General features: G+C 41.5%; 1 long non-coding RNA gene across 1 annotated transcript; it reads right to left on the minus strand.

The window, feature by feature from the left end:
• Nucleotides 1-13,594: 13,594 nt before the first annotated feature.
• LOC123280481 (uncharacterized) lies at nt 13,595-54,436 on the minus strand. Its single transcript, XR_011497752.1, has 3 exons — nt 52,799-54,436; nt 22,678-22,800; nt 13,595-20,642 (listed from the first exon to the last, which is right to left on the minus strand). It is a non-coding gene; the product is annotated as an uncharacterized lncRNA (long non-coding RNA).
• Nucleotides 54,437-72,089: the final 17,653 nt, after the last annotated feature.

Genomic DNA, 72,089 nt, shown 5'->3' on the forward strand with positions numbered 1-72,089 from the left:
TCCTTTGCTTACTAACCTTCTCTTTTCTGATTCTGAAATATCCAAATCATTTGAGTTTTCTTCTCTCTCCTTGTCTCCCCCACCTACCACTGCTTTTGGATTTTCTCACAGTAACTTTTCTTTTCACCTTTCTTAGTCATTTTTCAAGAACTGGGATCATTATATAGCAAATGGAAATCCATGGATATCCCCTTTTCAGGACAAAACCAGGGAACCTGGCAGATTTGCAGTGCAAGGAGGTGATGGGGGTGGCTAGATCCTGAAATAAGTTACCTGAGGAGACTATGACCTCTTCATTTCCAGATTCTAGAGAAGTCGGCGTTCCTCCCTGTCTTTATGCCGCGATCCCCCAAAGTTAACTTCCCTGCAGTCTTATCAATCTACCTGTCGTCTTTGATAAGCTTCTTGAGAGTTTCTTCCTTCTACTTCAGAGAGAGATCAGGGCATAGAGAATAGATCTTCGATTCCCACTTGTATCATTCAGAAAGTTTAAACAGGAAAAGATACAGTAGGTGTGTTCTCCAGATCGCTAAAACATGGAGCTCTCTTTACAAAAGGGAAAAGTCATTAAGAACAATAAACTTTAGAAGAAATCTAGCACTGCTTCCATTGGAGAATCACCGAAGGTAATACCTAAAACTCAAGTTCTGGCAAGGCTCCATCTCTCCCTGATTTTCATTTCCCAAGAGAAATTCCTTACCCCTTTGTGAAACTGGGAAAAGGTTGACGCCAAAATATTGTCAGTAATCAAGCATATGAGAAGACCACTGTCTCCTAGGAAAGCCTATCTATACTTAGGGTAGCAAGCTTCAATTTTGTGACAAATGCTTTTTGTTGCCTCCTAAACTGCTCTCTCTCCCTGTGCCCCCTTCCTCCAACAGCGAGATGTAAAGTATGCTGGGAGCTCAGGAAAAGTGTTCTTTATTGATAGCAAGAGACATATAAGAGTAAACAAACCCTTTGCTGCTGCTGGATCTTGCTATCTGTATTTGAGGGTTGGAATAATGGCAGCCGTCTTGGAGCCATCAGGGAATCAGCTAAAAGACAAGCCAACTTATTATAGAGGAGAGATGGAGAGAAGCTGAGACCTTGATGATATCATTTAAACACTAAATTAAACAAATTTGGAACCATTTAACTTTCAAATACCCATATATGTGCGATATAAATGTTCCTTATTGCTTAGGTCACTTTTAGTTGAGTTTTCGTTATTTACAACCAAAAAACTTGTGATATTGATGGCTGGATTAAAACTTTGAAAATAGAGAAATATGAAAAATTATTTCCCTGTAAACTCTGTTGACAAACATTCTTATGGTAAGTTTTGAGTGCAAAATATCTTGATATGTGGAGAGTAATCACCAAATGCCACTGATGACACGTCTTAATCCTGACCAACCAGGTGACCTTCTTTAACCCTTCTGTCTTGGACTGATTGAAAACAACTACAGAGTCATTTAGAAACTTCAAAAATTACATACTAAAACCATTATTTTATCAGCTTTCATGACAATAGCAATTTGGGGACCATTAACCCTAACTTGGAGATATTTGTCCTCTCTCATTCACCGTTTATATTACGTCTTCAACAAGTCAACACAGAAACAACAAAAGCCAAATTTCCACTGTGACCGTGAGAGCTTGAAAATGAAATCACTTGTCCCTATGCCCAGAGAAGGCCCCAGTATGGTTCTTCACATAGTGATATGGCGATATGAGAGCTCCAATAAGCTCCCTGTCACTACTTAAGCTTTTAAGGGAATTTCCAGTCAGCCTCAAACACAGTTTTACAACTAAATTTAGACAAGCCCACATTCTGACTGTTTTTGTAGAATTTCCTTTTAATCAGAGCTGAAACCTTTTGTCCTCAGCTTGCTCCTTCAGGGTACAAGTTCCATAATAGGCTCTCAACCCATTTGGGGGTAGGGCACACAGGGAAGGGTCCCCTGGGCTGAGGCTATAAGGACAGTCCTTCCTTTCTAACTAAGGCGTCATTGACCAGAGAGCAGTAGACATCTTCCTCTCTCCTGCTCCTTGTTAATGAGAATGAAAAAGACCTGCTTCACAGGTTCTTCTCATCTAAAGCCTGTCTGGATGTAGATTCCTGGGTGGAGGAATCCCAGGGGCATTAAAAAAAAACCCACTAGGTTTTCAGAATCTATTAAGTTGGGGATTGGGTTAAGAATGAATGAATGAATGAATGAATGAATGAATGAATTTCTGGGTTTCCTGTTCTCACACACACAGATCTGAGGAACACTTGGAGTCTGGTGATTAACTAACCGTGAGAATGCCCCCCAAGAGTGAGATCCTGTGCTCTCATGGGAGAGGTGCTAGGGGACTGGGGTCCTAAATTGGGGTTAACCACAGTATCTCCTTCCTCCAGCTAAACTAGCACCTTTCATTCACCCTTGCCTGGGCTCTGGGTAGCCCAAATTTATTTTCAGTAGAGCCTGAAACGTACCATTTGGGACATTTTCTGATCTCTCATAATTTCTGATAGCCCTTTTTTGCGTGTGTGTGTCTCTAAGAAGAATGCTCTTCTCTCTTGCTTATTATTATTCTTTTTTTCTCCATATGCTTACGTTAAAATATGCTTAGGGGATTTGATTTTATCTAATGATTCCTGGACCATAGGCACTGGGGAAAGTCATTTTAGCCTGAGAAGAAGCTTGGAAAATGAATATATCATTTAAAAGTGAACACTGATAGTACCCAAAGAAAAGCGTGTTTTCCGTTGTGAAAAAAAATTACCATGTGTGGTTTGGTTTGGTTTGAGGAGTTTTAGTCGGGTTTTAAGGTTTAACACAGTGATTCTTCTTGACTATTAATGTTGAATGCAATGGCTGGTAGGCGGTCAGGACATAGAGCATAGCGTTCATTTATGGAAATGGCTATTTGACAGGTCATAAAAGTGTAGCATAGGGTTCATTCATAAAAAAATGGCTATTTGATGGGTCATAAAACTAATTAAAACCATATTTACAAAAAAAAAGAAGAAGAAATACTGACAATAACATTCAGGATGTGCATGGCCAGCTGTGGTTTGTTGTAATATTACCAAAACGCCTCCTTCATGTGGGAAAATATTTTTACTTGAAATAAATACAGGAAAATATAATGGATCTAGACAAACAAAACAGTCAGACAAATTAGCACATGCTCATATCCTAGGGTCTAAAAATAAGTCAGGCTGCAAAGCCTAAAAGAAAAACAATAAGCTGTACCTTTAATTTCTGTTTCTTGATTGGTTTTCATAGAATTTTCGTATGTGGACGAAACGTAGCGTTACTTGACCATGACTCCAGATATTAGAGATGTAGTCAGGAAGTAGGGGCAGAGAAAATGCCAAAAAAAGAAAAGGTAAGGCAGGGCCCCTAAGTAGTTGAAGTAGATCTGTCTAGCTGCTAATAGAGCTAAGAAAAGTCAGAGGCTGCTTTTCAAACACAGATGAAATTAGTAAGCAATCAGCACTTGAATCAGAGCTCTTCTTATTCAACAAGGGTTATTTATAGAATCTGAATAGCTCAAGAAAAAGATGCTGATTATTCGCATTGCTTTGGCCTAACCTTTTATTTATTCTTTCACTCCATCAAATATTTATTAAGAATCTTCTGTGTAGCAAACATTGATGCTGTGAGAACAAGATGAGTTTCCCTGCCTTGTAGAGTATATCATAAACAACTACCCAAATAATCATTTGATTAAAGGCATGATTAATGCTTAAAGGAAACTTGAATGTGTTTTAAGAGCCTACTAAAGGGACCCCTAACTTTGTCTGGGGCTGGGGGTTCAGGGAAGGTGCTGACAGACTTGAGATTATAACTGAGGCTAGAAGAGTAAGAAAGAGGTAACTACCAGGTGAAGAAATACTGGACAGATTCCCCAGGAGAAGACACACAATGAGTGGAGACAGAGGTGTCCTGAAACCAGCACGTTCAAGAAAACTGAAGAAAGTCAGAGCATCACCACGGGGGTGGTGAGCAGGAGATGAGGCTGAGAGGTAAGCAGGGACTAGGTCACCCAAGCAGAGCAGATGTTCTAAATATTTAGCAATTTGAAAGGCACAGACCTGGCCGGTCGGAAGGGAGGCTGGCTGTCAGCAACCTGTGTGGTAGAATCAGTACAACAGGCTGAAGGTCAGCTCAGCACGAAAGGCTTCCCAGGAATGTCGAGTTCTGGAATTGATGCTTAGAGCCAGAAGAAGGGAGCATGAGAATCAGACATGAGCCATAAATGCTTTTTTAGAGAAAGCAATCTGCAGAAGATGAGTTCAGTTTACCCATGAGCACCCACCAGACAGAGGCAAGTGCTGGCGGGGGATACTGAGACAAAGAATGGAGACTCCACTAGCTGCCCTCTGAAAGCTTACAATTGGTAGCCAATGCCACCTAGATGTTAATTACTCAAAGATCTGCTCTGGTTGGGTAGGAAGTTCTAAAAGCTCTTCAGAGCAATAGTTGGGAGCAGAGAAACAGTTTCTGCCTGAAATTCACTGTTACCCCATCCCAGTAGATGAAAGTACCATCCCAGTAGCTCTGTATTGCCAAGGGAAAATAAATTAAATTTTTTTATTGTTGAAGGCCTTTTTTTCCTGAGAGCTCAACATTTCTAGCCAAACCACTGCTTTCCAGCCCTGCATAAATCACTCCCCAAATACAGAAAGCCACAGACTCTCCATGAGGATTTCATTCCCTAGTGAGCTGTCGCTGTCATTGACACCCTTGTCTCCACATATCAGCAAGAAATCGCCTTCATCTAAACACCATCACCTTAGCATCAGTCTGGGGATTGCCAGAAACAGGGAGGACGAGAACTGCCAGAAACACTTCCCTGTGGGTGCCGTAATGTCCGTTCGTCAAGAGAACAGATCAAGGGATGTCTTCCCAAAATATCCCTAGAAAGTCAAGGTGGTCCCATCTCCTATTCCTTTCCCGAATAAATGCTTTAGCAAAACTATGCAAAGTAGTATAGACCCATAATGAAAGGTGGGGGAGAGCAATCAACCTCATATAAAGAAAATTGACTAAGGTCAAATTTTATTTTTAAGTCTTTATTTTATATATTGCAAAATTTAGTAAAAATACCTAAATAAATCAAAAACTCCTTGTAACATATTGAGAAAGTATAGAAACATAGAGAGCATGTTCAAGGAGATAGTTCCCCTTCCCCTCCTAATCTCACTCCCCAGGGCACCAATTCATATGTATACATTGATATTTTTCTATGTTTATCAATACATACACATATACAGTTTTTATTTCTTATAAAAAGGGGGCCATTCCAACACACAATTTGACTCATTGTTCTCATCACTTAGTAACATATCCTGAACACCTTTCCAAGGTAGTCTGTATAGGAGCATCTCATTCTTTTTAATAACTGTAGGGTAGCTCATAGTATGGATTTATCATCATTTGTTATGTGCTCTCTTATTATTAGGCAATTTATATTGTTTCTTTTCTTTTTTTTTTTTTTTGGCCTTTTAGCAATGTTATAATAGCATCTATAATAACCATATCTTCATCTGTTTGTAAAATAAGATTCCTAGGGGCTAGCCCCATGGCCAAATGGTTAAGTTCACACATTCCACTTCAGCAGACTGGGGTTTGCTGGTTCACATCCTGGCCGCAGACCTACACACTGTTTGTCAGGCCACACTGTGGCTACGTCCCACACAGAAGAACTAGAAGGACTTACAGCTAAGATATACAACTATGTACTGGGGCTTTGGGGAAAAAAACAAAGAGTGGAAGATTGGCAACAGATGTTAGCTCAGGGCCAATCCCCACCCCCCCACACACGCAAAAGCTGCAAATCTTAAAAAAAAAAAAAAATTCCTGGAAGTGAAACTGTAAGATCATAGGGGATTCACATTTTTATATTAAAAGAAAATTTCAAACTGTCCTCTAAAAAGGGTTATGCTGATTGACATTCCCAAAGAAATCATTTTAAATGGAGGCAATGGGGAAGAAATGACTCTATATTTTTAGTGCTACTGACATATGCTCACATGATGCTAAGAGCTTTGGGATACATTACCCTCTGGGGTCACTACTTTCCTAGGAAGTAGGCAGAGCAGAAGTTGAGTGGTCACTTTACTGCTGAGACATCTGGGAGCAGAGAGGTTGGGCCATTCACACACAGACACACTGGGAACTGACAGAGGCAAGAGGGGGAGAGGTGAAGGCCATGAGTTCAAATCTTGGCTCTATTTTGTGCTGAGTGACATGGGCTTTATTTCCTTGTGATGGCTAACTTTATGTGTCAACTTAGCTGGGTCAAACATCAGCCTGGATGTTGCTGTGAGGGTGTATTTTCAGATGCGATTAACATTTAAATCAGTAGACTTTGAGTAAAGCAGATTACCCTCCATAACGTGGGTGGGCCTCATCTGACCAGCTGAAAACCTTAAGAGAAAGACTGAAGTCCCCTGAGAAAGAAGAAATTCTGCCTCCAGACTCCTTCAGACTCAAGCTGCAACATCATTTGCCAGTGTCAGGAAAATGATCTGGAGTCCATAAATTTTGACTATGATTTTTAGAAAAATGAGTTTGAACTCACTACTCTGTTCATTACCACCCTCATCTTCCTCCTCCCCCCAACACACACGCACACTTTCACACATACTTGCACTCACACTCACTCACACTCTCTCTCATACACACTCACATAGACACAAGAACCTCTGGAAAATTCTCAGCACAGACCCTTCAGTTTACAGACAAGAAGCAGAAGCCAAAGCTGTGAAGAGATATATTCTAGACCTTCTTGGGCAATGTTGAAACCAGGAGTGAAATCATCTCCATCTTCTGCAGGCTTGTTCCCCTCTGCCATGCTGCCTCCCTACCATGAGCTGGGTATTTCTTGGTTCATTAATTTAAGCTGTTTGCTTCACAACCCGCATAGGGTATGCACATTAACCTCTGCATCACGCATCAGTGGTGCCCTGAGACTTTCATCTGCTTCTGCTATGTGTCACCTCTAGCAAAGGCCCTCTCTGTCTCTCCTCCCTTTCCCCTGGGTTTCATTTCAGTAAGTCACACAGCAAGAGGCAGGAGGAGAGGAGGAAGGAAACAGAGAAGGAAATGTCTATCAATGACAAACTCAGCTAAGCCATTACCTAATACTAGATGGGTGACTGCTCCACTGTGGGCTAGAGGAAGCAATTAGACTCTCACCCTTATTTTGTGATGACAACAGGCATGATGAAGTTAGAGCTAGTGCTGTCCCCAGGTTGCTTATTCTCCTAAATATAGATGGTCCTCTGTAACCAGCAACACATTCTGGGTCACATTCACTCCAGCTTCAACTTTGTGCCTTCAAAAATACTGCTTTTGGGTCTTGCTATTTTTTTTTTTTTTTTTGAGGAAGATTGGCCCTGAGCTAACATCTGTGCCCGTCTTCCTCTGTTTTACATGTGGGACACCTACCACAGCATGGTTTGATAAGCTGTACTAGGTCCATGCCCGGGATCTGAACCGGCGAACCCCGGGAGGCCAAAGCGGAACATGCAAACTTAACTGCTTCGCCACTGGGCCAGCCCCAGGTCTTGCTACTTTTGATGCTTCAAACAGGAGGGCTTCCCACACTATGTCCAAATATGCAGAAGAAATTTGAAAACCTATTCATGGCTGAGTTGTCCACCCAGAGTGACATTCAAGAGTGGTTCAAATCCAGCATTATTCGTAAATATTGGGTGAACATATCGTGGCTAATTGAAATGGCATTTTGGTATTTTAAAACTCATTCCAAATATGGAGGTGGGCGTTGTCCTTGCCTGTAAGTGACTTCCTGATCAGACAAGGTGGAGGAATTGAGGGAGATGCACACACTCATGTTTTAGCAGACCCACCCACCAAAAAGGATCTCTCCATGTAGGGATGAGAAGCTCAAGTCTGAGGATAAAATGTTGAGAAATCTTAATCAGCCAAATTTATTGCTTGTCAACACCAACCATGCTCAGGAGAAATTTAACAAGTTCTGGTAAAATGAACTAAATTGGTTAATAAATGTGTATCAATTGTGAACAGGCTTTGAAATGCTTAAACCTTTCCCTAGTGAATATGTTTCTGTAAGTAATATTGCTGTCCTTAGCAAAATTCATTAAAATTAAATTCTTGATGAAGATCATCTTTGTGACTCTGTATAACTCAGCTAAAAGCCTGTAACTAATCCATGGTGGGTAGGATGAATCTGGACTGGGTCAGAGGCCAGACACCTATGTTTTCATTTGTTTGTTGCTACTCCTCAATGGCCATGTTGCTTGCAGAATCTCAGAAACTGCGTGTGGCTAATTCCTCACATAGAAATTTAACTGGAAGAGCTGCTTCCCAAACTGGAAACACAAAGGAAGTCACATCTCTTTTTTATTATTTGTTTTAAAATTTAACCTGCTCCATTAACCAACCATCTGGTCACTCTCTCTTGAGCAATACCCAGCAAATTATCAAGAAGTCCAGGGGCACAGGCAGGCCCCAAACTGTGCAGAGACCTAGAGTCTGGCCAGGTCACGAGTAACGTGGCCGCTCAGTGTCACTCAGGGCTCTGTGCACTCTGCTCTCTGCTCCTGTATGCTTGTCCTGGTCATTCTTGCCCACTGAGTCCAGACTGCCCAGTCCAGGGGCGGGACTTACTCAGGTCTTCACTGCTAAGCTCTTCAGTTACAAACTGTCCCCAAAGCGTATCCACAGTGCTAGGGAGACTGCAGGTGTGCGAGTCTCCTGGGATTGCTGTAACAAAGCTTCACCAACTGAGTGGCTTAACCAACAGAAGTTTATTGTTTCACAGTTCTGGAGGCTAGATGTCCAAGATTAAGATGTTGGCAATGCCAGTTCCTTCTACAGACTGTGAGGGAGGATCTATTCCTTGCTTCTCTCCTAGCTTCTGGTGGCCTCAGGCATTCCTTGGCTTTCAGATGGCATTTTCCTTGTGTCTTCACATTGTCCTCCCTCTACATGTCTGTCTCTGTGTCCTCATTTCCCTTTTTTAAAAGGATACAAATCCTGTTGGAATAGGGCCCACTCTAATGACCTAATTTTAACTTGCTTAATTCTATAAAGACATTATTTCCAATAAAGTCACATTCACACTTACTTGGGGCTAGAACTTAAACATCTTTGGGGGGAATACAATTTAACTCATAACACTGGGTCAAAATGAACAACCATATTCAGTCAAACTGAATGCTGGAGCTTCAACACCACTATGGACCCACCATATCAGGTCTCCCAGGCCTTGAATCTCTGCAAGCAAGAGCTGTGGTTCTGATCCTTCCACTCACAGAAGACTCTTTGCTTCCCAGGTATAGCCATCCTTTTCCTCCCCTGAGACAGAGTTATTACACCGGGCATCTTGATCATCTTCAAAGCGTCAAGTTATTTCACTCCCAAGAAATGGCTGTGAGTATTCAATGTACGTTTCTAAAACTAAGCAGGCTACTCAAGTGACAGGACATAGCTGTCAACTTCTTTCAACTTTAAAAGTCTCTACATAGGGGCCGGCTCCATGGCCAAGTGGTTAAGTTCGCGCGCTCTGCTGTGGCGGCCCAGGGTTCGGATTCTGGGCGCGGACATGGCACCACTCGTCAGGCCACGTTGAGGCGGCATCCCACATCCCACAACTAGAAGGGCATGCAACTAGGATATACAACTATGTGCAGGGGGGGTTTGGGGAGATAAAGTAGAAAAAAAAAAAAGACTGGCAACAGTTGTTAGCCCAGGTGCCAATCCTTAAAAAAAAAAAAAAAGTCTCTACATAAAATGAAGATAATGATATCTGTTTTGACTACCTCATAAAGCTGTAAAGACCAGTTTAGATGGGAGGGAAAATAAACCACAGTCAGTCCTAAAGCATATCTCAGGTCTAAACTCTTATTGTAGAGCAAGAATCAACAAACTTTCTCTGAGGACCAGATAGTAAATATTTTAGGCTTTGTGGGCCAAGAAGCAAAGTCAAAGGTACCATGTAGATACTTAAATATCAAGAGAGAAAACTAATTCACACAGTTTTGTGGACAAAACTCAAAATATAATAACAGTTGACTACAACTTTTTTGTAATACTGGTCTGCTAATAAGAATGAAATTCTTTAGGGGGAGGGGCTAATATTTCCTTAATTGGGGTTTAAAATTAGTGTTCCCTATCATCAAAATTGGTTGCAAATATTTATCTGTTAATGCTGATCTGCAATAAGCTTATATGTATTTCATCATTGAAAATGTTTTTTTCTCACAGATCAGTGATCCTCGTGGGACTCAAAACATAGTTAGTTTATAACCACTGCAATTTTCAGTACCTGGAGTGGCAACACAAAGCAATGAGAACATCACATATGGTGTCTTTCAGAGCTGCTTAGCTTTGCTGTTGGAGCGCAAAAGCAGTTTAGAAAATACTTAAACAAATGAGTATAGCTGTGCTCCAAGAAAACTTAGCCATGGACACTGACATTTGAATTTCATGTAATTTTTACTTTTTCATGAAACATTATTCTTTTGATTTTTTCAAACCATGTAAAAATAAAAAAGCCATTCTCAGGCTGTACAAACACAAGCAACGGACCTGATCTTGTCCTAGGACTACAGTCTGCACATTCCTGTTGTAGAGGATTCTTTAACTGGAAAAGAAATTAATCCTCATCTGATTACTTCTACTTGATTGAGATAATTTCTTCATCTTTGTTTCTACCAGCCCCTCCCCCACTAATACTTTATAAATGTTTTCTTATTAATACAACATGTTTACTTTACTCCTAAATTGAGTTGTGTGTTCTGTAAATTACTTCTCACAAGCAGCTCAGGAAAGAGCCGAGTGTGTGAAGATGGGGAACTTTGCTTTGCTTCCTCTATATCTTCCAACATCCAAAGCAATGTTTAGTGTAGAGTGATACATTGAACGTTATAAAAATCCTTATACGGGACCTTCTCAAACTGTACCCATTGTTCTGGACCTAGTCCCAGCCCTTGCTCCTCCAGGAAGCCTTCTCCGGCTATTCCAATCCATCCTGACGTCTGCCTTCTCTGCTTTCCCATGAAACACATAATCCATACCATATAATTGACCATGAACCCTTGATGAATTCTCACGTTAGTTTTGACTCTTCAGTAAGACCAAAAACATTCCAAGAAAGAAACTGATGTTATCCTTATTCTTCTTTCCCTTGGAAACGAATTAACTCCATGCTAGGCACAATCAGAGGCTGTGGGTTTCCCAATGGGCAAGACTGGCTGCTCCCCTGGCACTCGTTTAGGGATGAGGCTGGGTCACTGTCCACCCACCTCTCTGGCCCAGAGCCTTTGGCTAAGGCCTGACTACACTGAATCAGGAGTGATGCCATCCATGTGGGCACCGAAACTCCAGAGCTCAAAGAAGAGGACTGGTCCCCAGCACTCCAGTCATGGCTGAAGCCAGTAAGTCAGTACCTACCACAAAACTGATAAATTAGAAAAGCATTTTAACAAGTGAAAGATGTTCTTAAGCACAGTTTTAGGGAACATTAACCAAGTTCATTTCTTAATTTGTACCCTCTATAAATGCATGAATTTCTAAAGTAAAGGGGAAAGTCCAGCATCTCCTAGTCCACTTCAGTCTCATCACTTGCTATTTTCTGTCTTAGAAGATATTGCAGTAATTAGCACAAAAATTTGAAAATTCACAGCCTGACGCTTGATATATGATATGAGCCATGCAGCAGTAACCAATATTGTGAAGCTTGTCAAAGGAGGATTTAAAGCACCAGACCAGTATGTTTTGGTTTTGGCTGACTTACAGTGCGAGATTAATAAAATACTCCAAGATGTGGCAAGAATAGGTGATATCACCACACCTTGGGTGGGGGAAGCCACTTGGCACAGGTACCCAGTCTTGCCACACCCCTGAGGTGCGGCTGAACACCTAGAGTATCACCACACCTATTGATCGTGACGGCTCAGTGAAAACCAAACCCTTCCAAAGGAGAAGGAGAGAAGTCAACGGAGGCGCCTCAGGAAGTGATACTAGAAAATGATGTGATGAGGGGAGGACTGTCACTGCAAGTGGAGACACACAACTAAAGAGACCACTTCTTTGAAGGTGGGGGGCACCCCTGTCAGGGTTACTTGTGAATTCTGCAGCCCTGTTTTGGGGGAGGACAGGGATTGGTGTCTTCTCCGTCAATCTCTATATAGGATATTTTCCAAGTTACTGGATCTTCTAAACACTATAGGGATTTGGAGACTGAGCTGAAAACTTAATTAGCATCATGCAAACTGTGGGCTTCTGGTATTTCTAGTAAGCTTAGGGAGCTGCCAAACAATGCTGCCAAGTTTCCTTGAGCCTGGAAAGGCCTGGAAACGCTAATCCAAGAAAGCGGCTGGCTGGGACAACGACAAGTACTAATTCTTCCACAGATTGAAAGGGAAATGCTTCCAGACTGGGGAGGTGGACTTCTTTTTGTAAGAGAACAATTGAACCCTAAGGATGTCAGCTTTTGGAAAAGCTCTAGGTGGAAGCGGACAGGGTCGAGCATGGTCTGCAAGACCACACTGTATGCCCAATGGAGCAAAGGCAAGTCTCCATCTGACACAGAGCCCTCCTCCTCTGAATGCGGTACATGTCTGAAGAACTCGGAGAAATCAGTCCCAGTATCCTATCTTCCTCAGTAGTTGGAGGATGTCAAGGTTTCCATATATGACTACAGGGACAAAAAGGCATTGTCTCCCTTGGTGAAACCTTTGGCTCTCACACAGGTTTGATTTTATTTATAGTCTATATGTAGTTCTATAAAAATGGCCCCAGACTTCCTCCTCCTTTAGTGCTGTCATGGAGAATCTAGTTTTGCAACAAATATTTTCAAGGATCGTATATAATTGGTATTAATAACATTTTTTTTTCAGTAAAGAGAGGAATGGAAAAGCAAAGCAAACATAGTGAGCATTCTATATGTGCCAAGTTCTGTGTTAAAGTGTTTTGCATCCATTATCTCATTTTCTTGAAGAAAGGTATTTTCTGTTAATTTTAGGATTGATACAAATAAGAGAAGTTATTAAATTTCCAAGGGCTGAAGAGAAATGAGTAATTGAGTGGAAGGTTTATCAGAAGGAAAGGCCCTTCAGCTCTAGTCTGGCTGGACAGAGCAATCGCCACTGTCTTGATTAGCATGTAGGTAGATGACGGCACTAGGAAGGGTCTCAATCCATTCTTCAAACAACAATTATCCATTCGTCTGCATCCACCCTTGCCCGCTATGTGCCTTCACTAACGAGTCTCTCATTAGAAGCAAAATGGAGGATCAGTCATTTTTGGCCTTTCTGAGGAGCCTATTCCTTGGCTTCAATTTCTACCTAATATATAGATGATTATTGTTGCTTCTTCCGATTATTCAATCATTATTTGTCTCTGCCTGCAAGAAGTCTGCTGTTGATTTCCTTCTCCTCAGGAAGCAGGAGATGGCGACACTGGCCAAAGCTGCTGGGTGGAGCCCAGGGAGTCACGTCAGGCAGGATGTACCCAGTATTTCAATATGTGCAGCCGTGGTGAATCTTCTCTTCCCAAACAGGAACTGGAAGACCATTACTTCTAGAGAATCAGTGTCAGAAGTCAAGTAGGAGAGCCTTTGATGTAGAAGAAAAAAATCCAGTTAGTGATCAGAAATGGAAGAAAACACATGAGAGTGACTGTTCCCACTTAGCAGTGGAGAAGGATATGCAGGACTTTCTGCATCAAGGGTGCATAGCGCACAGGGACTATTACTGGGCACAGATTCCTCCACGAGCAGTGAGAGAACTGTCAAGAAGGCCTTGAGGCAGCTCAGAGGTTCAGAGGACAGAAGACAAGGAAACTAGTAACCACACTGAAAAGGAGGATGGCGTGTAGTCAGATGACTATGGATACCAGAATCTGACCAGAATGTCTATCCTGATACCCCTGCTTCCTTCAACAAGTAACTTCAGCTCTGTGAACCTCAGTTTTCTTATCTGTATAATAGGAATTACATTTTTGCTGTGATGATTAAGTGAAATGACGTGTATAAAGTCCCTGGCACATTCTAGATACCCAATGAGCAGTAGCTATTTCCATTTTTTTTTAAGTGTGGTAGGATAAGTGCTACAAGAAAAGAAAGCACAAAAAAGACATCTTTAAGTCTTCCCTGGGGAAGTCTAGAGGAGGTTTCACTGGTGAACAGCCTTGAAGAATGAGAAGAATTCCCCAAGCGGTCATGGAGGGAAGGTAGAAGAAACTATGTGGGTGAAATATATCTAGTGTCCGCATGTGGATGGAGCACAGAGGGCAGAGCACATGAGGGAGGGGGGTGAGAGAAAAGGTGGAGTTATAGGAAGGGACCAAGCCGTGAGTGGATGCATGCCAGGTACAGGAGCTACATCTTCCCTGATTAGAAGATGATGAAGGATTTTAAGCTGGAGCCCACGAAGGTCAGGCAATAATAGCCAACACTTATGCAGCCAGCACTTAATTAGAACTTCCCATGTGCCAGACACTATTTTTCAGCACTTTACGTATATTAGTTCACTTAATCCTCACATAACCCTTTGAACTAACTGCTAAGAAAACTAAGTCTCAGAGAGTTAATGAACTGGCCCAAGGACATATCATACTAAAAGTCCTCAGATGTGCACTTAGATGAGGCTAAGAGGAAGGAAGTTTGGAGAGAAAGATTAGAAAAGAGAATGCATTAGAAATGAGTTAGGTGGGACTATCCAGGTAGATGAAAGAGCCAGAACCAAGGCAGCAGGAAAGAAAAAGGAGAGGATACACCTAAGTGAAAAACCCAGAGAATAGGGAGACGAGTGAACAGTTGGATATGGAGACAAGCTATTCCTTTGGGAAAAACTCTTGTGGAGTCAATTGGTCTGTTTTTCTCTTTGAGGTATCTCTATGACATTGTCCTTCTCCAAGGGGACAGCTTTACAAGAATGACAGCTTACACTTTCCCCAATGTCCATTCAGTTGTCCCTGTCTCTAAACCCAAACATTCAAGGTATTAGGACTTCAAAAATAAATTCAACCTGGTGTTTTAGTTTTCACCTTGAAATGGGGTATTTACTCTTCATCTAACAATAGACATGTTGTTTCTAACTTCTAGGAGTTTCACTTTGATGTGTCAAAGGAAATGCCATGAACTCTAGGGGAGAGTCATCGCTGCCCGAGTGCAGGATAAATAGCAGGTGTGGCTGAGGCTTTAGGAGAAGTGCCAATCTTCCTATTCCATTTGTAGGGATAAAAAAGATGAATATTTCAAATGCTTTGGTTCTCGGAAGTCAAAGACAGTTTCCAAAAGAGTCAGCAAATAGAAACCCAACACTTCAGACTGAGGCTGCGTCACAGAGCGGTGCCTCTCAATGTCCTGGTGATCATGAGTAGGAAGCCGAAACCAACACACTCTTCTTTGCATCACTTGGGTGAAGCAGGTGGGAGGCAGATGCGCTGCCTGAACACCTGGGTAGGTTGAAAGCAGCTCTTCAGTTTGAACATTAAGCAATGACCTTCCCTTTTAGAACCTTACAAATTAAATTGTGTCCTAGACACAAGTAAACAGGTGACCTGCGATAGCCAGCTCCAGGGTCCAGAAAGAGAAAATAGCAATATCCCTTATATTCTTGTTATTTCTGGGTCCTTCACACAGTGGTCTCACTGAAATGATCGTGTGCATGTTCTTGTACTGAACAGCTGAAAGGTCTGAGGTTTAGAGAACTGTCTTCCCAAGGTGACCCAGCATTACGGAGGCAGAGGGGGACAGGACCAGCTGTAAGCCTAGTGCCTTTGCTACCACACCATAATGAAGTAGACTATGATGGCATTGGTTCTTCAAGCAACAGAATCCTGTCTTTCTGACAATAGAAACTTCTCATTCCTGGGGGGACTCTGCTCCCCTACTTAGGAATGTATGTGTAATCTAGAATGTAAATCTCTGCCATTTGGTTAAAGGACAGACAGCCAATCCAAGCTGGCTCGCCTTCCGTCCTCCTCAGTCCTCCCTATCTTTCTTTCTTAGTGAAAGATGCTCTCTTCCTGCTGAGGTGGTGAAACTGGCAGGCTGGGGCTCTTAAATAGCTTCTGGCATATCGTGCTCACCCAGGGAGAATGACTTTCAAAGAGACGGAGCCCAAAGTGAATCGTGTTTAAGCCTCTGATTCCAGCCATATCAGAAATTAGCCCTACTCTTGGACTGTTGAGTTACATTAGCTAATAAATTACTTTTATTGCTTGAGTTAATTTTGTCTTGGTTTTAGTTTTTGATTTGGTCACCTTCAACCAAGAGTCCAGACCAACAGATGCCCAATAGAAATAACGCAACATGAGCAGCTCAGAGAAGACCTCCTGAACACGCTCTCTGGTGTCCCAGCTTCGCTTTTCACTCCCAGGCCCACTCTCAGTGATGGTTCATCCGTGTTGTGAGCAGTCTACAACCCGGGGTTATTTCAGAGAACTCTGATCCGTTCCTCTCCATAACCAGAATGTTTTATTCCTTCCTCTGTCTTGGATTCTCAAAAAGCATACCTTGGATCAATTCAGTGGCTGGGATATGAGTTCCTGGGAGCTGCTTAGCTCTAGGAGGTAGAATGGAAGGGTAGGATGGGGCTACGGTGGGTTGTGCACAGCGATATTCACGGAGTCAGAGGACGGTTCTTTTTCTCTTATTTGCACTCTTTCCTACAGCCTTCAGGGCACCAAATCAACAGAATAGACTCCTTCACAAGACGTCCATGTGGCCTGGAAGGCCCTCGAGGATTCGCCTATTGGAGCCTCCAGTCCGGAGCTCTCACCCAGACTCCTCACATGGAGGCTAGCCCAGCAAAGACAATGACAAACTCTGTGGCCCTTCCTGTCTCTGCCAAAGCCAAACAGAGACAGTGATGGGGCCTAAATATGTTTGCTTTTCTATTTCTACTAAATATAGTGTTTCAAAAGAAATGCCTTATGTAAACACAATAACAAAACCTAATATGCACATAATGAAGTTGAAAGGAAACTGTGCCCTATTTCACTACTACAGCTTACAAATTGCTTCTTTGGCGATGCTAAATTCTAAGAAAACTGTATCTATTTTGAGGCATGAATTCCAGCCCTGCAAACCAAAACAAATATCTTTGATTTCTTTCAATAACAGCCTATATGAGGTTTGAGCAAAAGCTGTCTCCTTGCCCCTCAAGAACATGCATACCACAACGACGGTCTTGCTACTGGTGGGTGTGCGTTTTGACTTGCACGATCTGGCCTCAAGAGCATTTCTGACATATTGTTATTTGTTTTACTCAGGATTAGCAGAAAATTTCTGTGGGTGTTTTACGTCACTGGAGTAGGAAGCACTGAAAAACTGTACCCGCCTGGTTGATATTTCTGGAAAGAGAACTCTAAATTATTAGAAGGGGGGGTGGGGTGGCCAGGAAAGAAAAGAATGAGTAAGAATCAAGAAAGCCCCATCAGGAAAGTCCCACATGGAAAACTGAATTGATGGCAAATAGGATTTCTTTCATGCAGCAGCGCTTGGCTCTGTTGAATGGGGAAATAAAAGTGCTCATTGTCTCAGAGGGGGCGAAAAAAAGTGTGGATCTCATCTCAGTGTCTACCAATTTGTGGAACTGAACTTTGGCAAACAACAGTGAGAGTTATTACAAAGCAGTAGAATTTCCCTTTCAATAAACTGCAGATCTGTATATAATTGGATGGAAGGGGCCAGTAGAGTTTAGTCTGGAAACATTTGGTCTGAAGTTTGAGATTTTTCAGATAGTCCACAGAAGTCTTACAGTCACGGAAATAATTTCTAGCCCACATGTCTTTTTTTTTTAAGGCATAAGAAAAAAACTAACACTGCAATACAAGAATGAGCAAAGGATATGAATGTGCAGTGTGCCCAAGAAGAAAGACAAATGCCAAGACTCAAAAAGCAAAAACACCCCTGACCTCATTTCTAATCAAAAAGATGCAATAGAAAATAATAAGGCTCTATTTTTTGTCTATTAAATGAACAAAAGATTTTTTAGGTGATAATTTCACCTTTGACAGAGTGTCAGGAGGCAGGGACACTTACATACTGATTCAATTAATACTACCATTATGGAAAGTAATTTGCCGGTATTTTTTTAAAAGGTGTGCCCTTTGATCCTCATAAGTCTCCTTCTAGGAATTTACCCTAAGGAATATTATGAGAAGCATGCAAATATTTACATTCATAGTAGTGCTGTTTCAGTGTTGAAAAATGGGAAATAACTCAAATATCTAACAACAGAAGCATTAAATTAATTAAAGTTTGCTCACATAACCGAATATTATAAAAATGTTTGAAAGCATTTTCTCAAAAATGTTTAGGGTCATGGGAAAATGCTTAATGTAGTACTAAAAAGAAAAATCCTATTCCAAAGTTGTATTTAAAGTCTGATCTCATAAATCATTCATATAATATACACATATAATAAATATTATGTAGTGAATATTATACAGTAAATATAGTATATATATCTATAGTAAATATACATAGAAAAAATATGGAAGAAAATAAAATTTGTTCATGGTAGTAGTCACTGGGTGATGAAACTATAAATTATTTTGACATACATATATTAATTATCTTTAATTTTTTAATATTTGAGATATGGGAAAACTAAAAAAGAAAAGGCATGCCTTAGATGTCCGAAGGAATATTTCTAAGATAGTCAAATAGCCAGACAGCCAGATATAATTGGGCAAAGTATTTACTCTTTAACATTTTATTGCACTTATTTTTTAAGAAACAAAGTAGAAAAGTGGTATGAAGCAGTAAAAAGAGTATTGAGTCACGAATATGTCATATGTCATATAAAACATGGTCTGTTGTGTAATATAGATATACGTGACATACACATGTTGCATATATCCCAAAAAAGATTTTGATCTCTTAATAGTAAGAAGCCATGTGAGAAGCAGGTAAGTTACAGACTTATAAAGTAAAACTTAGAAACTCTTTGGAATTAGACTAAAGTGAAAGTTCCTGATACCAGAAACACGGAGTCTGTATGAGCACCCTATTTAACTATGAGCTTAGACGTCAAGCCAAGTGAGGAAACATAATGAGGCACACAGTTCTAATTATCTGATGAAAGGAAGCACACAAGTTTGTTTGGAAAGACAGACTTCTTTTTCCTACTGATCTCTAGTAGAAATTTGCTGTGTGTATCTTTATATAAGAAATGTTGCATAGAAAATAGACATTGATAGAAGGCAAGGACAGCCTATTCAAACAAAGCTCAATGCGTATTTCTATAAGATGTCAAGCTAATACAGCTTTGGTATGTTGCTTTCTGGTGAGCTAGCTTGATGCAGGAATAAAACTCTAAAAATCCAGAAAGGATTCAAACTGGCTGGCACAGGCTGAATTTGGCGCACTGGCTGTTTAATAAAAATTTTAATTCATTGCCAACATTCGAAAATCAGATTTTTCATAAAAATCCAGCTTTAGAGTTTCTTTCAAAAGGTTGCAATATTTGGCAAACTAAATCGCTTTCTTCATAGCCTTTGAACAGCCTTGAGCAGTCACTGATGCTTGGGATGGGTCATTTGTGCATCACCATCTCGGTCAGAAGGCTTCCTTCATTTGCCACGCTAGCCTAGCCTCTTGAGACTTGTGCACGTACGAGCCCAGATCTAGAAGAATGAACAGATAGCATACCCTTTGGATTATATCTCTTGAATATAAATTGTTTCATGTCGACTAAATCTAGATAGCAGTCAATTTAACATTGAGCTTTTAGCTGGTACATAAAAGGCAACATAATTGATTCCATGAATCAGAAAACGTTCGTGAAATAGCATGCTTGGAGCTGCGATCTGATGGAGTCGGGCACCAATGAAGCGATTATCTTAAAGAAGTCACATGTTTAAGTCTGAGGGGCTTTGGAATTCCCACTGCCTCTGAAGACCAAGGTGGTTGGCACACAATCAAGTGGTGCCTCTTCCTCTATATTATTCCTCTTCCTCCTTTCTCCTGCCCCACTGTTCTGACTCTTCCCAGCACTGTCATGAGACATTTGTCTGAGTTTTCCCAGGAGCAGTTTCCCAACTTTGCCCTGGCCCAGATGCACTCTCACCCGTTCTCCCACCCTGCCCCCCACACATGGTGATTCATGCTATAAACTTGTGAAAAGACAAGTGGGAATTCAGAGTTCAACTTGTGGCACAGAAAGGAGAGGTGTTTGCTAGTCCATACAGTGACTGAACTATAAAAAAATACCCTTGACCTTCTTAGCCAATATTATACTCAACCAAGTTGAGTATAACTTTTTTGCCTACTGGACCATCTTTGGTGGTAGCAAGAAAGAGAAGTTTTCTTTAGTCAAGCAGTCGTGGCAGAGGGTGTTGGTTGTATGGGTCCGTAGACATCCCCTATCTTCTTTCTTGCTCATGGTTTTGTGGGTCAGAAATTTGAGAAGGACTCAGCTGAGAAGTTCTTGCCTGGAGTTTCTCATGCAGATGTAGACAGATGTTGGCTGGGGCTGCCGTCATCTGAAGACTGGGCATCCAAGACAGCTCATTCTTGTGGCCGGAGTTGATGTTGGCTGTGGGCTAAGAGTTCAGCTGGAGTTGTTGACTAGAGAACCCACATGTGGCCTCTCCAGCGTGGTGGTCTCAGAATCGCCAGACTTCGTTCATGGCAGCTGCCCCAGAGTGAGAACCCTGAAAGAACAAGATGCATGGCCTTTTATATCCAAGCTTCGGAAGTAGCACAGCATCACTTCCACCGTGTTCTATGGGTTGAAGTCGTCCTAAACATGTTCTGATTTAAGCAGGTAGAACACAAGCCTCACTTCTCAATGGAAGGAGTCAAAGAAGCTGCAGGTAAGTTTTAAATCTTCTGCAAATTGTGATGCATCCACACATTTTACTCTTCAAAGATAAGTCTGCATTCACAAAGCCACATGCTGTCCAAGTCAGCTATTCATTTTAAGCAAGAAAGATCCATTTTGAATCTAGCAATGTTATGAGGGACTGTAGGTGAAAGACTCACTATCTATCACCTCATTTTCCCTTCATTTTTTATTAGCTGTAGAGGAATCTGGTTCCTTTGCAGGCTGCCCCAGCTTTCTCTACTCATTTCTATTTCCTTTTTCTCTCTCCTCCTCCCTCCCTCCCTCTCATTCTCTCTCTCTTCCCACCACAACAGGATCTTTTTGTTCCACATCTCCACATACACACAACTTAGTTCAGACGTGGTCACCCCACCATTGCCTTGACATTACCCAACCGAGACTAAGGACACTCTCTGGGTAGCAGTTCCCAAGTCCTGAATCCAAGAATCCTATTGGTCCAGAAGGAAAAGACATATGTGCTGCTCAGCCAGGCCTGTGATCTCTGAGAAAGGGCATGGAAATTGAGGAAAGCTAACTTATTATATTTGAGTAGCAGAAAAACAAGTAATCAATTATATATAAGTTGGGTTCTAGTAACACAAAGCAGCTCTCCCAAAATCAGCATCCCCTTCACTGGCTTTCCAATATCTTCAGCAAAATTGTGTGATTTGCAGTCCACCCTGCATCCTGCTTTCTGCATCCATGACATCTGTGACCTCCACAGGCAGTGATGCTTAAATATCCTTGTTTCCTTTACTTGTGCAGCTCATTGATTTTTGTCCAAGTTCCCAATTCTTTTTTTTTTTTTTTTTTTGAGGAAGATTAGCCCTGAACTAACATCTGCTGCCAATCCTCCTCTTTTTGCTAGGAAGACTGGCCCTGAGCTAAGATCTGTGCACATCTTCCTCTACTTTATACACGGGACACCTACCACAGCATGGCTTGCCAAGAGGTACCATGTCTGCACCTGGGATCTGAACTGGTGAACCCCGGGCTGCCAAAGCAGAATGTGCACACTTAACCACTACGCCACCAGACCGGCCCCACAAGCTCCCAATTCTAACTTACCGGAACGTAACATTTCTGGTCATGTAAGTCTAATCTCAAACATTACTTACCCCAGAAAAACAATTGCAAACAAATGGTCAGGCTGCACCCAGATAGTCTTAGCTTAAGGCAGAATCACATTCTCTAGGGCCCACCCTCTTTGTGCCCACACTTCCACTATTGGCCATGTAAACTTACAGGTGCCCCTCTTGTAGCAAAATCTCCATTTATCATTTCCTTAAATTGCTGTTTTTTAATTTTTTGGTGAGGAAGATTGGCCCCGAGTTAACATCTGCTGCCAATTTTCCTCTTTTTGCTTGAGGAAGATTGTTACTGAGCTAACATCTGTGCCAATCTTCTTCTATTTTGTATATGGGAAGCTGCCACAGCCTGGCTTGATGAGCGGTGTGTAGATCCACACCTGGGTATTCTACTGGGCTGGCCCCTTAAATTTTTATTTTTATATTTATTTTTAAAGAACAATCGAAGATAACAATGAATCTAGCTTGTATAACTTCAACATGTCCAGCATAACACTGCCCCAGGCCTGTGTAGCTGGGTCACTTAATCCTGGAAGCTCACAGGATTCAGGAGCTTGATTTTACATATATCATTATATAGCTGCTTAAGAAATACTCAAATGAATCCTTTACTGCCTCCTCCAAACAAAAAATGATGCAGGCCATCCTCAGTTATAAAGGAAAAGGGCGTCGCAGTGACTATAGTTATGCCCCATGTGAGGGTGCATGTGTGTTTTGGTGGGACTGGGGAAGGGTGCTAGCTATTAGGGACAAGAACTTGCAAATATCTCGTACCTGCTTCCTTGGTAATGAGGAGAGGAAGAGACCACACCAGAGTGCTAAGGATTTCAAAGAAGTGAGATGCATAAGCTTCAGAATCTTGAAGCAGTTAGTTCACAGCTCAGCCTAATCCAGATCCTACAAAAGCTCATAAACAATAGTATTAAATATTGTAAGAAATTAGAGAACTACAATCTCGTCAGTAATTTTAACAACATGAGGCTTTTTATATTCTAAAAATCTGCAGATTTTCAGCCGCCAAGACTCTAATTCACAAAGAACAAAAGCATCATGTTCAAAACAAGACCCAAAGAGTCTCTGGAACAAGGACAGGGTATGTAATCCAATGATTAATTTATAAATATTTGAGAAACCACTCAGCAATCCGTTCCCATAGCATCTGAATAGAGAGTAGTAACACATTTTCTCATTGATTAGATAAGTCATTGTGCCCTGCTCTGATACCTTCCCATCAAGAGATTCAAACTGTTTATTCACTATAATTTGGAGATGCCTTTAGACTAAAACTTTTACTTAACCTTATGTAATCTCATAAGTGACAGTGAGCAGAAAGAAATCAAGACAAATACAATATCCTCCATTTTCAGCTCTTTTATTCCTTCCCCACTTACAGATGAAATGTACATAGACATGTTTTTAGATCAACCACAACTTCAAGAAAGATTCATCTAACTAGCAGAAGACAGAAAGTTCTAAGGATCAGCTACTTTGCAGAGCTGAAAGCAGTGGTTATAGAAGTGGATTTTCTCTCTTTCTATTGTGACCCTCTTGTCTGGATTTGGTGAATCCAAAGGAACACCTATAGCCAACTTCATTGCTTTATGGTGCCTTCAGTTTCTTTCTGAAGATAGACAAGTTGTACCTACTGAATAGAATGAAGAGAAGTCTCATTTTTCCTATAAGCAGGACATTTGTAACACTGTATTGCATCATGTTTTGATTTAGTATTACTTATTTCCTTATATGCTTATACTGTGTTCCTGCAACCTCTTGTTTCATTGGTGCATAGATAAGACCAGTTAGTATATTTTGTCTCTTTCATTTATTATAGAAAACACAAAGACTTTCCTCACTATATCCTTTTATTTCTCTAATCAAGCTTTTAAATAACTCAGGTTCATTGGGGATTAATGAGAGTTTTGAAGCTTATGTCACTGTACTCAACCTGTTACACCTTTCTCTTGAGATAACTCAAGAAACACATGATCTATCTCATGAGCAAGCCAACAAGAATAAGAGGTGGCTTTAGGAACAGGAAGCTACTAGAGCACATAGCAACGTGAACAAATAATGTATAAATAATACACAAAAGTTCAAGTCCCATCTCAAGGCAGTTACAAGCAGAGGAGGAAGTAAACACGTAGTGGTCAAGAATTCAGATTCTGTGGTCAAAACCATCTGAGCACAAACCCCATTTGTATGATCTTGGGCACAACCAATAACCTCTTCAAGCCTCAGTTTCCTCTTCTGTAAAAGAGGAAAATAAGAATAGATACTCCATATAATTATTGTAAGAATTAAGTAAAATAAACCAGTACATTTCCTGTACATAGTCAACATTTTTAAAAATGTGTGCTGTGGTTACGTTATACAAGGCAAAATGAAATAATGGTTTATCACAGTCGTTCAATGAAAAGTAGTAGAAGCAAAGAGAAATTAGTGATTACATCATTCTTGAAGACACTTTTTTCTCCAGTCACCTTCCTCTTTCACAGAGCACAATTAATGATGGTCTCAATCTCAACTGCAATCTCTCTTTAAATGATCACTGCCCATAACTGTAAGCATCAAAATGTGCTAGGATGAAAACTTCCTTTGATTGCTATATATCTTGATTACCACATACAAATACCCACACACTGGCACATACAGGACCAGCCTACTGCCCTATTTCTTTATTCTACTCTACAAGACAGCTCTTCAAAACCACCTTCTGTGTTCACTCTTCATAAAAACTTCTCAACACAATGAGTAGTTTCCTCCATACTGGCAAACCTAATGATTAATCTTCAGCCTCCTTCTGACTTGTGCTCTCAGCAGCATTTGCCATGGTTGATCCCTCCCTTCTTCTTTACCTTCTTCAATTGGCTTCCAGGGCACCCTCTCATTTGGTCTCTACTCACCTCATTGACCAGCTCTTCTCAAACTCCTGTGTTGTCCTTTCTAGAGTTCAGTTCTCAGCCCATTTGTCTTCCATCCATGTTCACTCCTTCAGTGATATCTTCTAGTCCCATGGCTTTATATACTGTCTATAACTTATGGCTCCCAATTTTTATATTTCCAACAGTGACCATCCACCTACTGTCCAGACTCGTACGTCTGTCTTCCAACTAGACATCTCCATCTGGTCATCTAATAGGAACCCCAAACTTAAAATATTTACAACTCCTCCCCAAAATAAAACCTTTACCTGCTTTGATCTAATTCATCTCAGCAAAAGGCAGCTCTATCTTTCCAGTTGCTCAGGCCAAAACCTTCAAGTGGTCCTTGACTTCACTCTTTCTAGTATATCTCAGATCTGATCCTTCAGCAAATCTTGAAGGCCTCGTCTTCAAAATATACCCAGAACCCAACTATTTCTCACCTCTCGCCACTATAACCCTAGCATAGTCTCTGGGTTATTGTAACAGCCTCCCAACTGCTTTCTTTGATTTCATCCTTGTCCCAGCATCCTCTTCTCTCACAGAACCCAGAGGAACTACTACTCAAAACATGTCAGAGGGATCTTCTATTCAAAAACTTTGGGGGCTTTCCATTTCCTCAGAGGGAATGATCTGGCCCTGGCTACCTCTGCAAACATCTATCTCCTACCAGTGGCCTTGCTCACTTGGCCATCTCAGCTGGGCCACTGCAAGTTTCTTGTTTCTCTGCTTGCAGTCTTGTCCCATGTCCCCTTAGTCTTCTCCAATCTCATTGGTCTCCTTTCTACTCCTAACATACTCCAGTCCACTCTTTGCTATGCATCTTTTGCATTTGCTGTTCCTTCTGCCTAGAAAAATCTTTCTTCAGATAATCCATTTGACTTAGACCCTTTCCTCCTCAGGTCTCTGCTCAAACATCACCTAATCAGAGAGACCTTTCTTGGCCATCCCGAATAGAAAACTAATCCCTGCCCCAATCGCTTTCTATCCTATTAACCACTTTATTTTCAGAAGAACACTACACATGCTCTAAGTGTCTATTTGTTCATTTGTTTATTGTCTCTCTGCCCCTGCAAGAGTGTAAACTCCATAAAGGGAAAGACTTAATTTTAATCACTGGTTTAGTCCCAATGCATAAAATAATGCCTGGCTGACAGCAAATGCTCAGTAAATATTTGCTGACTGAATGAATACATGAATGAATAAATTAATCTTCCACTCAATGCATAATTCATGGTAGGCAACAAAAATTTTTAAAAGTTAAAGGAATAGATTAGACTTGAGTGAATTAGCAAATAATGATAGTAAACAATCAATGAAATCAGTTAATTGTCCAGCTGATGCCATTGGAAGCTGATTTTTTCGTTGGTGACATTTCCAATCAAAGAATCACTCCCCTGACTAAAACCTACCACCAGATTGAGTCACTTGGGACATGCTGCTAGGCCAGTTTTTCTCCTGTGTGACCTGGATGACTCAAAGAGCCAATGACAATGTCACCTGTATGTCCCAGTACCTCCACTTGAAGTCTAGAATCAACTGTCAACTTCATTCCAGTACATCTTGCTCAACTTGGTTAACTCGAAACTGTTCATTCCTTGAACAAGATTGCTGTTGCATCTTTTGTCATCCACTTGCTATGTGACTAATTTGAATGTTAACATTTTTAAGTGAAAATGCTTTGATGCTAAACGAAACCATTCAAAGACTTTCAAATGTCTGGATATGCTATTTTTCATGGGGGAAAAAAGGGCAACTTACGATTTTTTTAACTTAAGACTACTCATAAACTAAATATACATGACTTTAATGGAGTGTCAGGAGTCCAAACCAATGATTTAAGCATAAGAACATCTCACCAAATGCTAAGTGTTGTGGCATACTGTTTGAATTTGTGTCCCATATATTAACAAACCATATGCTAAGCTTCTAAGGCATAAAAATTTCCTCCTCGCCACCCCAAGTACATAAAGTGAGATGAACAGTGGTAAGATGCCCAATCTGATAAAGAAGGTGTTAAGAATTTTATAAATATTACTTATTATCATTATTTGTTTTGGAAAAATATTTTTCTTTTAATATTTTGAATGGGCTTTGCTACTATCTTGACAGTCCATTTAGAAATTCATATTGGTATTAAATGGCCAACATGAAGTCTTTTGGATAAAAGGGTCAAAGAGTTCATATTTCTAAAGATTCTCAGGGAAACAAAAAGAGAAGAAAAAAAGAAAATGGGTTACATTGTTATAACCAAGTAAAAAAAAATAGGCCTGGATAGTCATGGGAGATGGTACAAAACCACACACAACTACTCCTTTATGTAAGTTTCTGGACTTGCCTTGGGGAGGATGGTCAGCTTATTCAATTCTCATCTCCAGAGATACAGAGAGGAAGCCAGGAGCTTGGGACACCCAGGTAAACTACCTAAGGGACTTCTTCAATTTCTCCCAACCTGAGATATTGGTTTGCCACCTCCTGGAACATTTGCTTTTAGCTCTATAAAAATTAGACCACAGTGGCAACAAGGAGCCAAGAGCTGGGCAAAGTAATGCACAGTGCTATGTTAAGTTCTTCAAGGATATGAAGAGAAATTGTAGCCTCCAATATGATCATTTTAAAGAGTGACATCTAATGACACTTATTCTCTAGGTGGGTCTGAAGTTACCCCTAGTAAAATCAGTTAACTCCTTTATTCATTGATGGTATCAGTGGAACATTCCACAGTCTCTCTCCTACTTGGTCATAGAATCTTACAACTAAAGGCTCACAGACTCCAATCCTATTCAATCCACAAGAATAGATTGATCAGCTATAATGCAGCGTGCCGGATACTTGGAGATTCAAGAACAGTCCAAAAACCCCATAGTGCTCCCTGTCTGGTGGAGCAGTGGTGCTTAGAGGGAGAAGCTGCAGCCAGGTCAGGGAAGACTTCCCAGAAGACTGACTCTTAAATCTTGAGAAATGAGTAGGAGGTGACCTGAAAATAGCGATTTAGAAGTGGAGGGGGAAGACGAGAAGGGGGATATCATCTGAACTGTGCTGTCTAGTACTGTAGCCACTACCCACTTGTAGATATTTAAGTTAATTAAAAATCAATAAAATACAAATTTTAGTTTCTCAGCCACGCTAGCCACATTTCAAGTGCTCAATATCTACTTGTGGCTAGTGTTTACCATACTGAACATCATTACAGAAAGTTTTATTGGACAGCACTGGCCCTGAACAAAAAGAAGAGTGAAAGCACCAGAGACCTAACAGCAGATGTTGGTGGGAAGAACTGTAGGTGGGTAAGTACAGCTGGAGGGTATCCAGAGAGGGTACCCAGGTGACGAGGCAGGAGGCATAGGTCAGCACAGGCAGACCATGGAGTTCCTTGGCTGATAGCACAAAATGGAGGAGGATTCGAGTCCTGGCAAGTTCTGCCTGTCATTATCGACCAGTCACTACAGCATTGGAAAGCTGCATGGCCAAAAACGTTTGAACAAGCATTCTTAGTTCACCAATTGTGTTTATGAAACCATATGTCCTCTGGTAATGATGGCAACTCACCACATCATGAAATCATTATTTTTCTTTGTAAAAAGGAGATTGAATTTTTTATTTGGGCATCTTGTCCCTCTTTTTGTTTTTTATATATTAAAAAAAATTTGTGCAACATTTCACACTTACAAACATTGGGTTTTTATAGTTTCTTGGGTCTATAACACACAGATTTTGGTAGAGCCAAGTTTTGGCTGTAGGAACACATGATCATGTGTTCAAAACTAAGAATTCAAAATGATTGTAGGCAAGCTCCATCTAACCTCAACAAGCATTTTTCCTCAAACAAAGATCAAAGTGAGACTTTAAAAATAGCATAGATAGATTTAGAAATATACTGGATTGCCTCCATCATTTAGGATTCCCTCTCCTGCAATCCTTGGCTTTCTAAGCAGGTGATATGAAGGCACAAAGGGAGTGGGGTCAAACATCCATTGCTTAGCTATGTGACTTTGGCTTAGTCCCTTAACCTCTTCGACCTATTTCTTCGACTGTAAAAGGGTGTTAAAAATGTCACTCTCGAGATGTAGCAGAGACTAAGTTAATATACGTAGGGCACTCAGCACATAAGATCACTCTGTGAGGAGAGGGTAAGGAGGCTGGGAGTGGCTGTTCGCAAGGTCATTTATATACCTGACGATGCTACAAGTTTGTTCTAATACTTCTGATAATGTTTCCTGAGATGGGTTTTAAGACTCTTTACACCAAAAATGCACATCAAAGATTATGAAGGGACAACATCACAAAAAATAATAAATAACTCACATTTATGTCGGACCCAAGCGCCCAGCACCTACAAGCCTTCATGAAATGGATGTTTATCACAGAGCTTCCCAACTTTCTCATTCACAGTATGCTTAATGACTCAATAGTTTTTTTCACAGGGCCCTACACCAAAATGCATACCTAGCATTTTTATTTATTAAGTAGTTAGGGCCAAACAACATTACAATGATTCATGCAGTGTTCAACAGATGTAACTGTGTTTTCTAAGAAAATTTAAAATAAGCCCCAGAGCCCTTATGACTTCTTTGCAGCACCCCAGGGCACATTGGTGCATGGTTTGGGAACCATGGGTTTAGTGTTTTACACTTTACAAAGTACTTTCACAGCTATCAGCTCACTTATCTTCACCACAAATACTGTGAGACTCTATGTAGATGAGAAAACAGACTATAAGACAGTGCATTCAAGATTTCATAGCTAGGAAGTTGTAAGTCAAGACACAAGTTTATTGAGTTCCGACTTCAAACAGAGTCTTCCGCCTGATCTGTATGCTTTTTCTTCCTCCACTTAGCATGTCAATCGTATCTTCTATCAATCTTTGTTGTTTTCCGGTATCATTTCTCACAAAAACTTGATACACAAGAAATCTTTCCTTGTCAAGATAATCCTTTTCAAATTTTTATTTTAATTCCTCAACTAGACAAAGTGTTATTCCAAAATATTTTTTACAATGAGTGAACCTCTACAAAAAATTGTAGCAGGTCTAGGCATATTTCAGAATAAAGCAAGGTACAAGGTTTCAGAGGAAATGGTAGAAAAGTTGCCATGCAAATTACAGAATGAAAATGATATCTAAAGTTATTGAAAGATTGATATGTGCCAGACACCTTACTAAATGATTTACAAAAATTAATCCTTTCTAGGGGCTGGCACAGTTGCATAGTGGTTAAGTTTGCCTGCTCCACTTTGGCAGCTTGGGGTTTGCAGGTTCGGATCCTGGGCATGGACCTATGCACCAATCATCAAGCCATGCTGTGGTGGTGTCCCACGTACAAAACAGAGGAAGATTGGAACAGATGTTAGCACAGCAACAATCTTCCTCAAGCAAAAAGAGAAAGATTGGTAACAGATGTTAGCTCAGGGCCAATTTTCCTCACCAAAAATAATAATAATAATAATAACAACCAAAACTAAAGCTTTCCAATAACTCTATGGTGTAGGTATGATTATCATCCATATTTTTAAGGTGAGAAACTTGAGGATCAGAAGAAGTAACTTAAACAGCATACAAGTGAAAAAGATTTGTAATAGCCAAAACAATCTGGAAAAAGAAGACAAGTTGGAGGATCATATACAACCTGATTTTAAGATTTACTATAAAGTTACCATAATCAACACAGTGTGACATTGGCAAAAGGATAGACACATAGGTTAATGAAGTAGGATAGAATCCATAAATAGATCCACTCAGTGGGTCAATTCATTTTCAACAAAGATGACAAAGCAACTAAATGCAGAAAGTTTAGTCTTTTCAACAAATGGTGATGGAACATCTATATGTGGAAAAAAATGACCCCCAACCCATACCTGACACCACATACAAAAATTATATTCTAAATAGATCATAGACCGAAATGTAAAATCTAAAACTATAAAATGTCTAGAAAAAAAATAGGAGAAAACTTTTGTGACTTTGGGACAAGCACATATTTCACAGGACACAAAAAGCAAGATCCACAAAAGAAAAAAATTAATAAATTGGACTTCTTCAAAATTTAAAAGACACTTTAAAAAATCAAAATATAAGCCACAGACTTGGAGAAAATATTTGTAGCACATATCTGCTAAAGAACTTGCATCCAGAATTTATAAAGAATTCTCAAAACTTAATAATAAAAAATACAAACAACCCAATTTTAAAAATAGGTAAAAGATTTGAACAGACAGTTCACCAAAGAAAATATATGGATGGGAAATAAGCACAAAAAATACTCAAAATCCTTTATCATTAAGGAAATGCCTATTAAAACAATGAGATACCATCACACAACGATTAGAATGGCTAAACTTTGTTAAACTGACAAAATCAAGTGCTGGTTTCTTGTAAAGGTAAACATATACTCACCATACAACTTCATAATCCCATTCCTAGGTGTTTACCCCTCAATAAATGAAAACATATGTCCACACAAAGACAAATGTTTATAGCAGCTTTATTCATAATCACCAAAAAAACCTGGAAACAACCCAAAGTCCTTCGACTTGTAAGTGGATAAACAAATTGTGTTCCATCAATACACTTGAGTACTACTCAGCAATAAAAAGGAAGAAGTAACTGATACTTACAGTATTTCATTGTGGGAACAATTTTTTATCCTTCATTTCCCTTAGAATCAGTCTTACAAAGCATATTGCTGTGGTCATATTTGTCATCACACTGTTAAGCAATTGTAACTTGCATTTTTATCATCACATATATTCCAGTCTTATTTTACAGAATAGGCTAGTCACCTGAATTGGATTTGGCAAATGTTCTAGTCTCCATCATGGGATTCAGTAGATACACCCTAATCAGCAACACCTTCACAAATACCCAACCACTTGGCTGATCACATCCCTTAGGTATTGATTTTTGCTAGTTTCTATTTCAGAAGGTCAACTTATCTTAAACTTATCTTCAAATTCTCCTGGAGTCTTACTGTAACCCCCTAATCCCTGAGTGTTGGAAAAAAGTATGAGACAAAGTTCCTGCTACTGTCTAATCAGGGAAACAGAATTCATGACTTTTCCTGGAAGAACCCAATTTCTGGTCACTTTACTCTTTGTAAGAAAATTGAGCGATTAAATAATTTAATTGCTATTATTTTAGAAGTTTTTCATAAGAATTAATTGGTATATCAGGGAAAAATTTATTTGTTCAATCTTATGTCCAATTTTTCACGAGGAAAATATGGAATATATATTACACAACATATGATTTATAATCCCTATGGCTCAGAACACTCCAGCCTCTTATTATAAAAATAAAATTATAGTTCTTGTTCTAAATCCACTTGAAGCAGACTATTACTTTGGTGGCACCCAGTGAACCACACCTTGCAGTATTCGTGCCTTTGTGTATTTCCCTTCCGCACTGATTCTGGGCGTGGTCCTGTGAGTACAGAGGCTTGATAAATGGTTGCACACTGGGCCTTGTCTTCTTGGCATACTCACTTTTGGGATCTTTCTTTCTGGAACCCAGCCACCATGATGTTGGAAAGCACAAGGAGCTTCATAGAGAGACACAAGTACAAGAGAACCCTTGTCTCCCTCTTCTTGCCTTCTTCAATCCACTCATGGCAGCTAACCAGATTTGGCTATGCTCTAACACAGAGGTTTTAAAACCTCTTGGTCTCAGGACCACTTGGCACTTTTAAAAATGATTAATGATGGAGTAAGTTTTTGTTCATATGAGTTATATCTAGTGATATTTATTCTATTAGAAATTAAAACTGAGAATTTAAAATATATGTATTAATTCATTAAAAATAATAAAACCATTACATGTTAGTATTAATAACATATTTTATTAATATCTTAAACATTTTACATTAATATTAGTAGTAACTATATTTCCAGAGAAATAAACTTAGTGAGGAGATGGGACTGTTTCACATTTTTTGCAAATCTCTTTAAAGTTGGGCTTAATAGCAGACGGCAAGATTCTCATATCCACTTCTGCATTCAATTTGTTGTAATATCACCTATCAGGCAGACTCTGGAAAATGCTATTGTACACTTATGGGAGAACAAGAGCAAAAAAAGCAAACAACGTCCTAGTATTGTTATTTGAATAACTTTGACTCTGTGGAACCATGCACTTTGAGAACCAAGAGGTGTCCTAAGGGATGGCAATGGACTCACATCCAGGAAGCAACCCAGGTCTGTGAATGGCCAGGTAGAGGGCAGCCCTCTGCCAACATGGAACACAAGGACCATACTAAAGAATATGCTGGGGACTCCATCACAGGAATATACTCCCTTATACCAGTTTGCCTACTAAGCTAACCTACAACCCAGTTTCACCTCCTGGTCTCTCACTGTCTGATTTCCTGTTTCACTTCCAATGACCACCACAAAGCCAGGGAGAGCTCCTCTCCACCACAGGACCTACTCCAAGCTTCTTCATACCTCAGAGTCTAAACCAAATACATCCCTAGCTCAGAAAGAGGAAGCATCCACACCTCCATCCAAAACCAAGACCTTCGTCTCTGAGGTTTCATCCTCGGCCTCGATATTAGGTCCTCCACAGAACGACCGACAGTGAACATATCCATTCCTTTTAAGATAATCATCACCCTCATCCATAAGGGTGTGTTCTGGCTCTGAAGCCTGGAAAGAACAATCGTTTAACAACAGACATTATATTACCAAAAGTCTGAGTTGCACAGTCTTTAGCAAAGTCTCCTTGTTAAATATACAAAAAGATAAATAATAATAGCATTGACAAGGGACAAATTAGTGATATAGACAACTTATTCTGTGCTGTCAGACTATAGTGTATGAGGAATAGAAGATGTTAGTGACATAAATGGAACTAAATGTCATTAAACGACATAGTAAGTGACATAAAATGACATCAAAGGAACTTAGCGGATCCTGACCAACATTTGTGTAAAGAAATAGAATAGACCAGAGGACAATCTGTGCCTAGGTTCATGTTGGGTTCTGCCATTTACTAGCATTGACTTTGGGGAACTTACTAAACTTTTGGCTACTCAGTTTCCTCAACTGTGAAGTGGGGATAATCGTTCCTACCATATAGGATTATGAGGATTTAATGGGTTAATATTTTGAAGGTACTTACAACAGTGCCTGGGACATACTGGGTATTCTTTAAGTATTTGTTTAACATAACGTACAAAGTGTTTGTGCATGTGTGTATTGGGCTGTGATAAAGTTTGGAAAAACTGAAAGCTAGAGGAAGTGAGACATAAACTTAACTCAGAGGACAAATAGGATGTAGAAAGCAAAAGGAGTGTGTGTGCTGGGGATGGGGGTTCCACGGTAGGGAGCATGGGGTGTACGGGTCTGGGTTTGTCTCTCCTTCCACAGTCTGGGGAGCATTCAAGAGAAGGAAGGAGAACATTAAGAGGGGAGAAAGTTGTTGTTTCACCTTCTGTAGAATTCTTTTGCATTCAAATCTCCTTTATCAGGATCCAGATGTTTTAAAAATGATGTCAAGCTGTGATAAAAACAGATGTACATGCAGGAAATACAGCACATCTAGCACGGAAGACTGTGGGTAATTCAGTTTGTTAATGACAAGTACTATGTAGTAACCATTTGCAGATGATCATTAAAATATATCCCCAACAGTCATTTCTTATGGTTGTTATTGTTTTCAAGTCTCCATCTCTAAAAAACTTTTAAAGCCACTTACCCAGCTGGGCTGAAAGCAAGTTACAATTAGATAGTTACTTAACCCTAAACAGACACAAGGAGAGTGGACAGTATGGTTTGAAGATCTCCGATCCCATATATGTTGGAACCCAGTCCAAAGAGAATGTTTGCAACTTCCACTAACCTGCACAACAATTTGGATCAGGATAAGATCACTCTGAATTGGTTAAGACCATCTAACTTAGATCACTGGACAAAATTTTAAACCCGACAATCTTGACATGAGAGCTTATTTGATCATTCCTTATTTGTGATATATAACCATCCAACGCTTCCTGATCTGTTACCAAACAGAAGCAAGACTGGAAGATAACGAAGTGGAGGCTCCTTGTGTTCAACTACACTTAATCTCAGTGTCAATGAAAGATCCATTTATGTGAATCAGTTCAAAAACAAACCTGCAGGGAATCTCTGTACTGGTGATATAACAATATGACTCAGAATGAGATCTTGAGGAACCTTAAAAGATCATCATCAAGCAGGCTGTCTCGAGGCAAGTAATGTATTATTATAATCCCTATTTTACAGATGAACCAAATAAACCAAAAAAGATTAAGCAACTTGGATCATGAAACTTATAAAGGGCGAGGGAAATATAACGCCCATAGCCAAGCATCCCAGAGTGCTCTTGGTATTGTATTGCTTAGGGCTTTCCCCATCTTCATTTCTATTATTCAAGAGTATAGTGTGTGTTACAAGTCAGGTATCAGCTGTGTAAATAGGTACTCGTTCTGAAAAAGACATGTGTCAGTTACCTGTAGGGCAAGATTGCCCCAATGATAGTCCCTGTGACCGAATCCAGTTGGTGTGATGTGACTATACACTCACAGCACATTTCATGCATAAGCTGAACAATAACAGAAAATACTTTCCTTCAGACTCTCTGGTGATTCAGGTAGTGGAAATCCACCAAATTCACAGTTAGGGAAGATGAACAGGTTTGTCAACATTATACCTTGTGGAGTGTCGGTCACGAGCTTTTCATGGAGAAGCAAGTTGTTTTGGTTTTTTCTAATGACATATTTGCATGTAGTTAGGGAGGTGTGTGCCTATCAAGATCTGTGACTATGACACCGGGAAGTATAGCATTAGAGTGAAACCCATGAGGCAATGACTTTAAATACAGGTGGTGGCCACAATGTCTATTATTAGGATCCAGGAGATACAGTCAGAAGTAAGGTTGCAAAATGGCAGGATGGAAGGCCAATTCGCCCTGACAAAGTGCAAAGGCATGTTATAAACACTTGCGTGAACAAACAGCCTGAGCAGCAACCACAACCAAGAGAAAAATTAGAGGAGGCTTTCCACAACAAAGGAAGCATTGTTCTCCTGTGGCCGCCCTTAAATTCATCCTTTGTTGAAGAAGACGCTTAGGCTCCACCATGGAACTGTGGCGTCCCACCCAGCATTCTCCCTGTGGGCCAAGTGATGGAATATATTGATTCACAGGGAATTGTTCCTTCTGACCGGGGATCCCACATCTTTAGTTCAATAGCAAAGAGTTCTCCAAAACACAATGAGGTACAGGAGGCCATGCTAACAGCTGGTAAGGCAGATGTGGGCAGTGCCAGTTCTCTCCCAGAGGCCCGCACCCTGTCTAATCTGTGGCAGGACAACTACCTCAGGGCTTCCATTTCTTCATCTTGATGGTGGGGCTCCCCATGCTGGCACTTGGTGACGATTACCACTATATACAAGCATATCGCCCTCCATGAGGCTTCCTTTTTTCCCCCCAAGTTATGGAAGCCAAAACCCATTTGCTAAAGGAAATCAAAAACTTTCAAGAAAACACATTTTGGTTGTGTAACAGACGTGGATGGTGCCAGACAACTGTCTGGGTCCATGTAGAGTCAGAGGGGGAATTACAGAAACAGGGATAAGAGGGAATCGCAGTAAACCCTCCTGCTGGGGAGGCCTCCATCACCCTATGACTCCACAAGTGCTCTCTCCCCACCCACCCCCGCCCCCAGCTGGGAGATTAATCATCTCCGCCATGTCATCAAGGTGTGTCTGGTCTGATTTCTGCCTTCTCGGTATCCAAGTCCATGTGATTCAAAACTATTTATTAATTCAACAAGAATGTCTATTGAGCACCTCAAGTTCTTTGGTAGAATGAGATGGGACATAAAAGAGTCATAACATAATCATTTAGTAAGTTCAAACAACATTCTAGGCACTGAGGATATAAAAGGTAAGTAAGACATGGCCCCAGGTTTCCGGGGGGCTCATGACAAAGAGAGGAGCCTGACAGATAAATAGATAGCACAGGGTCAGCGTTATACTAGAGGTAGCCAAGAGTGTGTAGAAGCCACAAGAAACTTCCTGCCACCAAGATATGTTTATGCCATTTCTCCTGTCTGTTTTTAGACTGGCAGAAATCATGGAGAATAGCATGCTGTCTTTAGAGGGTCCCCACCCCACACGCCCTCATCTGGTCAGGTAAGAATGAAAGAAAATGATTATAGGTGGGGTTCTGAGTGATATGATTTGGTGTTAGTTAAGCTAGTAAAGCCCACTTGTGAAAGAACTTCCTGTCAACAAGGTACCATGACTGTCTCCAGCTCATGATGCATAAATGAAATGATTTATCGCAACAGACATAGGGCTTGAAAGAAAGTGCCTCACACAACAACACATCTCTTTATTTTTCCTGTTCTGGGGTGTGGTTAGGTGACTTTCCCTTGGTTGAGGGACTTTTGGGTCTGGTTGCATAAAGTTAAGGGCAAATTGCAAAGTTGAAAGGATCCAGCCAGGAAGTATTTACGACTTGATAGGGAAAAAAAATCCCTTGATGTTACAAAGTGAAAAAAATAAAACAAAACACACACACACACAAAACCTTGGTGAACACATTTTTAGCTCATTGGCTTGAATTTTAAATCCTGTGTTTATCTTTTGGGATATCTTATTGGGAAAGTATTTGCCAATATTTTCTCATTAACAGATACTGTATAAGACACAATTACAATGAAAGATAATGTGTTGCTTTCCTTCCCTCCTCCTTTCCGGTCTAGAACACTCCATTGCCAAACAAAGCCCTATGAATACAGAAATGTTCGTTCCATTCTCCTTTAAAGCTTTTGTCCTCCAGATCCTCCAATTCATACAAATAAAGGTTTTTAAACCCTGCAAAGTGGTTTTCTTTGCTATGGTCTCTCCTCCTGCTTAGAACAATAAAAAAAGCTCACTACTTTCCTTCTCCATCAGATTTGAATAGATTAATTAAAAACCTAAATCTGAAAATTAGCTTTAAATTTAAACCTGAACTTGAAAATCCAAAGGGGAGTATTTGTGGTTTTAAATTCTCTCCAGAAGTGGGGGTAGGGCTGGAGGAAGACAGAGACGTGGGAGAAGACGAGAGCTCCTCGCTCCCCACCGCGGTCTTCTCCCATGTCCGGCTTCCATTAAGTTCACCAGCACTCCTTTTCGGAATGAAAAAAAAATCAGTTAATTACAGGTGATGGCATTATCCATAGGAGTGATTGGAAAATAATGACCAATAGTCCTTTCCAAATTGGGGCAGGAGTAAGAGGAAAGAAAGAGAGTGGAAATTTCTCAAGTTTGTTACTACTGACTCTCTGCAGTTGCTTTATTGCGTGCCCTCAGATTTTTCCCTTTTGCCTAAAAAAGAAAGAAAGAATACTGAGACAGGAAGTAATTTAGGGGAAATGTGAGAAATTGGAAAATAATAACGGCTAATACATTGTGTAGTGCTTACTCTGTGCCAAGCACTCTTCTAAGCACTTTATACTCACTAACTCATTTATTTCTCACAATCCTACGAGGTTGAGAGGATTACTAACCACATTTTACAAGTGAGGAAATGAGGCACAGAGAGGTTAAAAGCTTGCCAAGGACACACAGCTAGAAAGCTTGTATTTGAACTGAGGCAGCAGTGCGTCTCCAGAATCTGTTTTGTTTTTGACCATTAGGCAATATTCTTTCTTTACACTTTAACCCCCATTTTACTAGAATTTATTGAGCTGCATGTGCATAGTAGGCTGAAGGGAGAAATGGACAGGGGCAGTCATAGGAACTTAGAAGAGGACACAGCTGAGGCCAGAAGCATCACCAATTAAAGAGTCGAGAGGCTGGTCACAGATTGTCCAGGTTTCCCATTTAAATAGTCTAGAAACAATAGTGATTTGGATTATCCAGGGACACCTGGAGACAGAGTTTTCAAGGTCTTACTTCCTTGGAGCTGGAGAGCAGCAGGGAGCTTCCCTGGAGAGTCTCTTTGTGGAATTAACCACGTGCAAGGGGGCACTTCCTGCTCCAGGCTCCCTAAGCTGCACTCCTTCAGCCCGCTAGCTGTGAGATGGGAGCTTGACTGTTCCCACCCTGACTTGAGCTTTTGCCATTAGACAATTTCTTCCGGAGCAGCATCCACATCAGAACTCATGTTGAGTCCCTCTGCTTCTCTTCTCACCCTGTCTTTTCTCATCATTGTCCTCCTCCGTTTATTGAACAACCCGACATCAGCCTTGGAAGGGGCCTGGGGCATGATCTAGTTGGGGCTTCTCAACCATGGCTGGGAGTTATTCAGAGGACCATTTGTTCAGCCTGGGGAAGGGAGAGCAGCAGAAATTCTTACATTGTTCAAAAGGAGGTGTGGGTTTTGTAAAAGGTTTAGAATCGACATTCTGGTTCAACTCCTTCCTTGCATAGCCAGGAGACTGAGGCCCAGAGGCATGGAACGACTTATAGGAGGGCCATCGAGCTAGTTAACGGCTGCTGGGAACCCAGACCTGGTGTTCTTGTGTCTCACTGCGGCTGTTACCACTGCATGTTGAAGGGCCCTCATCCCCATGGACTCCTAACTCAGACTGCCTCCTGGACTCTTCCAGAGACAGTCATAGCTGAGCGTTTTCGCAAAACTCTGTCTTCAACCCTCACTCCCTTAGACCATAAATCACCCTTTAACAGCTGAAAGATCAGAAGTTGCTGATTTCACATTCCTCACATGCTTATTTCTATAATCCTTTTCTGTCCCATCCCTAGAAAGATCTAGACACTGTTCTTTCTCCTGGATTTTTGCTTTCACTGTCCTCTCCATTTCTCTTTAATTTTTGCAACCAGCTCTCGTGAGCTCTCAGACTGCCAATGGGGGTTTGGGCCAGACCCATATGCACTGCCTCTGCTTCTTTTCATGGCCTGCCGTTGGGGGTTTGGTTTCACATCTCTCTTTCCACTTGTCCGCAAGGTAGCAGGAGGGCTGCATGCTATTGCAGTGTCCCTGCTGGTGGCCTGCGAAGACCACCCAGGCTGCATTCTGTACCTAGCCAGTCAGTTCCCCCAACACCCATGCAGAATAACTGAGTGCTTTATCTTAACATCCACTCTCCAGACTCCCAGCCCACAAACTCAGATAGCTCCACATGAAACTATCCTGAGTCCTTCCCTACAGGGATGTTCAGCCCTAAAGTCACCTCCATAGTCACCGTTTCACTCAAACCAAGACAACAATAACTGCTCCTTATTGAACCCTCACTCTGTGGCAGGAATCTTGATAGGTCCTTTGCATGTATTATCACAAACTTCATATGAAATCTATGAGAATTTATTCTTCTCACCATTTTGCAGATGAGGAGGCTGAGCTGCTTTACGCAATTTGTCCTCTGTCTCATAGGTATTAAATGCTGAAGTTGGGGCTGAAACCCAGGTCTGTCAGGAACACAGTCCAAGCTCTTTCCACCAGAGCATCCTTATCTTTGGGCAGCTGTCAAAGTCATTCTAATTTCAGGCATTTTACTGGAGCACCTTCTAGTGAACAGTGTCACAGCATTTCGATATGGGGCTCTGCTCTCTTCTTCCCTCAATGGCGTCTGTTTACACATCTTGTTCTCCTGACCTTCAAGGTTCTCCTCTCCCCTGCCAGCTTGGACCTTCTTTCTTTCCTCTTTGAGTCTCTGTAGAGGAAGTAATTAAAACTGACAGAGGACGAGGAACTTCCTCCTGTGCTCTTGTCCTTCCCTCTCTCACCACTCCAGTGTTGTTTTCTCCACATATGGGATCCTCCCAAGCCTGCCTCTTCCCCTTCAAGCCTGAAATTCAGGCTCTTTCCTCAGGCACTTCAGGGGACAAGCTCCCGGAGGCAGTCGCTCTGGCTCCAGATCAGCAGCACAGTTTCCCTTTCCGACAGCTGGTTTCCTTTCTACGACCAAACACGTTTGCTGGGCAATTTTCTTTATAACTAAATCTCTCCCCTCCCTCCCAGGCCACTGACAATTTCGCTTGAATCTTACAACACCAGCGTGTTGGAGGGACCAGCGGTGTGGACATCATTCTTCATATAGGAACCAGGGCTGAGACCTGGTTGAAAGCCACAAGGCTTGTCAGGAACAGAGGACTGACCAGAATCTCAACTTGAGACAGTGTAGGGTTTTTCTTAGAGTCTAACTGTTTATCCCTTACACCAGAAGTTCTTAAAATTTGCTTCAAAAGTGGCACTGAAATGGTTTGCCACTAAAACAGGATCACAGTGGTCTTCTCATTTACGGAGGAAAAAAGATAATGAGTATTCTTTTATCATTTTTATTTGTTTCTTCCACAAAATGTTTTAAACTTTTAAAGATCCCTCCTACTACTTATCTGAACAAAATAAATAATTCATAACAAAATATTATCAAAAATATATAAACATACCAAGTATTTGATATAGTCAGGTTTTTTACTATTTTGCAAATATATATATATAATAGAATTACAGTTTCTGCTAACATTATTACTTCCTAAAATGGAATTTATTACATCAATATTCAATTTCATGGTTTTCCCTCTGGAGCCCTTGGACTGAATTTGCTTAAGGGGTGGGGGTGGGGATGCCTGAGTTTTCTTTTCCCTCACTAGAAAAATTCGAATGCAAGATCAGCCTTGGGCAGTTTGGATCCTAGCACCTGTCCTGGCTGCCAAGGATATTGGAGCTTCCTCTGGGTTGCTAGGGAGAGATGGGGCCAAGGGTGGGATGAAGCTCGCAGGAGGAGCCAAGGATGGGGAGAAGAGGCCAGAGCTGGCTGCCTCAAGACCGCACAGCTTCTCCTTTCTGCCTCAAGCTTTTTATTTATCTTTTGCTTCATGTCTGTTCCTTCTCTTTTCTCCCACTAGGTTTCTCCAGATGTTGAATATATTCAGCTCCCACTCCCTGAAATGCTGGGGAAGAGGCAGCGCCTTGCTGTGACAGGCCTCGAGTCCCAATCCCTCCATGGAGGGGCTAGCACTTTGGCCATTACAGCTCAGAATCTCCTACTCCCCGTCTATGCTGCCAACACCTTTGTAATAAAAGTGGGGAGAAAATAACAGCTGCCTGACCACACATTGTGTTTGGCTATTTTGTGTGTACTCCTCTTAGTGAGTTACAAAGATATTGAAAACATTCACAAAATAACCACGTCGTCCTACAGTGGACAGTGAAAAGGCAAAGGCTCCTCACTGGGGCTTCCATTGCTAGATTATCTTGTCTTGCAGAAACGTTAAGCTCGATAGCAAACCTACTCGATAGCAAACCGTCTTTTCCTCTGAGTGTATGAAAAACGAGAAAGGTCACCCACTGATTTCAGTAGTGAAACTTTTGCTGATGGAAGGCCAGACGTGCGATGTGGCGGGCAGTGTGCAGACAAGCAGGAAACTGCGTGTCATAGAGTTACTTGTCCTCACGAAGCTGGAGGTAGTGGCCACTTGCCTTGATGGGCACTCCCCAACAAAATCAACAAGTTCTTGAAATTTTGAAGCAAGGCCTATAAGGGATTCTGTCTCTGCTATAGGATGTAGTGGGCAGCTTAATTCTGTCTTCAGAGTAAGAGGAGAACAAGGTTCCAAGAGCAGCCACAGGCAGACATAGAGTAGAGCTTTCTACTCTGGTGAGAATTACCTGGTATGACGCTGAATTTCTCTCTCCATCCCCACTCCGATTTAATTGATCCAGGTTTGAGGGCCAGAGCCTTGGGATTTTGTAACCAATTGAACCGACTGGAAAGGGCAGCCAGGGTTGAGAACCACCTGCCTGGAGTCCCTGGGCTATTGGATGCCTAGCTCAAAGCCTCACTCAGAAGTATAGTGGCCCCTTTAAGAGCAAAACAAAAGAGCTTCTTTTCACTCATTTGGTGCCAGAGATCATGTCCCCAATATCTCGTTTTATGCACAAGCTCTCAATATAGGAAACGGTGCAGCTCCTAAGGAAGATGAGCACTCAGTTCTCAAGAAGCCCAAACTCAACCACTCACTATGCTGGTGTACCCTATGGGACACAAATGACCTTCAGCTCAGAGACTCAAAGAGAGAAAGCCCACAGTCTCCAGGCAATTTGCTTAACCCTTTGGTCTCAGCACCTTCTTCTGTAAAATAGAGTGTTGGACTCAGTAGGCAATCCCTGAACTCCTTCTAGCTTTAAAAATGTGAGAGTTTATGGTGTTTCATTCAATGCATCTGATCATTTCAATCCATACCAACCTGTTCTTTCCATCTACAAAACAGAAATGAAACACATCATCCCCAGGAGGTCTAACATATAAATTCTTAGTTTTAAATGCCAAAGGATTTTTGAACTCTCTTTGCAGCTAAATTTCATCTTGAATGTATGGGTTGAAGTCAATCAAGTCTGGTCAAGACTTGCCCTGGAGGAGGTCACGTGGATTTGGCCCTGTTCTGACGTGCCTCCCAAGGACACGTTCTGAGGGAGGGATGCGAGGCTGGAGCACAATTCATTTTTTTCTCAGAGCCCCGAGGATGCTATGTTAATACTGATTCCTGAAAGAACCTGCTAAGCTCTTCCTGATGCAATTCTTTTGTGAGATTGCTAAGGAACTTGGACTCCTAATGGCAGACCTCAAGGCTTGGGCTTCCAGGTATGCTTGATTCACAGGCAAATCTGACCACAGGTGCCATCTGTCACCAGGCAGGAGAGGCACACGATAAAGTGGTACCAAAAGCCCCAGGAATTTAAAATTTGCAAGTGAAACTGGCAATTTGCCATCCTGTCTATGCACATGGATTTCCTTTTCTAATTTCTTTTGTAGAAAGAGTAATTAGCTTTATTGCCAACATCATCTGTATTACTACCTCTAGGCAAATCATTAATAGCCTGCTTTATCACTTAACAGTATTCATAGTGCTTGAACTTTTACTCCCTAAAAAAACCACAATAGATAGATATGCATATATATATATCTATATCTATTTATACTTGTATGTATATGTGTGTGTATACATATAGTTTTAAATGTGAACATACACATACTCACCATCAAAATCAACATCAGCCATTCATTTTACTGAGCACCTATCAGTCTGTGCTCTCAAGAAGCTTTTAATTTAACATGCGAGAGAGGGAAAGAGAAAGAAAGAGAGAGAATGCAGAATATCCATAAAAGGAGATAGCTGTGTTTCACATAAGCTGTCAGTTCTCAAGGTGGTCCAGGCACCCTGAGACTCTCTCAGTGTATCCTAGCCACCAGGGAAAAACTATTTCCACAATAATACTTAGATGCATTTGCTTTTTTCATTCAAATTTCTCCTGTGTGTACCATGGAGTTTTCTAGAAGCTACATGATCTGAGATATTGCAAATTGAATGCACAAACAGATAAGAAATCCAGCTTTCTTTATTCAAGCCGGAAAGTAGAGAGATTGGCAAAAATGATAAAAGAATGTCACTCTTCTCATTAAATATTTTGGTTTTTGAAAATTTTGCTTATTTTTTCAGCAAAAATGTTAGTAACATTAATATGTAATGAGTTCATCACTGTTATTTTTAAACGAATTAAATTTTTTTAACTTTTCAGTTTTAATTTCTATTAAGGTAAATATTGATGAATACAATCTACATAAATAAAAGCTTTCTGGGGGTCCTCAATATATGTTAAGAGTGTAAAGGGTCCTGAGACCAAAGCGTTTGAGACTTGTTGGCCTAGACTAAGTTCCTTTGCCTGGAAAGTTCTTTTTCCCCTCCTCTCTACTCAGCCAGGTTTTACCTCTTTGATCAAGACTCAAGGCCACTTCTTCCATGAGGCCTTTCCTAATTCCCTTTCCCCTCCTCAGCCACACAGAAAGGGCCTAAAAATTATTCTGACAGCTGGTAAGCACCAAGTACTGTCCTCAGAGCGTTCCCATATATCAGATGTGACCTCTCCCTCATGGGATCTCCTACTCCACTATTTCTCATTAGGATCCTCTTACTACATAAAATATAGGCTATCCTCTCTGTTAAGTTACAAGCTCCTTGAAAGATCTGTGCCTACTCTATCCTTGTGTCCTAAAAATCGATAGTTGAATAATGAATGCTAAATGACAAAATGGTGATTTAGACATGAGCTGTATAGAAGTTCAGAGGAAAGCCCTCCCCTCAGAAAATGTAATGAGGACAGTGAGGTTTGAGGTGGATCTTAAGGACGGGTAGGGCTTCCATTTGAATGGCAGAGGGGGAACATTTCAAAAGTGGGAATAACATGATCAAAGGCATAGAATTCGGAATTCTCAAAGTGCACTCAAAAACAGTGGAAGGATGAATGCTAAAACTGGCATTATTAAAATTCATACGAGGATGAGGCCGGCCCCGTGGCACAGCGGTTAAGTGCGCACGTTCTGCTTCGGCGGCCTGGGGTTCGCCAGTTGGGATCCCGGGTGCCGACGTGGCACCGCTTGGCAAGCCATGCTGTGGTAGGCGTCCCATGTATAAAGTGGAGGAAGGTGGGCACGGATGTTAGCTTAGGGCCAGTCTTCGTCAGCAAAAAGAGGAGGATTAGCAGCAGATGTTAGCTCAGAGCTAATCTTCCTCAAAAAAAAAAAAAAGAAAACTCATGAGGAGACATAAAGAAGCAGATAAAGAAAGGAGTTTGGACAGTCTGATAAAGTTTTCTTTGTAGACTTAATTTGAAGGAATGATCACATAAAGGCTTCTGGTTTCCTGAAGATGAGGAAGAGAGAAGCATTAACATTCTGTAGCTTATTTCCTAACGTGAAAACAGCGTTAAAGGTAAAACTAAGCCAGAATTCAGTCAGGAGGCACAGTGAATGAAGAACACCTCCTACACAGGTCAAACCAACCCTGATCTTGTGTTAAGAGATTCAGTGTTCAGCTGTCTAATACACACAGTACTTTCCTGAAAATAACATAAGTTCAAGTTTTGAGATGTTTATGGGTTTTTTTTTTTTGAGGAAGATTAGCCCTGAGATAACTGCCACCAATCCTCCTCTTTTTTTTTTTTTTTTTTTTGCTGAGGAAGGCTGGCCCTGAGCTAACATCCATGCCCATCTTCCTCTACTTTATATGTGGGATGCCTACCACACCATGGCTTGTCAAGCAGTGCCATGTCCGCACCTGGGATCCGAACCAGCGAACACCAGGCTGCTGAAGCAGAACATGCACACTTAACCACTGTGCCACCAGGCCGGCCCCAATGGTTTTTTTAAAAAAAATTTTATTTTGTAATCTTGGTTAAAATACGGTCACTAGGTCTCATAAAAATGGCTCGAATTGTTTTTTAAAAACCTGTTTTCACAAAATATTGAAAACAAACACTTCAGGCATCTCAAAGTAATTTTTTATACTAAGTGAGTACCTCTTCTTTATAAACAAGAATAATATTTTGCTGACATATACACCATAGTTTCCATCTTCACACAAAGTTCCACGCCTTCAAATACTTTGAAGATTCAAAATATTTAAAACCAGTCAAATACTTAAAACTGTATAACCAATTCTATAGGTGCAGTAAAGATTAATTAAAATGTAATTTGCTTTTTAGAATATTTCTAATACATTTCCAATCGACAAAAAAAAAACCCCAAAAACCAAAAGAAGAAAAATACAGAAAGTAAAGAAAGCTGACACCCAACCTCTCTGGAGTGGACTGGGAAGTTAAAGAGATAGAACCTTGATCTCAATGAGGGAAAGGCGGAGGTACCAGGCACGTGTCCCTCTTCGTGGGAGCCATGGCCCAAGCCACTAACCTGTTTAGTGTCTTCTATTTGCTTTGAGTTTGTTTTGATAATGTAACAGCAACAAAAAAGATGGAGAGGGGATGGTTTAGGTGAAATATGAAACCTGATGGAACTATTTGAATATCTGCTACCCGTAGCTAAATAATAGAGCTGTGAAATTGTGAGTTTTCTTTAGCATATTTTATAGAGACTAGCCAATACATATTTAACAATTAGGAAAAACACTACCTGTATAGTATCATTCATTATGGACATTTTCTTATTATAACCAGTTCATCAAAACACTTTATTATTAGAGGCCATGAATCCAATAAGAAAAATTAAAATTATGTGTACTGTTATCCCCTCACTGAAATGGAATTTTCCTATATATTTTCATAAAGTGTCTCTCTAATTTTTACTTAAGTACCATACGTATTCTATAGGCAAACATGTGCCATTTTCCAAACCAAGCATTTTGAAAGTTCTTCTTAAATAAAATAAACTTTGCCTCTCTGCACTGACTTGCATCTGTCTTACTATATACACACACACACACACACACGTGCACATACAGAGGCGACAGAGCAAGAGAGAGTAGAAAAATCATGGATTTAGAAGCAGAAACCTCTGGAGCCGGTTGTTTCTGTTTACCTAATTACACGATGTGAACGAAGTCATTTAATTTTCCTGAACTCCAGTTTCCTTTGTTATAAATTGGTTATAATAATAACCTCTTTGCCTACCTCAGAGAATCATGGTAATACCCCAAAAAGATGACATATAGGAAAACATCTTATACAAAGACATGATTTTCACAAAATATTTAAATGTATTTCTTATGCTTTAAGGGCTCGGTTTCAATAAGAGCTATCTTTGTTAGGCAAAAGTTGAGTTATGAAACTAAAAGTACAACTTTCCATATGATGTGGAGTTTCCTGTTCTGTGTTTTACAGGGCCATGTCCCAGATGGGCGACTATTTATTACCATATGACCAACTCAAGCTTTGATTACAGTTATTAGGGCACGAAAATATTGACAGAGCTGAAATCCCTGTTGTGAAATACAAGGACCATGAATATCTAAAATATCATGGGGCATGTCCTTCACTCATGGGTTCTAATAGCTAAGGAGGTTGAGGATAATTTCATCAAAATGATCAGAGTTGTAAATAGAAGGTTAAATATTACCTTACTAACGAATTATCGATTCGACTTCCCTGTGGTAATAGGAGGTCATGCTGAGACCTGGACTTCGATACACCCATGGGGCTGACCCAAGGCCAACGAGAAGGAAGCCAGTTCTCCTTCCTGGGTACCGCTCCTGGATGCTGCTGGGCTCCATTCCAGGTGACTTCCTGCCCTACTGCCCTGGCCTGGTACCTTTGTGATCACCCAGGGCCTGGGGTGGGACCTTCCTCCTGAACCTCCCTCACTCTCAGTCCATGCTTCAGACTTCCCTTTCCTCCCAAAGGGCTTCTCATTGTCTGTGAAATTACTGCTCTGGGTCCAGGTTTCCTGTGCCCCATGCAAGTGACAGTCAACTAATCAACCAAGTCCAAGGGTCTCCCACCGAAATGACTACAGGGGCCACACACACAAAGTAAATGCTGAAATAGACCAGGTGGGGCCTGTCACCCTGAAGAGTGTGTGAACCGTGGAACCAGTGATCTCTGTAGCCATAGCTGAGATGAGCCTTATAGAAACCTAGGTCCCACTGCAACCAGAAATTATCAGGAAAAAACAGAAATCTGGGTTTGTATTTAAAATCTTGACTTTATAAATGTTGGCAAGCAAATCAAAGTATTTTCTGAGTTTTAAAAATCTGCTTGTTTATTTTAAACTCTGAGTTGACAAAATAAAACCAATCAACAGGCCATATTCAGCCAACAGGCAGCTCTCTTTCCACCTCTGAGTTAATAGGTGCAAATAGAGAACATTAAAGGAGGACTCCCTCCCCAAATACACGTTGAATGCTCCTCGCCCTGTCAATTAAGATATGTGCATCACAGGAACAGCCTGTTGATGCCCCATTTCACTATGTTGGAAATCAAAAGGAACCAGGTGTGGTGAGTATTTCAGACTGGATTGGAGGAAAAGGTGACCCATGGCACAGAGAAGGAAATATTTTTGGAAGCTGGATCCTTGTGCTTCCCCTTCACCTGTTCTACTGACAGATCCAGCTGACTTTGCACTAAAACATCCTTATGAACTTCAGCTACGGCACAGACACCATATTCCTGCCCCACTGGGTGCTTTATAGCCCCTCCCCCGGGCATTCTGATGGTCTAGAGCCTTGGGGGAAGGGGGAAGAATGTACGCCAGAGGGCAGGACACACGCAAGTCAACACACAAGTCCAGATGAGGAAGTCATAGGTCATTTAGCAAGTTATTAGCAAAGACAGAAATAAGAGCAGATTTTATTATTTCCAGTTAATCCAAAGGTTGTCACTAGTTCAGAGAATCACAGAGTAGCTACCCTAGGAGGGTCTGCCTCCACCTCTTCATTTTTCGGATGAAAAGATTAATGCCCAGAGACTTCTAAACCCAACTACATCAATGTCACGTGCCTTGCTTACTGTCCGAGACAAGTGCATTGAAGAAAATATGTTTTCCTGTGCCTGGTCTCCTCCACGTAGGTATAAATATTGCTTTATGCCACATAAATGTCAGGCCAGCACTTCTCAGAAATGGAGAAGGTCAATAGATGTTATCAGTGGTCAACATATTACTCTATCACTGATTATAATACCAACACCCAATAATTGTCTCCATTTCAACCTGAAACTGGTCAAGTGTGAAAAATGTGCCCCTGTTACTCAAGAAGTCTCTGAAAAGCATCCCTCTGCTGTTTGTGACTTCTGAAAACCAAAGAACGACTCAACCAAAAAACAGTTTGATTGAATTACCTTGCAGAAACCACCTTTAAAACCAGTGAGCCTGTGAATTGCAAACAGGATCTCAACCAGTCTGGAAGTGGGCCGTAATAGGGTTTCTCTAATCAGAGCCAGTGTATCCACAGCTGTGGAGAAAGCAAGGCCTAAAAATCATGGACCAGTATGAGAGATCTGCCTGGCAGTTCTGCCGTGGTAGGAGAAGAAGCCACTCTTCTTAATGAAATGAGAAACAGGCTTACAACACAGGGCACTACGAGTGGCTCCCAGTGAAAGCGACGTGTGCTGTATGGTGGTGTCACCCACAGGAACTGGTTTAACAGTCATGTCCTGCTTTGTTAGCATTATGTTTTACTGGGACGGTTTTATGGATCTTTCATTATTATTCCAGAAAAAAAGATTATTAATCAGGTCAGTACCAAACCTCTCTTTTAACAGATGGAGAAATGAGGGTGAGCATTAAGGCTTTTCAGCTCCTTCCCTGTGTCACTTTGAAGCATCACACCTGGGATGCTGTGGCCGAGCCCCCTGGCCACAGCAGTGGTCCCTTAAACTGTGGGGAAATAACAAGCGGGGGAGATGATCCAGACCTAGGAGCGAGTCAGCTGTACTTTGGGCTTAATGCGGGGGAGAGGGAGGGATAGTCTACCATTTCAGAAATGTAGGTTTTGACCTTAAATTGTGTCACCCCAGAATATTTTGCTTTTTTTTTTTTGTTTGTTTAACCATCATGAGTCTGTATTCTGAATTATGAACAATTTCCAACACGACTTCAACTGGAAACTATTAGCTCATTTAGGCACGATCTGTGTCACTTAACAAAACGCTCCTTCAGTCTAGTAAATAAACATGCTTTCCTGGGTGCAGTATGTTTAACACACACACGCGTTCTTAGTTCTTCCCACAAAGAACTGGTCTATTACCTATTGTCACGTCCTCAAAAGGGAAGTAGCAACTATTCAGGTCAAGTTATGTAGAAGGGAAAAAAAAGTGTGACGGGTCCTATAAAATAAAATCCTTCACATTAGTTGAGTAGGAGTTTAAGAAGCATTTTCATATAACTAATGTAAACCTCACAACCACCCTTGTTTTATAGATGAAGCACCAGAGGATTGGGAATGTTAAGGGACTTGCCCAAAGGCCCCTAGCTTCTAAAATGCTCAAGTCAGAGCCTGAGAATGCCTCCAGCTCCCCTGCTCCTTCAAACACATGCTCCTTCCTCCCCAAACTTCCTTCCCCAAGTGAAGAAGGAACCCAGGCTTTCTCCTCGTAGCATTCATCTCTAACAACCAGATAAATGCCTTCACGCCCTTTTCCACAAGATCTTCCCCTGCTCTGAATTTTTGGTAAAATAAGTATCATAACCATGAAGATAAGGGCCACACATGCCTTCGTCCCTACTCTCTTCCCAAACCAAGCATGATGCCTTTCTCTCTTTGCAATAGGTATTTCTGAAAGGAAGGAAGGGAGAGAGGGAAGAGGGGTGGAAAGGAAGAAAGAAATAAGAAGAGAGAGAGGAGAAGGAAGAGAGAAAGGAAAGGAAGGAGGAATCTTAGAAAATGCATCTCCTCTCTTACGTCAGTGGCTAACCACACAGAAGTGCTTTTAAGACCTCACTATTTGCTTGTACTCTGCTAGGAAATAAGAGAGATGCCCATTAGGGATCCCGCTGTCAGCAAAATTATAGTAAAAAGATGACAAAAATGGATCAATTAGAGAAAATGCCAGTGTCAGACAGACTGTCAGTGGGGGCCGTTTAGAGAGTGGGCGGTGGTGAGACAGGTGAAGCCCTGAGGACGAGGGACCGTGGGGGTGCCCAAAGCTGCTCTGAGATCTCACCTAGGGGACAGAAGAAAGTAGCTGCTCAAGGAGTGCAGGCTGACACAGGAGGAACTTGATTCCCGGTTTTACGTGCTTTACGTGCATTACATGCGACAGGCCCAGAACACCACAAGGTGACACTGGCTACTCTGTGGGCATGAAGTGACTCCGTGAGTCATTGCTAGAATGTCAAAGGGATTTCTTAGTCAGGAAACAGTCTCTGCCTAGGTGTTTATGATCAACGACTTAGACAAACAGATGTCTAAAGAGCAAATAAGCCAGCACAGAGCCCTGGGTCCCTGGGGCGCAGGCTGAGCCTCATTTACTATGACAGCAGCCTGGGCCTCGCACATCAGGCCTCTCACCACTGCAGCAAAGTGTGTGACTTCTCCATTTACAACTCTGCTCTTTGCCCAGCATTTCACTCAAGGGGGACCGACCAGCATCGATCCAAACACAATGCCCCCACGATAAGATAGCTTAAGAAAAAATAATAGTAACTTGTGAAATGGATTTGTCTTTTCAACATAAAGATATTGCAAAAATCCTGATCCAAGTCACTCTACGTGATTCCCATTGGGCAGGCCGTGACTTACAAAGCTTGAAATTTAAAATGGCATTCTGCGTTGGAAGAAAGGTGGTTTTCATGATTTACATTGAAAGAGTTATGTCTTATTGGACACACATGTATAATCTTGTAATCACTTCGCATCTGGGGCCTCAATTTGCTCTTGAGTATAATGCTTAAATGGAGAGAGGAATGACCTCTATCCTTTCCCTTTCAGGACTGAGATTCAGTGAATCTGATCTCTTTCTATCCCTGAGGTAGAAAACAACACTAGAAGCCCAGAGTCTCCTGTTGAGGAACATTCAGGGCCCTGCAGGTTTTGAATGACTAGTTAAGCAACATCAGCCTGCTCCCTAGACTCTCTCAACTGGAGAACCAGTCTCTGTCTTCCTGTGTCTGAGATCAAGCAAAAGAGCTCAAGATTTAGAGATGCCGCCAACAGATTATTTCATCAGCATTTGTCTTCCTGAAGTATTATCAAGGTATTTTTGTTCTAAAAAAAATCGTCAAATAATTCTGCAACTGAATGTTCAAAATATTGGCAAAAAAAGAGCCCCACTCTTTGAACCGGAAGACCTAGATTTTAGCACTTACTACTTAGGTGACTTCCATTCTTGACATACAGGGCCTCCCAAGCCTCAGTATCTTAGAAATAGGGTAAGGGAAGGAGGAATGCCTTCCATGTCTAGCTCGCGGCTTTGACTGAGGGATACAGGAGATATCTGGGGGAAAAGTGCTTCGTAAACTTCACACCAAGGAAAGGGACTGTATTTTTTTTACTGTGAACCACTGTTCTTGTGACTAGAGTACGCTGGATCTATGAACACAGCAAGAGTCTAAACATGTGTTATAAAATTAAGACGAAAAGTTAATGCCTTAGCAAAGGAAGCATTGGTTTTATTATTATCATTGCTGAAAGGACAGAGGGAATTCAATGCTAACAATCAGAAGAAAACTCATCAGAAGGAGCTCCACCCTTTCAAGATTGTTAAACCTTGTGACGACACAGGCAACCAGCAACTGGAGCACCTCCCACACTGAAGCAACGCGAGTGACAGTGGCATCACTCACCCTTTCGTTGGTATCGAGTGCATCTGCCACTAAGAACAACACCCAGGTCCACATAATGACAGAGCCAACACGGGTCAGCATCGCCTCCTCACGAAGAGCAATCCCTGACAGAGACCTGGAATGCCATGATGAATCTCCACGGATCTCAGTCAGCCAACGAGACCTCCAGAAATGCTGAACTTCAACAGCGATTTGCTCTTCCAGGCCACATAGGAACTTTTCCAGGCAGAAAGGAGTACCTCTCTTACCTGGGTAGGCATAATCATGACAAGTAGCATGAAGAGTCACCAGTCAAAAACAACCGTTGGGCTGGGCTCCTCTTGACTTTCCACACATCTTGCAGGGCGGAACCTTTCCTGAAAATCCTGAAGTTCAGATGTTTACAATTACAGGCAATGAGGCTCAAAGAGCCAGCCTCATGGATCACTTGTGTTTTATTTTTGGTTTTGTTTTCATTAGATGAACGCTGAGCTGAGCCATGAGCCTTCCAGGGAGTTGCACAATCTCAGCTTTTAGAGATTGTGTTTCATGGTCACAGAAAAAAAATAATAATAATTGGATTTAATAGGTTTTCACAATCATATTATCTACTTAACCTTCCAAGATCATTACTCACTTAATTGCAAGCCCCAAGGAAAGATCGTAGGGTAGGACTACACTAAGCAGTCATAACAATAAAAAAGCAGATTCTTTACCTGATGTAATCTAAATAAAATATCAAAAATCAGTTCAACTGTTCTGATTTAAGCCCCTTCGATTTGGAATAATTGCACTCCTTTGATAATTATTCCCATGATAAAATGGATACTTACATATTATTTAAGTTTATATGTTTATTCGTAAATATATATTTACGTGTGCCTAAAACAGATTATATTAGTCTAAAGTGACAAAATATAAGCCTCAAGCTGCGGGTGACAGGCTTTCACTCTGTTACACTGTAGCTTTGTGCAAATACTCTCATCCCCTAACGGAAGAGTAATGACAACTAGGAATTTCAAGGTCCTTTAGAACATTGTGCCCCCACATCAGGGTGGAGAGCACTCAGAACACATCATAGGTACCGGAGAAGGGTGCTTCTACCCTGTATGAAGTGAATTCCTCGCTTGGCTGTAGACTACCACAACAGATGATTCAGGTTATGAGAAGCTTTAATTAGCTGTTCTACAAATGAGAGCATTCTTCAGTCTCCAAAAAGATGTTTTCCATCTCGACACCGTCTAAAGGAAAATCTTGAACGAAAGACTTACTCTCAATCTGTTTCTTATGCTCTCATTTACTTCTGCAGGATTAAAGCAAAACAAAAGCACTTTTTTGACTCTCTACAGAGTGCACTATAATTGGATTCCTCATTCCCGTCCCGAGCCAAGGCATCAGATCCATGTTGCTTCTGCCAAATTTTTTCTTCAAGCTGCAATGTCCTTGTTTGTGTTCTCTCCCGGTGTTCCAGGTTACACTGTTAAGCCAGGCTCCAACTGTCCCACATCCTTCCACAGAAGTCTTGTTTTGTTGTTGAGAAAGGCTCAGACTGTGGATGAAGTCACACGTGTTTATAATGCAACTGAAACACTGCCCCAGGAGGACTGTGGCTGAGGAGCGGGTAACAGCAGATCTGACAGCTGCAGGTGAGGCTGGCTGACGGAGGATGATCACACCAAAGTATAGCAAACACTGGCCTTCTCTCTGGGCTCCAGAAAGTCCTAAGAACCAGGGCTGGGAAGACTCTATTGATCTAGCCCTGGAAGCTTTTTCTAAGTCTGCCCAGAGCCTGACATGCTAAGAGAGTCCCAGACGTTGGGTTCCTCCACAGTGACCTTGCGGTAGGTCAAGGAAGAAAAGAAAAAACCTATCTTCTTTGAAAAACCAGTTTACAAGTCTTTCTATAGGAAAATTCTACACTCCTGATTAACCATTCCTTTCAGAAGTATGTGGAAGGGAAGGAGACAGTATTGTAATAAAATTAAAACCCTACTTCTTCTGTAAGATGTTAAAAATCCATTTTACATTAGGTAATGCCCTGATGAGATGGCCAAGACAAAAAAAGATTTGGTTAAATGACTATACTATTCTAATTCTCAAAAGGATGGTTTCAGGGAAAGTTGGTGTTTGGTTACTTGGTTCCTACAACTGAGAGAATACACCAGAAGATTCTGTACACCCCACACCAGTGGTCATTTCAGGGGCACAGGACAGCCATGGTTTGCTCCAATCTTTGTCTCCTCCCCACTCCACTCCACCTCTCCCCACCCCTGGCCTATGGCCAATACTGGCATAGCTCATTTTCTTTGTCTCTTTTCCAAAAGCAACTCACTCCTCTCAGTGTGCTTCCCAGCGCATCATTTCAAGTATCAATCCTGACTCTAAGCTTGCCGGGTGGTATCTGGCATCAGTGTCCCAATAATAGAGCCACAACCAAGAGATCTCTTCAGGACTTCCTGCTCCAGGGATAACACAGCTAAACTTGGCAGGTACACGCTATGGAGGACCTGAACCTCAGGAACTATTCCATCCTTCCGAAGCCCCTCCAGGAGGGGAACATTTTCCATCTCTGTATGCATTTCATACACATTCACATGAAATGTTCTGGAACTATTTGCCTTCTATTCCTCCGGCAAGCACCTTAGCAGGATGGCAAACTTCTTTTAATAACATTGGCCTTTGTTCAAAAAACATCTACTCAGAAGCTACTCTGTAAAGCACTGTGTTAGGTGCTAAGGACAGAGAGATGAAAAGACAGGGAGACCAAAGTTGTGGTGGGTGTTAAGAACAGTCATTAAGGTCATCCTAGTTCCTTTGTTCTGACTCCATGATCACTAGTAAACCCTCAGTTTTATAGGGGCTTTAAAACACTTTGACATACCTGATCTCATTTGATCTTCAAAATAATCATGTTGGATAGGGATTGTTCATCTTGTAGATGGAGAAACCAAGGCTTATAGGTATTGAGTGATTTAACCTCAAGTCACATAGCTAGTACGTGGCAGAATCAGGAATCGAATTTAAAACTTCTGACTATAAGTCTACTGCTTGCTCCTTACATCACCCAGTCTCTTGAGAGTCAAGGAGGGAAGCACTTTTCCAAGAAACCTTCTGGCAGTAACACACCAAGAAACAAGTCTTGAACACCCGCCATATGCAAAACTTGCTCTGGTCTCCAGGAAGAAGACGTAGCAATACAAAGACGAATGCAATATTGTCCCTACTCAGAGGAGTTTAGTGACGGGAAGAAAATCAATGGATGTGAACTACATCAAGGAAGTTAATGAATTGGGGGAAAGGGAAAGAAAAAGTGCTATGTGGGAGTTGAAACCTAAAAATTCAGATTAAACTCGTTTTATGTTTGGGAGGGGCTGTTTTTATACTCCATCCCAATTACTCTCAGGCCAAGAAGCAAGGAGTAGTAATATAGTTTACCATGCAAACTTTTCTACAGTAGAGAAAGTGTGTTGCCCAGCTGACGCAAGTATTCTGATTCCTAAGAATTCTCTCTTAAATTAATAATTTGAAATGGTATTTTATTTTTAAAAAATCCAGAAAAGTTCCTTGGAATTTGATAACTACACGTGAGTCCTCAAGAACCTGAAAACTTTCTGAGAATCGAAGAAGTGTTTTAATCTACAAAGCTAAAAAGTAGACCTTGGACCATTATGATTATCTGTGAAATTTCGCCTGAACTGGTCAACTGGTCTCTGTTTTTGACAGCCATTTAGCTTTGAAACTTCACAATGGTACAGCAGGACAAACTGAGGTTACTACCATTTCTTCTGCAGGATAAGGAAAAATTCAATGAGAGTTGGCATTGGCCATACTGGATGGCTGAGACAGTGTCACTTGCAGCCAATAGGAGCAACTCTGGTAATAAAAGAGGCTCTGGACCACGTCAAGGACTCCAGGACACAGTAATACCAGGATGGCTGTTGTGCAAGAAGGAGGGTCAAAGTGTGTTTTCCTGGTATGGGACTAAATTGTGCTGCCTCTGCAGACAGTCAGTGCTTTCTTTACGTAGGAATATTATTCTTGTGAAAACTCAGTCACACTGTTCACTCCTTGAAAGACCAAAGAGGGATTGGAGCAGCCCACAAACCTCACCCGCTTATCCAATCCACCCTGACCTCTCCAGGCTGCAAACCCAGATGAGGAGTCACCATTACCATCTGGCACATGCTGGAAGCAATGGAGTGAAAGGGTACCTGGAAACATGCTCTACATCCTGAGGAGGAGGTCAGATCCTAGATCTTGGGAAACTAGAGAGAGGGAACAGAGGAAGGAGAAAGAAGACTAAGGAGAGGGAGCGCAAGGAAGGAGGAGAAATGTGACAGTCTCTTGTCAAAGAGCTTTTACCCTTGTGCAGTGAAAGGAAAAGAACTCCCAATCTTGTTATGCCACCGTGTTGTGTGAAGTATACTAGATCTTTGAGTAGAGAACTGTGTCTGCCTGCTTCTCTGTCCAGAGGTCTAAAAGGAAGTCAACTCCCTTTGTGGATTAGCAGGGGTATCACCACTGGTTATGAACAGTCTTCCTTCTTGTTGTTTTAAGCTACCCCAAATTCTTATAATACATTTCTTTTTTGCTTGAGTTAGTCATAGTTACCTTCAATTGCTTACAGCCAAAACATCCTAGCTACTCCTTCCCTAATCTTTCCAGTACTGCACTTCTAAACCTACCTAGACCAGCATCTATCTGCATTCTCCTCACCTTCTTGTTACAGTGAAAGAAGTGTCCCTTCTCCTATGGAAAAGCAATCCCTTCAGTGGGTTCTAGATCCCACCTCTTTCCTGACTTTCAGGGTCTCCAGTCCTTAGGTTATCTTCTCTTTTCTGCATCATTGTCTCTCCCTGCCTACTGGATCACTCTTGTAAGCCTATAAACAGACTCTGCTCACAACCAACTCAAAAGATCCCACTTGCCCCTACATCCCCCATAATCACTCTTCCTTCTCTCTATTTCATTTTATAACTGCTCTTCTGCAGAACTGCGTAGACATGCTCTTTTCATTTCCCCACTTCCCAATTCTCTCTTGAACTCATTCTCTTCTGGATTCTATCCCCAATATGCCACTGACACTGAAACTGCTTCTGCCAGGTCACTGGTGTTCCAAATCCATGTTCCAAATCCATTGGATATTTTACTGTTCTCATTTTACTAGGCTTTTCAGTAGCATTGGCCTACTTGGCCACCCCCTCCTTCTTGAAGGTTCTTCTTGACTCATCAGCAGGCTGATCTTGCTGAGGGAAGAGTGAAAGGGCAGCAGCTGTGGGAGTTGTGGGATCTGAGGAGATAGGAGGCCCAAGAGAGGGAGGATGGAAGTTCATTCCATTCTTACACGGCAGTATGTGTGGTCTTCTTAAATAACTCATATCGGTTCACTCCCCTAGTTTAAATCTTTCACTGACATCCCATCATGCTTAGAGTAAAATCCACCCTCTGTAAAATGCCCTTAAGGAAAACGCCACATAATCTGGTCCTATCTACATCCCCAAAAACAAACTTATTCTCTTGACTTGCCCAAGGCCCTGCATTTTCATTTCAAAACATGAAGAGCTGCTTAAGAGTTGTTTTCTTCTGTTTTGTTCTGAACAATCATTTTGGTACTTAAAATAGGGATTAAGGGACAGAACTCTTACCAGCTATTGAGTCAAACAAAACATTTATATTCAAAAGTCTACCACTGCCAATGAGATTTGGGAAATCATCAGGCCATGCCCATCCTGGGAGCTCTCTGTTCTTTCAAGCAAATAAAACCACAACCACCCTCTTATTACTCAATAGCCAATTATACTGGCCATGTCACCTTAACCAAAGATAACAGAGACCCTGTCTTGTAATATGTTGAGTAGAAGAGAGCTCACAGAGTCCAGTGTTTTATCCATGTAAGTCAAGATGAAGTTCAAGCCAGTGTGTGAACTTGTTAGCCACATAAGACATTTCATAAAGCAATTGACTTAAACTAAAGACAAGAGTTAGTGTTAATACCGGATTTGTCATTCCCTTGTTCCCTATGCCATGAGTTTTTTGAGACTTGGCTGCAATCCTCAAAGTATACACTTCCATTTCATTTCAGATTTTTGCCTTAAACCACCACCCCCAGGGAAATGTGTCAACAACCATGATCAGATTTATACAGAGGAACCACCCCACCACCTCAGTCTGTATTGTTTTCATGTACAGCACACATTACATCGTTGTGTAAAATTTATAAAACAATGGCAAATCTTGCCCAGTTTGGCTCTGTTTGTCTGTTGGTAGAGACACCAATACACTCAATAAATCAAGAAAAGTGGTGATTTTCAAAGAACAATAGAATTAAAATCTCTAGCATTCTAATCTCTTGCTTTGGCCTGTGGTTCTCAATGATCTGTGTTGGGGGTCAAGATGCGTGGCCTCTTTTTGGACAGACATCACTTGACAACGCTATCCAGAGGGTTAATCTAGCCAAATATTTATCTGGATTTTATCAACTTGTTATGGTTAGGAAAATAAAAGTGATTTCAAGAACAAAGTAGAAAGTCACACTCCCTTTTCAAATAAAAAGAGAGTTTTAAAAACTCAACGGCTTCTTTTTTAGCCTCTTTCCCTCTTAATTTGCTTGGTTATTTTATCTTCTTCCAATATATTTTCCTCCAACATCTGGGTATAACTGAATTGAAAGATTCTTTCCTGATTCCTTTTTCCAAAAAAGGTGCACGTAGATGTGACTGGTCTAGCTGAAACAAGGCATAGAGTCTGCTCTATCACTGGCATTGTTGCATTGTTGAAATTTACCTTCAAGTAACTTGAGCTTGGGCTTCAATCATTGGCTGAGTCAGTGGAGGTCAAAAGACATTCAGCAGTGTTAACTATGATTGGTCAATCAAGCAATGAATCAATAGGAATTTAGTCAAAACTCCTAGGAGTTCGGGAATTAATTCAGTACTGTAAGATTTAAGGAACACCATCTAGTCCCTTCTTGAAAATGCTCATAACCTAGAAGGCGAAACAAGATCAACAGCAAACTTTCACTGTCTCCTTCACCAGGCCAGTTATTATTTTCCTGCTCTTAGGAGAATTCGCCACCCTCCAGTCTTAATATAGGCAGAGCTTTGAAATCAGCACACGTCACTACAGAAAGGTTAGTATTTGGCTCCCTGGGGCTTGCTATTCCATTCCTAGCACACGAGTAGCACTTGCAATTTTACAATATCTCACTATTTCTTTAGTTTTTGTCTATTATTTGGACATTAGTCTGTCCTTTCCATTTGGAAAGGTGGGGAGTTCGGAGTGTGAGGGCTCCCTTTGAGTGCTAGGATGATGCAAATTATTCATAATTGTATCCTTCACCAACTAGCATTTAAAATAGCACTTGGCACATAATTGGTACACAAAGAAAAATTGTTTTAAAATTTGAAACCAAGAAAAAGCAATGAGTAGTATGGATGCCTCAAAAGCTAGATGCAGGAGAACGACGAGAAAATGCACAGTTTAAGGAAACTTTACCAACTGAGAGCGTGAGATCAGATTGGAGGAGGCTGAAGTCAAGCAGGTTGGCAGGGAAGGGGCCATCAGTGACCCAGCCCTGAGACAATGGAGACCCAAATTAGGAAATGGAGATGACTACCAAGCATGATCAGGAAAGGCTTTGGGGCAAGCAAGGATAAGGACATGGGAAACATTAGAGATGACTTCAAATAACCGTGAGACAAGGGAGCCATGGCAGAAACAAGGAACTTGGAAGGGGAACTGGTCTTGTGGGGGAGATGATGAGCTCAGTTAGAGACTGTTGAATATGAGGCGATGGGAAGACTTTCAAGTGCAAATGACCAGTGGACAGTCAGAGATATGGGAATAAACCTTGAGCAAGGGGCAGGACATGAGCTGTACATGTGAGTCATCAGCCCTGTGTGCCTGCAGCCCTAAGAATGGTGCCCTCCACCACGAACATACACAGACACGCTCACACACCCTCATTTAAAAACTTCGCAGACCCCTTCTCATGCCACAAAGGTTGTGACTTCTCAGAATTTGGGCTTCTAGAGAAAATCAGACTGAAAGTTGCCACAAATGGGCAATTTGGACCTCAATTCTATCAAGGCTGGGTAGCAACCATTGCCCAAGGCGGCCTGCCCCTCACAAGGATGCTCTTCCTTGAGCATTTCATCTCAGCCTTTGCTCTTGTGTTTACAATCCACCTTTTGTGTAAAAGGGACTTCGTGTTCAATGTTCCTGTTTATCCTTTAACTAGCCTAGCCATATTAGGGGCATGTAAAAAATGACTAATTCCATCCTTCTTCAGTGGTCAGTCCCACAGTAGTTTCAACATAGTTCCTGAGAACTATGAGAAGGCGGAGAAATCTAAAGAACCAACTGCTGAGCCTGTGCTGAGAAACAGAAAGAACACACTGACTGATAGCTTCATTTTTCACATGACGCCCATTTGTCTAAGGCCATCCTGTCTCCTGTTACCCTGCCTTTTGTCCCAAAACATAAATGCCCTATGCCTTTCTGAGGTTAAGAAAGATATGACATGAAACTAGAATGTGTATTTATTACGTAAGCATTTAATATAATTTCAAATCTGGCACCTATAATGTTGCTTGACACTAAGCTAAATTTAGATTTGAACATAGAACATAAACTTCCATTAAGTTTAGTTTGGAAAATAAAAAGTGTTTCCTAAATCTGAGAATAGGAAAAACATATGCCTTCAGATAAAGAAATAGAATAGACCCATGATTTTTATTTGAGGATTTAAAAAGAAAAACTACTTATTGGATTGTAATATACACATAGAAAAGTACACAAATTATAAGTTTGTGAGCTAAATGAATTTTCACAAAATGAATACGCCCATGTAACCAGCCCTCAGAAGAGGAAATAAAATATGACCAGCCCCTTAGGACCCCCTCTCCTTCATGGCCCTTCCTAGTCACTACCTCCCTGCAAAGGAAACCGTTATCCTGACTTTAAAAATCATGTATTAGTTTTATCTGTTTTTAAGTTTTGTAGAAAGAAAGTTATAACGTATATATTCTTTTGTGTCTAGCTTCTTTTGCTCAACATTCTGTTTAAGAGATTCATCTTTTTTGTAGTTTGTCACAGTTTGCTCATTGTACAAATACGCTGCAATTTATTTATTCATTCCTCCGTTGATGGATGTTTGATCATTTCCAGTTTGGGGCTATTGCAAATAGTGCTGCTGGGAACCTTCTTGTACGTGTCTTTTGATGCCCACATACTTTCATTTCCCTTGGGTGTAAATGAGGGAGTGGAATTGCTGGGCCACACGGCATGGGTGCAGTCAGCTTTAGTGGAGAGTGCCAAACAGTTTTCCGAGTTTCCTGTTAGCCTCCTCCCAGAGTGTACTTAAGCTCTGATTGCGCCACGTGATCACCAGCACTCGACACTGTCAGGTGTTCTGGGGTTTTTTCTTTCTTTTGTTTTTGACATTCTGATGAGTTTGGCATTTTTTTAATTCTCTGCAGAGACCACAGTGTCGGGATACAGCACTTTCATTCTTGGCCCTCAGTGAACGTTACTAAGGTTGAGAATTCCTCATCTTAAGAATTTACAATTCTGAACACGGTCTTTCCTATTATCTGAAACTTACTTTGTGTTTACATTGAACGGGAATTTTACTGGGTCTTTAGTTCAAAAGTCTTAGAACTCATAAAGATAAACTAGAGTCCCCCAACATTACTTTCAGATGTCTTAAAAAACAGACAAAAGACAGGCGGAAGGAATGATGGAAGGAAGGATAGATGGCGTGAGGGAGGAAGAAAGGCATGGAGGTAAACAGACTTTGTTGATTCTCACTAGCCAAAACGATCTCATGAACATGACTGTTTTCAACAACAATAAAAAAGGAACAGGTTCTATAGGAAAATCTTTGACTTCAATTCCCTTAAAAGTATATTATTCTTAGGAGACAACCATGCAAAAAAAACAAAAGAATATACACACACACACACACACACATATATACACATTTATGTACATGTAAATTAAGTATAAATATAAATAAAGATAAATGAAGTGAAACACTGGCTCTTTAAGAGGATAGTCCAAGCCGCATGTCTCCCCAACATGTTGAATGTTGCTTGATTTGGATATTGGTTGCTGAGAATGCCCCTGAAATGCCTTTAATCTTCACAATTATCACTTGAACTAACCATGCACAACTCCTCAAAAACCCCCAAAAACCTTTAGGAGAAAAGGCAAAGGGAAAAAGAACAAGCCACCTGTTACAAAGCCCTTCACCTGGCTCCACACACAGTGTACACACTCCTCAGAAGCCAGTTCCAGCCAACTCCCTAAGATGGCTTTCAAGTCACGGTTGCTCTGTCTCCTTGAGCTCCAAAAGAGCAGAGCTGGTCAGTCTCCTCCCCAGTCCTCCCAGGGCATGCTGTGTTCACCCCATCACAGCACCTCAGCCCTCCGAGTGCCAGAGCCTTGGTGGACCTGTGGGTTTCCCTGCAAAGGTTGTGAAATTCAGAAGGGCAGAGCCCAGGTCTTATTCATCTTTAGAGTTGCCCAGAGTCACAAGCACGTTACAGGCACACAGCAATGCTCAAGAGAACTTACTAAACTGAACTGTGCCCCCAGGCCAACTCTCTTCACACTGAAAGTGGTGGGTTGTCCATAAGTTAAAGAAAGTAGGTGTTTTCTACAATGTGGAGCCATTTAGATCATGTTTCTATTATTTTGGCTACTTCTCCCCTCCCAACACACACGCGCGCGCGCACACACACACACACACACACACACTCAGCCATCCTGCCTCTCCTATTCTTCCTTTCTTACAAATATGCATAAACACAGCAGAATCACTCTCCTTTCACTGATTAATCACTGCCTGGCTAGCTTCACTCCAGTAAGAATGAAAGCACAGCTGGAAATGGTGTAGTGGAAAACGCCAAGACTGACAGAAGGAGCGGTAAATTCTACTCTTATCCCACTAAGAGGCTGTGTGGCCCTTGTCTTTGGAGCTTCCCTTTTTCCCATGCAGTAGGTGGTCTCTTAGTTTCCTTCAATGACCTGACAAAGGTGCAAGGCTCTATGATTCCACAGAAGGAGGGAGCTTCCTTTGCTCTTCTCCTAGTTTCCCCCGGGACACTGTCAAAGCCTGAGCAAGGTCTGATTTTCTGTTTGCTCAGAAAGCAAGTCAGTTACAAGATCAGTTTATTAAATAAAAGTGTGGTGAGAGTGCTTCCTGTTTTGGCAACAAGATACTTGGAAATAGGAACTCAACAACTGGACTTGCAGTGCTCAAAACTCACCCTTCCTTTCCAAACGCTTTCCAACCAGAGCCTGCTTTGCCAATCAGATGAGAGAAAGCAAGAGACCTTGCAAATGAGAACAAGAGATGGCACAATAGAAACCCAGCAGGTAAAGAGTTTATAAAGAGCTCAGCAATCCTCCCCCTTTCTGTAGCTGAAGAACCATAATTTCCTAAATTACTTTTTGCCAGATTGCTGCACACAAGAGCAGATGAGGTCTTGGCTTTCTCCTAATCCTGAACAGGTTGAATCTTAAGACATCTAAGTAGATTTTCTCCTCAGAGCTGTCTGATCCCTCATGAAGTCTGCAGCCACCACCTGTGTGAGCCTGTTTGCCTTTTCTCCAAAAGCCGAGACAAAAGAAGTCACTCTGGGCAGGCCAGAGACACTGAAGTTTCTTTTTCCAGCATAGAGTAAAAACCTGGATGTGGAGACTGATAGAATGTTGAGTGAACCAAAAAAAATCAGTGAGGTTGGTTCTCTTCCAAAAAGCATGGGTCTAAAGGTGTGCCTGGACATTTTAACAAGATACCTGGAGGGAATTCTAACGTACTTCCTCTTTGGAAGAATAAAAGAGAAAATTAATTCTGGCGTCTAAGCTCAGGAGTGAGACTCTGATTTGGAACATGACTTCTTTTTCTTCTTCCTTCTCGCTCTCTCTTTTTTTTAATTCCAGGATGAACACGGCCAAGCACCAGATGTTCAAAGTGGTAAACTGTCGGAATTCTCTGCAAAAGCTGTTCAGCCCACTGCACTTGGGGGGTGATTGTCCCTGCTGCTCTCCTCTGCCCCCCCACCCCCGCCACCAACATTGTGTTTTTTTTTTCTTAAGGTTAAAGTTCACCCCCAGCTAAAGCTGCATTTAGAGAGTGGGAGTAAATGTCTGGTCGCAGAGCAGAGGGAGGTGCAGAGGGTGACTTTCTCTGTAGTTGTGTGTCCTAGATTTTCTGAGATGATTACGCGCTGAGGACTCAGAGTCAGCTCACACTTTCAAGTCTGAATGCTGACTCATGTCCTCCCCTTCAGGGCAACCGAAAGCAAGGGTGGAGCTGGAGGATCTGGGGTTGGGGATTAGGGTAGCAACTGGTAGGGGGTTAGCAGGGAGCAGAGAGAAGGAGTGAGGACACCAGCAAGACTCCTTCTCTGGATGCAAGCCTTTGGATTTTCCTCAAGACTCATGAAATTTGATGGAAAAGTCTGCAAAAATTGCCCAGAGGGTGCTTTCTTGTCCTTTTTGGCCCATTCTTTTCCTTGTTTTCTTTGGAGATATTTGGGACTCACACAGTTAATAAAGGGGGAGGGAAAATATCAAAAGACTATTTCTGTCTTGTTTGCAAGGATTGGTCAAATGAGTCAAATAAATTGAGGGAAAAAAGAAATCCCCATAACTCAGGCTGATCCAGAAGGGAATCTTTGCTGAGATTTAAAAGTGTCATTTCCTCCAGTGACTTAAATGCGCTCACGAAAGTTTGGGTCATTCACACAGCTGGCCATCCACAGGGACTTTGAGTAGCCTAATCTTTTAAATAGCCAGCAGTTTGATGATGTCATTTGTCTGGCTATTAACAGGATGCACAGGCATGTTCCTTCCTAGTCCCAGGTACTGTTGGAGTTCTTCCATCAGGAAAGCCACCTGTGGTAGGCCCAGAAACCAGCAAACCTCTGGTGACCCAAGATAGATTTAAAATCAACAGTTTGTGTTACATTTCTGGTGCATATAGATGTGTCTGCTACAGAATTGATGACTAATCATTCTTGGTGGCTTTCTTATACTCCAATAATCCCTTTGTGACCACTAATCCATTTGTTCAAGAAATATTTGCTCTGTGCCTACTAAGTGACAGGCACCTTGATAGGAGTTGAGGACACATGGGGCTCATGTCTATTGAGGAGTCTGACTATAAGCATGTATGCTCACATACATATCCACACACAAGTGTATGTATTTAAATCAGACATTGGGGTGGGTGTTGGGAAGGAAGTGAACAGGATGCAGTGATAGGACCGAGGGATGAAGAGGAATCAGCTGTGTAAAGGAAGAAATGATCGACTTCTTCGGCTGGAGTAAGCGCTGAGATGGGGTCTCTTTCATCTTTACAACCCCTTTGCCCAGCGAGTGTGAAGAGCACACAGCAGACATTTAATTGTGTGGCTCTAACTTCACTCCCTCACTACAGATGCTCGTGGGGCTGACGTTCGGGCAGAGTGCACTGGCTGTACTAATTGTTCAGTTGCTACTGCTCAGAGACTCTGAAATGCCCTCCTCCACCCACCCCCTGGTCCATCCCTAAGACCTCACCCACAATTCAGCAACTAAAGGGGATGTGGGTGCCCAGCACAGCAGGATGCTTCAAGACCCTGATCCAGCACTCCCACTGCTGCCTGTTCTAATGCATGAGTGCTAGAGCCATCTTGACTGTTAAATATTTCAGGAATGACCCCTGCTCTTAGAATTAGGGGAGTGGGATGGGCGAGGGGGTTGAGTGCGAAAGTAGGTGCTCACCTGGCTTCAAAACAGTCAGCTGCCTTGGGGCAAATGCCTAGGATTTTGACAATATCAGTCTCATTACTGCTGTCAAATAGTATCTCCCCACCCCAAGTCCTGGAATAGAATGGTAGAGAAATTAGACAGACATGGTTCCTGCCTTTTAATGTCATACACCTAAAATGTATAAAGCAGACCATGTGCAAAAAGTGACATTAGGTGTGAAGAAATAAGACATTTGTATTATCTCGGCCAGTTTGATTTGAGGCAAGGATAGATGGATCAAAGTTGACTGTTTCTTCCTCAGAGCCCTCCCTGGCATTCTGGGATCTGTGATAAGTCAACCAAACAGTGAAACTCTCTTCAAGTGCAGGAACAGGGAGAAGCAGGAACAGAAAAAGATCTCTTTAATTGTCTTTTTCCTATGTAATTATAACACATATCTGCATGTTTAATATTAAACTCTAACTATTAAAATAATAGAAAAATACATCTTTAAGGGTGGGGGCTCAACATACAATTCAGAGTGGAATTTCGGAGATCACCGCTGGACTGAAGTTTGAGGTTTTTCTGATTTAAGAAAGCTCTTTCCAATCACTGCTGTTTCTTTCTGCTCTGGCTCCTGGTCAAAGTCTTCACCATCCGTCTGGACTTCGAGAATGCCACGGACCTACCCATCCCCTCCCTGCTCGGCCGCCTCCCCTGCTTCTCCCTAATGGAAAGGAAAACTTCTCGTTCCTTTCATGTGGCTTAGCTGAACCCCATTCCTGCTTACTCTCTCAGCAGAGGAGAAAGAAACAAAAACAACAAACCACAAGGTTGTGACCATAATGGGAGTTCTTCCTGGTATCATCTTTCCTATCGGGAAAAATGAACCTCTCTTCTACAGTCCCTCTCTCCAGTTTTGTAGAGGCTTGGTGCCTTTAAGACCAGAGCTCTTTGTATGGAGCTGAGAATAAACCCACCAGGAGTAGCAAGAACAAGCTGTCTGGTGGAGCCTGTATGGCCCTGAAATCACTGTTAGTGGCACTTTGCCACTCCCCATCATCTGTGCTTTGATCACCTTTATTTACCTTTCCTAGTCCCACTGCTTTTTCTTCTCTTCTGCCTAAGCCTCTGCCCCCTAATGGGATCGTTCCATTCGGTTACTTCAGTGCATTTCAGTTCAACTCGTATTATTAGGGAGGGGGATGTCTGGGAAAGTACTATGTAACAGGGAAGGTGTTTTGCAAATACAAACTATTATTACTAAGTACTCACTATGCACTACCCTCTTTGCTGGGATGTCGGTGGGGGTGGTGAAAGCAAAAAAGATGAAAAGCCTTGACTCTGACATTCCAAGAGCCTGGTGTCTAATAGAGGAGATGGAAGATGCTTAAGAAAAATATGATGACAGCAGCAAGAATTACAGACTATGGGTCACAAAAGCGGTCTTCCAAACCTACTGGGGGAAGGAGCATTTGAGTGTACCTAGAAAGAGGTGTGAGACTTCTACTGGCAGAAGTGGTAAGGATATTGAAAAAATTTAAGACATACGGCGTACCTCTTGCTCAAAGGTTCACATAGACATAAAGAAGTGGATCCCTTCCAACAAGGAAAGAATCCTGTCAGATCAATGATAACCCTGAGATAGAAAGGGCGAATGATGACTCTGATCATTGAGCCATATCCTCAATCCTCCGTGATGTTGAATGTAAGAATTGTGTCCAAGTTTCATCTCTGTTTTGAAAGATGTCAAATTACACCTGAGGTCCTTGAATAAAAATGACAGAAATTCACCTGTGCACAGAAAGGAGCCAAGTCCCCTTCAGTCTGGTTGAGGACTTGAAGAAACTAAGGGTTTCTTTGAGCCGTAGAGAATAGCCTGGGAAGAGGGGGAGGAGAGAGAGGGGGAGACATTCTTTTCTAACCAAAGTGCAAACACTCTCTTATAAAGAAAGGTGCATTTAGAAGGAATGTGGTCCCCATACATCACCTGTGATTAGCTTTTGGGCAACTTTCGTAGACAGGAAGGCTTCCATTCAGGAGCAGACAATTCACCTGATTACCTTGTGGGTCTGAGGTCATCCCTTGAGAATGGGAAAAATGCCCCTCAGACCTGTGGAAGAAATTCAATCAACCAACTCAGGTGTGCAATGAAGCGTTTGAAGAGCCATTGAAGGTGCAGTTTACTCTCATTGGGTTTATTTTTTCTTTTTGGGTGGAGGTAGATAACATGATGTCCTTTACTAGAAATTACATCTGGGAGATTTTTGTTTTTCTGTTTGGGGCTTTTACCAGTTCTGTATTCAAAGACCAACATAAAACCCCTATTTACTTTCTGTCCTGGAAGATGCTGTCAGCTTTGGTTGAGTACTTCCTAGAAAACCCTCCCCTCCCCCACCCAGCAAGCCTCTTGAGTTTGGCTACAGGAGGATGTTTACCTCTGACACTTACCATCATGGTTCAGACCTTGTCAACCTTTTACCAGCCCTGAACACACAAAGCCACGCTCCACTACAGGGGCACTGGGCTCTCCTGGATGCATTCCAATGATTTTTCTTCTTCTGACTTTTGCATTTGGGAAATTACAGAAAACCAGATCTCATGCCCATTCGAGACAATTTTGTCAGCTGTGATTTTTCTCAGGCAGGGATCAATATTCAAAGACGAGAGCAAGAGGAAATTTTAGCTTAGACATTAAAGTGAAAAAACAAAAAGGAGTGAATAAGCTCAGAATTGCTGCAAAGTTTTAGCCTTTCCAAGGGAAAGTAAGGACAGAACTGTAATTAGATTCTCAGGTCATAATCTTCTGATTATATCCACTTTTTTTTCTTTTCCACACTCATTCACAATCACCTCTTCTTTGACAAAGTTGAAAAACTGAATATTTCTAACATAAACTCTCCTTGAGTGATTGAAAATGGAAGCCAGAGGGGAAAAATACTCTCTAAATTGCACTCAAAACAAAACTAGCAACCAAGATGTGTGAAAGAACTAGTGAGTGACATAAATCTCCAGAAGATAGAAAAGTGAGGGAGTGAGAGCCAGAGAGGGCGGGAGTTTAAAACTCTTCCAGATAGACAATTCACTGTGTTTAGCTGGCTAGTTACTGCTGAAACTCATCTGCAAAGAAAGAACCAACAAGACAGATGGTAGGATCAGACAGCATGGGCAGCGTTTTTGTGCCAAAGCACCTTGAGGAGAGGGAATGTTCATCATTATTCTCAGGCGGGAAAAAAGGAAAAAAGAGAAACCCTTCTGGCATCCACCCACACAGAAAATTTTTGTACTTCTTACCATGGAAATACTAACTTAGAGGAAGGGAACAGACCCGTGGGGACTTCCATCCTAAAGCCTTTCTGAAAGGGAAATGCCCAGAAGCACATCCAGAAAGGAAGAGGCTGGCAAATGGATTTGTGTGGGATCCTGACTCCAGATATGTCTGCACAAACTGCTCTTACTCACCGGGGACTCAGGCAGATCACTTTCTCACCCCACGCAGCACAGCCGTGCTGGCCACTCCCAGTCATAGCCCACTTGTCAAGCACTCTGCAGAACCCATGGTTTATTGAAACATTACATCTCTGCAGCCGTCCTGCTCAAAATACGCAAACTCGCTGCAGCATCCTGGGCATCCCAGATAGTCTCATCTTAGTCGCCCTGCTTGAAATCTTTGATCACTCAGGGGTGGGACCCAGGCTCTAGACACACTTGGGGACCCAGGTCATTCTGAAGGCAAATCCCTTCACCCAGAATAAATCTCCAACTTTCTCTTTCTAAAGTGTCATGAAACAGTTGGATGGCTAACCTTGGGGGACTGCTAATGAACTTTCTTCGTATGTAATTTCTCCATACTTCTTTCTTGTTCGAAGAGGAGAATTCATGAAAGTATTTGCACAAAGTCATACAGAAAATATTGGACTTGGCATCCATTCCTTTCTCTTCACAAACGCCACCACATTCACCGTGGGTTGACAACTGATCACTGGGGGATATAGACACAGGACTATATTAGAACACTACCAATTCAGTGATGGGTTTTCTTCAGGTCCAAGGTAGAGTGGAGAGACTGGGAAAGAAATCACTAAGCATATATTCCTTCCCCAGTTCCAGGAATGCCCTAGCTCCACTGCGTGTTTGGTCCTAAACAATCATTTAACCTAAATGTTCCTCTACAGATGGAGACGAGCAACTCTGGCCATGTAGCTCATAATGATTTGAAAAGGAGGTTGTTTTCGAATGAAAGGCACTGTAAAAGAAAACTATTTTTCATGGAGAAAACTTAGATGAGAATGTTTAAAGTCCTGAGTTCCAGGCCCGACTTTGCCTCTAACTAGCTATCACAGAATTTTTCTGGAAACAAAGATCTCATCTGAAACACGAAGAGGATGAACTCCTAAGGCTCCTTCACAATTAAAAGTTCATGACCCATTTTCTTCATATAAATATTCAATTATCCAATTATTGACAGCCACTCACACTGACCTTTCCCCACCGCCCAGCGTACTGCAGCCAGGCTGTGCCAACTGCCCAGCCAAAATGGGCAATCAGCCTCTGAGAGTTGGGATTTTGCTGTGTTCCTACACCACGTTAGGCTGACTCCTTTCCTGCTAGTTGTCTCCACCTCTTCCTCTCCCAGATCTTCTTCTCTCAGATCACTCAGAGTTAACTCTCTAGTTGATTCACGCAAAAATCACCCCGCAGATGTGCATCCTGGGAGGTTGGCCATACATATAACAATAGGACATTAGGGCATCAAAAGCCTTAGAAACTGTCGGGATGAGTGGCCTCCAGGGTCTCAAAGGGATATGCAAGAAGATCCACTAGAATGCACCTATTTTTATATATTTTATCATATCTCTTTTAAACTTCCATTTTAGGGGTATGTTTCATAACATACATGGTATATTAGGACTTAGAGATTCATATTATTTATAAATTAGTATACATTTATTGAAGCATGCATGCTAAACTTTTTTATTGTTGTCACTTATAGGAGTGTGTGATCCAAAAAAGTCCAGAGATTAATCATACATGGCCCTAGATCAAGTTCTGTCCACTATCTGTTTTTGTAAATAACGTTTTATTAGAACACAGCCACATCCATTTGTTTACATAGCATCTGTGTCTCTTCCCACATACAATGGCAGAGTTCGGTTCTTGCAACAGAGATGGTTTGACTCAACAATCCTAAAATATTTATTATCTGGCCCTGGACAGAAAAAATTCACTGACCTTTGATCTAGACTAACAACCTCATTTTTATAGATGAAGGAATTGAAGCCCAGAGACATTGACTAAATTGGCAAAGCAGAACTAAAACCTTGGGTCTTCCTCAAAGCATTCTTCAGCTAATGTTTTACGCGCAATGTTACACTGTCATTCCCATACCTTGTATTCTTTCAAGTCTTTTGATGTCCAAACTAAGATATTATTAGACTTAAATTCCATTTCACCCACAAAGGCTACGTCTACCTGAGCTCACCTCTCACCTTTCCCCCTGCCTCATTCCCCCACCGGGTCACGTCAGCTTCTCTTGTGCCACAGTGGTGGCCTGCCCCTGCCAAAAGAT

Source organism: Equus asinus, chromosome 24, assembly GCF_041296235.1.
Source record: "Equus asinus isolate D_3611 breed Donkey chromosome 24, EquAss-T2T_v2, whole genome shotgun sequence".
In the NCBI taxonomy this organism is placed as follows: Eukaryota; Metazoa; Chordata; class Mammalia; order Perissodactyla; family Equidae; genus Equus; species Equus asinus.